At 43.4% G+C, this 66,574-nt stretch overlaps 6 protein-coding genes and 1 pseudogene across 11 annotated transcripts; 3 read left to right on the top strand and 4 right to left on the bottom strand.

The window, feature by feature from the left end:
- The first annotated feature begins 8,940 nt into the window (after positions 1 to 8,940).
- Positions 8,941 to 9,563, top strand: LOC108125664 (uncharacterized). Its single transcript, XM_017241939.3, has 3 exons — positions 8,941 to 9,159; positions 9,222 to 9,360; positions 9,420 to 9,563. Exons 1-3 carry the CDS (start codon positions 8,968 to 8,970, stop codon positions 9,557 to 9,559), a joined length of 471 nt encoding a protein of 156 aa, XP_017097428.2. The 5' UTR covers positions 8,941 to 8,967; the 3' UTR covers positions 9,560 to 9,563.
- Positions 9,564 to 14,488: 4,925 nt separating this feature from the next.
- Sema2b (Semaphorin 2b) lies at positions 14,489 to 58,388 on the top strand. 5 transcript variants are annotated; one of them, XR_001773322.2, is made up of 16 exons: positions 14,489 to 14,686; positions 26,463 to 27,084; positions 47,754 to 47,841; positions 48,982 to 49,033; positions 49,905 to 49,973; positions 50,272 to 50,382; positions 50,674 to 50,811; positions 51,285 to 51,417; positions 51,493 to 51,849; positions 52,842 to 53,070; positions 53,532 to 54,035; positions 54,754 to 54,906; positions 55,225 to 55,333; positions 55,525 to 55,618; positions 55,875 to 56,009; positions 56,151 to 58,388. XR_001773322.2 is itself a non-coding variant. In XM_017241991.2 (15 exons), the coding sequence occupies exons 2-14, from the start codon at positions 26,886 to 26,888 to the stop codon at positions 55,609 to 55,611; spliced, it is 2,229 nt and encodes a 742-aa protein (XP_017097480.1). In that variant the 5' UTR covers positions 14,489 to 14,721; positions 26,463 to 26,885; the 3' UTR covers positions 55,612 to 55,618; positions 56,151 to 58,388. The 5 variants fall into 5 exon arrangements, 1 of the variants encoding a protein (XP_017097480.1); XR_001773323.2 differs by having other exon boundaries at positions 14,489 to 14,721; positions 50,275 to 50,382; XR_001773321.2 differs by having other exon boundaries at positions 14,489 to 14,721.
- On the bottom strand, positions 42,247 to 44,569 carry Menl-2 (Malic enzyme like-2). Its single transcript, XM_017241994.2, has 4 exons — positions 44,405 to 44,569; positions 43,079 to 44,275; positions 42,721 to 43,015; positions 42,247 to 42,666 (listed from the first exon to the last, which is right to left on the bottom strand). The coding sequence occupies exons 1-4, from the start codon at positions 44,567 to 44,569 to the stop codon at positions 42,515 to 42,517; spliced, it is 1,809 nt and encodes a 602-aa protein (XP_017097483.1). The 3' UTR covers positions 42,247 to 42,514.
- Menl-1 (Malic enzyme like-1) lies at positions 44,311 to 46,796 on the bottom strand. Of its 2 annotated transcripts, XM_070277993.1 has the most exons (5): positions 46,520 to 46,796; positions 46,330 to 46,459; positions 45,260 to 46,273; positions 44,911 to 45,205; positions 44,311 to 44,858 (listed from the first exon to the last, which is right to left on the bottom strand). In XM_070277993.1, the coding sequence occupies exons 2-5, from the start codon at positions 46,369 to 46,371 to the stop codon at positions 44,683 to 44,685; spliced, it is 1,527 nt and encodes a 508-aa protein (XP_070134094.1). In that variant the 5' UTR covers positions 46,372 to 46,459; positions 46,520 to 46,796; the 3' UTR covers positions 44,311 to 44,682. The 2 variants fall into 2 exon arrangements, with proteins under 2 accessions (XP_070134094.1, XP_017097482.2); XM_017241993.3 differs by having other exon boundaries at positions 45,260 to 46,459.
- On the bottom strand, positions 49,514 to 49,896 carry LOC138926171 (uncharacterized; annotated as a pseudogene).
- A 471-nt stretch (positions 58,389 to 58,859) lies between the features above and the next one.
- On the top strand, positions 58,860 to 59,929 carry jtb (jetboil). Its single transcript, XM_017241995.3, has 2 exons — positions 58,860 to 59,510; positions 59,598 to 59,929. The coding sequence occupies exons 1-2, from the start codon at positions 58,938 to 58,940 to the stop codon at positions 59,703 to 59,705; spliced, it is 681 nt and encodes a 226-aa protein (XP_017097484.2). The 5' UTR covers positions 58,860 to 58,937; the 3' UTR covers positions 59,706 to 59,929.
- A 721-nt stretch (positions 59,930 to 60,650) lies between these two features.
- On the bottom strand, positions 60,651 to 62,666 carry LOC108125698 (NADP-dependent malic enzyme). The gene has a single exon (XM_017241992.3). The coding sequence runs from the start codon at positions 62,563 to 62,565 to the stop codon at positions 60,703 to 60,705; it is 1,863 nt and encodes a 620-aa protein (XP_017097481.2). The 5' UTR covers positions 62,566 to 62,666; the 3' UTR covers positions 60,651 to 60,702.
- Between the last annotated feature and the right edge of the window lie 3,908 nt (positions 62,667 to 66,574).

Raw genomic sequence — 66,574 nt, 5'->3', positions numbered from 1 at the left:
TTCGCTAAAATCCAATTTTTTCAGTGCCACCCTTCTTAGTAGCTACGTGTGGTGTGCCAGACAGTCAGACATTTCCCCAAAAGACTTTGACCTGCTCGCCACTGCAATTGTCTCTGGGTTCATGCATTTTACATTTTTAATAGATTGCCTGGGATTAATAACACACGCATTCTGGGCAAGATCAGGGCCCAGCTGGGGGAGGATGAGACCGCAGGTATTGGTTTTAGTTTCTGGTTTCCTCGGTTGGCCCAAGGGATGCATAACACATTGCGCGGTTTACGCATCGACGCGTGCCCCACAAAATCGTTGGCATTAGAGGCAAAGTGCGGGTGCGGAATGGGTCAAATCACTGACCAAGTTGGTGGCTGTGGCTATGCGTGCAATTAGCCAGGAGTGATGGAAGGGAATCTGGCTAATGGAGGATGAGTATTCGATACCCTGAGGAATCTCAGCTACTCTTACTCTTGGTAAAAATTAATTAATAATACCTCAGGTTATCTTTAGCATTTTTTCTATATTTTTCTTCAATTCAAAATCCTTTGTATCAAGTGTGAGTTGTTGAGAACAAAAGAAACTGGTTTCCGTTTCATCTGCTGATCCCAGCTTTGATTGGGGCCTTATTTTTGATATGAAACCTAATAGCTTTTATTTTCTATAGTATGTAGGCTACTCAATGCACTTTTAATATTGAACAAAATATGCCTTGAATTAAAATATTTTTTAAAATCATTTTAATCCTACATATTTTCTAATACTTTTCTAAAAACCTACTAGAACCTATGGGCTTTCAGTATAACCCTGACTACCTTAGAGTATGCAAAGCTCTATGGAAATATTTCAATTTGAAGCGCATAAAACTTTCCGGGAAGAAGCAACCAGCCAGGAGGAGCCCGAAGCCCAAGCTTCAGCGTCAGAGCAGAGCTCACCCAAAAAACTTTCGAATATCCCAAAATGTGCGGACAGCCAGGAGTCGAGGAAAAAAACATAGGAAGGAAAGCTGGATATAAAAAAAGAGAAAAAATAGCAAAAGAAAAAAAGTGGAAAAGTTCTGGGGCGAGTAGCCGTCGATTCCTTGCGGTCCTTGGATCCGTGGACCCGTGGTCCGAGTGGCAAAGTTTTTGGCTGTTGAAGACATTAATTTGAGCCTTGATGATATTCAATTTAGGCACTCCGCCGAGACTTGTGGCACTAACCCCCAAATACCCACACACCAGCATACACACAATGGGGGCACCGACTGTAAAATATGAGCTGGCCTAAGTACAGATACAAAAAAAACACTAGAGGCTAAGAAAATAATAGTAAAAAATTAATAATTCATAGGTTAGACATGTCTTAGACATGGTTAGGTAAGTATGTAAAGATCAAGAACCTTAAGTATTTACATTTATTATCGGAATTATTGGAAAGTTCTTTGCTATTCTTTGGTCCACAATTGTTTACCTAATAATGTGCTTTCCGAGGCGGGAAAAAACTTAGTGACAGCGAGAAAAATCACAAAAAAAAAACAACAAAGACTAGAGGAAATGTATTTTTTGGTATAACTTTTTACATGCACTTGCCGCCTTTGTTGGCCGGTCCTCGAGCCTGGTCTTGGTCTTGGCCTGGTCAACTTTTCATGTTTGAGTTTCATTTTATTAAGTTGGCAACACTTGCTTACCGCCTGTGCCTACAATTTTTTGGGGTCACCAACGAGCTGTGGAACTTTTCCTTAGCCCAATTTTTATTTTCTTCTTTGTTTTTTCCTGTATAGTTATTTTAAAGTTTTTCGTTTAATTTTCAATTTGCCGCCGGGTGACATTATTTTTAAAATATTCACCGGATGGAATTTTCTCTCCTTAGGCTTTTCCAACAGCTGTGACCGCTTGTGTTTTAACTTGATTTTTTTTTAGCAAATGCGGAATTGTGCTGGCCTTATGTTATTGTTGGCATTATTGTTATTCCGCTGGGTTGGTTGACCATTTATGCTTATTTATTTTCGTCCGCCCGTTGCCCCGTAGCATACTTTTGCGGGCCAAACAAAATGAGGAAACTTTGTACGTGCCATTGTTTGTGAATGTGTGTGTGTGTGGGGGTGCAGAGTGGGTGGGTTAGTGGCTATCATCAATAATTTGTTTCACAGAAATTCCATTATTATTATATGTTCCGAGGTGTTTATTGATCTTGTCCAAACACTCGGTTGACAGTGTCCACCGGAACTGGATGGCTTGTTGATTGTTTGTCTTTGCTTTGTCTGCGGCAGAAGCCTAAGGAAAATATCAAAATACCCACCATTTGCATCGAACCTAGACAATCTCATATAGGAGACCTTCTAGAGACCATAAATTGTCGGCTTTAGTGGGAGTCTGGAAGTCCCTGCACTACGCAAATAAATTGTATAAACTATGGAAACCGAAAATGAATCAATAAAAGTTATCAGTAAGCCAATATTCTTATGATTTTATTGAATGACTCTATTTCTTTCAGTGCCCTTTCCGTTCGACGCAGCTGCTGCATTGTGAACTACTCGCTGCGATAAAGTAATGAATTACCTGCTTCTGTACAACAATAAATTGTATTTGGATTTTTATTACAACTCTGCTGATTACGCTGTCAATAGCCGGCGAAATATGATTTTTTTTTTGTGCAGCAACCTGGTCCGCTGTGTCCACAGCCATTGGCCATTTCTTTGGCCGGTTGGACGGTTGGCTGTTTGGCTTTGGCTCGCTATGCTTTTGGCCCCTTTGTTGTTCTTGCGGACCCTGGCAACCGTTGCGTTGGCCTTGTTAAATTATGCTCGTCATGGCGGCACTTCCGGGCCCAAAGGCGTTCCTTCGTCCTGCCTGTCGCCCATTGTTGTAGTTGGCTTGAATCTCGAAAACGAATCCACCGAGTCAAGAAGAAGGAGAAGGAGCTGGAGGAGCGTAGCTGTCAGGCTGTCTTCGTGTTTTTTAAGTTATTGCATTGGGAATCGGACGGCAGCTAAACACAGGAGTAGCATCAGAATCCGAATCAGGACCTGGAGCACTGGCTGGAGCAGGAGCTTGAGCTGATGTTGAAGTTGGAGCACAATAACAAATGAATCCTAGTCGAGGAGCAGCTTTGTGGCTCTTGTTCCTTTTGGCGTGCGACAAGGCCGTGCCATCGAAAAATCCCCTGATCCCTTATGTAATTTTTAGATTTCATTGCTTGAAGTGGAAGTGGAAGATGCCCACCCAGCCTCCCCATAAAGGAAAAAAAAAGATAAATAAAAGGACAAAAAAAAAAAGTTGAGTAGAAAATGAATTAAGGGGGGAAATACAATTAAAAATTTATTTTTTTCGAAAAATTTTTTTTTGTCCTTATGTACTCTAAATATGTCTGGGAATAAGCCTTTAAAAGCATAAAGCTGTCCGGTACTTATTTTCAAAGTAATACGCAATTTAGTGAGTGCGTGTCAGTGGTAAACTTTAGTGAGTGGTAAACTTTAAACGCTTCTACTGAAAAGTCGTGTTTTCAAAGTCGCCGTGCAACGTACAGGTCAGAGATTTCATTTCAATCGAATGCGGTTTTTTGCATTATGTTTGAAATGAAATTCTCCACAACATGAATTAAAGGATTTTTTAAATTTATTTGGTTTAACATGTTTTTTTGACGAACAAAGTCGAAAAAAAGTGTGTATTTTTTAAACATTTTTTTCAATTTCAAATTTTTTCATGGAAAAACCATTTTTTTACATATGAAATAATTCATGTTGTGCGCTGTACCTCTAAGTTTAATGCCTAGTTGCTGTTTTTTGTTTTAGACGTGATCCTGGGCCTGGAGACTGCACGGCGCAAAGTTTATCCCCCAAAACACGACTCCACATTATTGATCATAAATGGGCTTAATTACAATATTTTTCGAAAAACTTGACTGATTTTCATTGCCCAATAATTTCCTAATAACATGCAAAAAGAATCGCTAAGATTCATTCAATTCCCTACTTGCAATTCACTCCCAAAGATAGGCCTCATTTTGGGCCTTTTAATTGTATTTCCCCCCTTAAACCTGTTGCCAGTGACTAGGACAATCTGTGAATACAAAACTCTAACTGGAACCGAGACAGAGACCCGAGACTTTGCCAAATATGCAGAATCTTAATGAAAGTCAAGATGTCAGAGCTTGGCCAACTGGCGGTTGGCTACCTATCAGTTGTTGGCAAATTGCAACTTAAATAAAGCCAAACGAATTGGTCAGGATTGCGGAAGGCGAGCGGTAAAGGATTTCCGTCAAAACTGCCACAAAACTGCAACTGCCAGGGCCAATTGAACGAACCCACAACGAACTTTGGTTATCCTTTCGATGGTATTTGGGACTTAGTTTCACTCAAATGGAGAGCTTTTCGCATAGAGTCCGGCTATAAATGGATGTGAAATATATAAATAGCGTGAGCTGAGCTCTTGAGCACTTCAACAGAGTCCCTGAAGTGCGTTCTCGGCAAGGGCCTTCCAAAGGATGCGCGCAGGGAATCCCCGGGCGGCGAGGCAAACGAAACGCAGCCGGGATTGGATTGGATAGCTACTCCTGTCAGAAGTCAAAAGCTGGCAAGGAGCAGCAGCCAACAGCCAGGAGCCGCCACAAGTTGCCTGTCGACGGACAAACTTATGGCTAAGACCGCAAACAAATTTCGAGCTGCAGTTATGTAGCTTTTACAGGCGATCCTGGCTAGGATGTACCTAGACAGTCTTAGTGTTTAGTCTGTATTTTAGAACTAACGCAAATTACTACTACCAATAGCTTCCATGCTATCCAGGCTTCACTGTAATTTAGCCGAATTTGCTGCAACCGAATTAGATGTTGGAGAAAATTGTCTTCCTGTATGAATTTCATAATTTCCCCAAGTTTTAGTTGGGAAAGGCAAGCAATTTCCTCCTCGTCTACATTTTGGCCAAAAAGGTGTGCGTGTGTGTGAGTGTGTGCCGGAGGTTTAAGCCACACCGCCTCCCTCTCGAGCCCTTTTCCTTTTTGGAATATCCGCCCAGAAGCTTAAAGTTTAAAGTCTTAACTTTGCTGGCGCATCGGTTGGCTGGTTTTGGCGCTGTCTTTTGGTTTTGGCCATCTTTTGTGGCTGCTGAGCGAAGGGGTGGGGGAGTATAGAGTAGTCTCATGTTAGAGTATGTGTATGTGGCCGGCACGGATTGGTTTTTCAATTTCTTCGAATGTTTGCTGATGTCATCGACAGAAGTTCGGGTAGAAATGTCTCTGCCGCTGTTTCCAGCCTTTGTTATTTATATTCCTCGGGCTGCTGACCCACTCAACATCGGGGGATGAGACCAAAGGACAACCCTTTTGTCACATTTTGCAATTTATGTTATTGTGTACACAGATATCTTCATCTATATATCGTTCTATGGCATCTCTACTTCTCTCTGTGTTTATGTTCTGTGATTTCTATCAACAACTTTTACTTTTGCGAGGGCCAGCAAATGCGAGGGCGGGACTTCTCAACCAGAAAGCAATAAAAATTGTTTACAAACATTATTTGCCTATATCCTTGATCCGGAAGCACCTTCCATGTCCAACACGAGGACTCCCCAACTTTTCACCATTTAAATAGATTTCTCTTTTTTTTTATTTTTAGTTTTAAACAAACAAACATGCATTTTCAGGGAAATCCTCCTCGTCTCTGTTTACCATATATCTCTTGTTTGGGTTTCGGGCATTAAAGCTTCTCACATCCTCTAATAAACTAATGTCTCTCCTTTGGGGCTACCTCTTTTTTTTTGTTTGGATGTTGTTCCCTAGTTGTCCCAAATCCATTGTTGGCCCATAGTTTGCCTTGCGAAACATTTTATTTGTCCTTTCTGTCTCGGTCCTCCTCACTCGGATTACTCGAAAATGTTTGCATCAGATTTGGGGCTGCTGGTTTTCCTGGGGTTGACAGGGGTGTTGGGGTGGAAAGGGTGCCCAGGTGTCCATTTCCCCCATACTTTCTAGAGAATTTTTCCTTGGCAAATCGCTGGAAATTACTTGATTGAACTGGGAATATCGTAATGGTGCCAATGTGGCCCAAAACATGGGCAATTTGGGTTAGAAATGTCACCTAGGACACTGATTGAATATTTAATTATTAATCGCTTTTAATTGGTACAGTTTCCTTTTAAGGGATTTTATGTATCCTGTATTAAAAATCAATGCACTAAGAATTGAAGTAAACTACTTGCCTCTTTGGGGTTGCATTGTAACCCCTGCATGGAGGGGGAGCTTATAAAGACCTTTTCCCAATGGAAAGGCATTACCATCTTGGAAATTCCTGGCTGAAAAACAACTCTATTTAAGACGCATAAAGCTGGGGGCAACATGTGTGACTGCCAAGCCGGGGGAAATTCCTTATGCCAGACAAAGTGAAACTGTCACTGGCAAGGTTTTCCTTTGCACTGCTGTTTGCTACTTTTTTCTACTCTGCCGCTTTTCATTCCCCAGTTTTTTTTTGGCAAAAGATGTTAAGTGCGAAGGGGCAGGACTCTGGGTTGCATATTTAAATTTATGATTATGTCGTTATGCTGTCTGCCCGCATTGCTTAGGCGGCCGAAGAAAAAGTGACAGCGGGCCAAACTTAATACAAATTTATGTGCAACATATTTTTGCACTTTTTTTTTCTATTTGTTTGTTGGTGCCAGTCTCCCTCTTCTGCTCACCCAGTGAGTGGTCAACATATGCTGCTTTTTTCTGGACAATAATAAATACAAAAAAAATAAAAGCACAGGATTTGATGAAGAGATGGGACGGTGGAGGGAAGGTGACTCTCCAGAAGACATCAAGTTTGTTTTACTTGCTGGGCTGGCGCTTTAATGTTTCCCCATTAAAAACGAGAACATTAAAATTCCTTTTCGCTATCCGGCAGCAGTTAAATTGCATTTCAGCCGGGCTCGTGCTTGAGGAAATGACAAATTCTTACATAATAAGAAAAGTCTCGGGCGGCGAAGAGAAATGGGATCCATTTGGCATTTGGCAGGTGCGGAGAAAGTGAGGAGCTGCGACTTGAGATGGCGTGAAATTGAGCCAAAGTTGCTGGTGGTAAGCTCCGCTTCTAACTCATTTTTAAATACAAATTTATGTACATGGAAATAAAAAAGGAAAAAAAGGACGGAGCGACAAGGAACAGGAATACTTTTGATTAATTTGTCTCGCCTAATGGCTGGCCATAAATTTCGAGTTAATAAAATCGAAATTGTGGGATTGGAGCGGCAGGACTGGGCGGCAGAAAGTCGGTGGGCTTCTTGCCATCGTCTAATAACAAAAATTTGTCACACGACATTCTGACAGTTGTGTGTCACAACCACTTTTCTCTCTCCAAGCTTACCAGGCTTACCACTTTCACCTCCGCCCCTTTAACCCGCCTGGCAACCACAGAACTGTCAACTGGCAAGTGCCGCTGATGACATTGTGGCGAACTTTTCTCAGGCAAATTATGCTGCCAGTTTTCTCCCAGGCTTAGAGGGTTGTTGTATGATTGATATTTGCACAAGGAAAAATTTTGTAATATTTGTTAATAAATTGGATATCAAAAAGCCTAAAGACTAAAGCCTAAGGCTCCTTTTTTTCAAGAACACGTTTCAGGCTCATACTAAAAAAAAACAGCAAAACTTTTCTCACTCTGCACTTGAGTAAACTGGTAGGGTTAATCAATAGCCATGCCGCACGCACCAAACAGCTCCAAATTCGATTAGAGGCGATGTTAGCAAACCATTCGCCTCAAGTGTCAGTTGCAATTACCCTGAAGGTAGTTGGGCTGCACGGAGCTGGGCTGGGCGGCCAGTTGGGAGTTCAGGCAAAATGGCAAAGTGCATTCAAATTGGCTTAAACTAAGAACGTTAAGTGTGCAGCTGTCTAATTGTATCTGCCACCGCCTCTGGGAAACCCTTTTTCGTCTAAAAGTAATGTGAAAGTGCCAGGGGAACTTCAAGATTTATTAGCATCAAGATTAAAGCATTAAAAATTTTCAGACTCTTTACCAAAAAAGGAGAGCTGGGAGGTTGGAGGCTGCCTGCCCCCTTAGGGGGAACGGGCAAGGTGATTTCGGGGGAAAGTGAGTGCAATTTTCGTTCCGCTGGTCTACATCATCAATTTAGCGTCCCTTTACTCTTCCAAGGATTGTTGCTGATTCCTTACCCAAGGATTCCGAGCAATTTTGGGAAAATTAAATTTTTAAACAAAAATAGTTAAATTTCCAAAAAAAAAATAATATAGAACCGACATGATATACTCTTTGATACTTGAGCTTCTTAGAATTATTAAAAGGGCATTTCCAAGTTCGACTGAATAATAAACGAATCCTTCATTCCTGGTCTGGATTGTTGCTGTTCGTCCTGTTGTTGCTGCGGTTGGTGTTGCTATTGCTTTGGATAAACCGAAAGGAATGAGGACGAGGATGAGGTACAGTGCTTTTGCTTTTGCTGCTGCCGCTGGCTGTTTCCGCCACAAGAGTGCTGCAAAAATATCAGGCACAACAACTACAGCATTTCATGGCGCACTTTGTCGGTCAAAACTTTCGACATTAGCACTTAATTTACTGGCCCAACTTAATGAAGTCTACACTTGGCTAATTTACGCGAAATGCTTTAGCTACTTAAGACGAACATCCAGCGCCGTCACCCTCTGGGGATATATCTTCTGCACTCTTAAAGGTATCGTAAAAATATTAAAGATCTATTGTAAGTCAATCAAACTTTAAAAATAGATAAGATTAGAATTGAAAATCTATAGATAAGAACTTCCAGCAGTATTGGCATCTAATTACAGTCTTGAATTATAAGTATTGGACATTGTGAATAATATGGGGTGACCCCAGTTTAGCAACTGCTCTGTATATACATTTTTATCTGTGAAAAAAATTGAGTAACACTATTTAGTATTTATTTATATTTAAAGCTTATGAGCGATAAGAACGGCTGGCTCTAGGGGGTTTGAAGCCCAAGCTTTTTTTAGTTTGTTGTGAACTCTTCGTCGCGTTCGGCGGAAATAAAAATGATCCCATCGCTTAAGCCAGAAGTCTTTCGGGTAGTCATCGCCTGCCTTGTTATTATAATATCAACGTTAATTTACTTAGTAGCTCCAGCTTGGGAAGACCCCTTTCAAAAGTCGGAAATAATATCTTGGGAACTTATATGCGTATTGCAGATCATCGGAGGAATCTTTCTTTTCATCGGCTCCTTGATAGTAAGATTTGAATTATTGAAAAAAATTGTAAACACATGTGTCTTATCTGTTTCTTTACGAAGGATAATCATTGTCTTTTTTTGCCCTGGCTGGGATCTTCTGTGATATTTATCTATACGATCATCTTTAGGTCTTGTGTCTACTTATGGGTAGTTCCAAGTAAACCAGAATCATTTTTGCCATATATGCACATCATTGCAGGTAAGAATATTTAGGTTAATGAACCTATACAAAAATAATTTAATTGAAATTCTTTAAAGGCTTGTTTTGGATTTACTTTGTGCACGACATCTTTCGAGACTTTCTTCAAATGTACTACGAATCTAAAGAACGGATTTGGAAGGTTGAAGCGATGAACTCGAGCCTCAATTTTAGGGCTCGCCACGAACTGTGTGTGTAGTAATGTTTTAGAGTCCCAACATTTTTTGAAAAGCCTGAACTAATTTAAAATAAGTAAGTCAAACATTCCCTAGAATGTTACATAAAATAGTAAGTGTGATGTATTAAATTCATCGGATCTCTTTTAAAAGTGAAACCTACTTTTTATATTAACGTAAAATGCAATTGAGCTGAGTGTGAAGGCAAATAAGTGTGAACATTGCGGTGTGAGCCAACACTTGGGGGTGAACACTTTTGTTTGTGAGCTCGTGGATGTGTGTGGGTGTGCGTGGCCAAAAGTAAAATAAGCGTTAAAATGTCTGCTAACACAGTGGCAAGTCTGGATCTGGGGCTCTGTGGTCTCGTTGCATGCGTATTGCATTACCCGACATGCTCCTAACCCCAAAAACCCCACCCTATCCCCTAGCCCACTCCAGTGTTTGTGCCACCCCTTGTGGCACAAAGTGGCATATGAATAGATACATGTTTTGTTGCCTGTTTTGTTAGTCCCATCCCCCTGTCTACTCACTCTTTGCCGGATGTCTGTGGGTTGGTTGTCGTAATCCAACAAGCAGACAGGTTAAATACACCGCAAGGACAGACTCACACAACAGACTCAGCCATTCAAGGGCTGCTGGAAAAAAGTGTGACAAAGATATGGAGGAAGCACCGGGGAAACTGGGGCCAGCCAGGGACTGAGACTCGATCCGCGATTCTGTTGGGAACCAGACGCATCCAAACAAACAATAATCATGCAACAATAGTGAGAGCCGCAAACAAATTGCTTTTCTATGTCTACATGTGTGTCTAAAAGTATCTGAGGGCACAGCGGGAAAAATGTATCTATTGAATAGCATATTGGATCTTTAAGGATTACTCATGGAAAGTGTGGTTTTTGGTGAGTTATTGTCACTACAAAAACATATGAATCACAGATATTTTAAATCTTTTAGTATTACTAATCTGTGATTAATTTAAAATAATGGTACAAGCCTAAAAATTTCTCCAAAATAAAAAATAATTTAATAAAAGTCTGGCAAATATTAATCAGAGTTCTTGTGAAAATTTTTTAAAGTGAATGCGCCATGTTCGGGTTAACTTGCAGATTAGTTTCGTAGCGAGTGAGTCTGTGTTTTATTTTTTGTATTATTTAGTTGTTTTTTTAGACGCACAACCACAGAGAATCAAAAGCCGCATGGGCGTAGCCCGTGACACCTACCGAAGGGGTGTACTGGTACTGGCAATTAGAATAGAGAGCGTAAAGTTGGTACTGCCCCCTGAGGTCTTCCCAGAATCGGCTTCTTCCTTCTCAGTCTGCGATGAGCTTTTGTTGTCTGCAAAGTTTGCCTTTGACACGGGGCGCTGGTACCGCCCCCTTTTGCCAACCCCCTGTCCCTCCGCCCTTCCTCTGTCACCTGGTTTGTCGGCAAAATGGAATCCATTCATTCAAATCTATGTGAGCTAGTCGGTATGGGAGTGTTAGTGTCTGTGCTGCTTGTTCAACAAAATTGAAAATTAACTATAAATTCTGTGTGGCAAAACATGCAAACATGTTTGCGGAAATACCTGACAGGCTCAGGAGCCCAAGGGGGTAAAGAGGAAGTGGCTTCAGGGGTGGGGGGATGCCCAGACGAGGTGTCAAGCGTGGCAAACACCTTGGTGACATCGAACACCCCTCGGCACAAAGCGATTCATTGTTGCGAAATTTAATGCGAAAAATTCATTAAAAAATAAAAAGGCTGGCGAAAAAAAAGGTAAACAAACTTTGAATCCACTGAGAGACCAAATTGAATTGCCCAAAATGTAGGTTTTGTTTTTTTTTTTGGTGGAAGTGAAGCCTTTCAAAGGTGCTAAGTACATGAGGGAGCCAAAAAAAAGGGAAATCATGTAAACCCTTGCGACAAGTTGGGGATCAAGGGAGTAGGGCACTGGAAGAAAATATTTAAAGAAGGTTACCTAAATTATTTAAAATTTTTTTTTGAAACTCTAAAACAAAACACCTTAAACGAAGTTAAAATATAGAGAAAGGTTTTTTCTGTTATTGTTTATATAACTTATATTTTTTGAGTGCTAATCTTAAGCCCTTGGGGTTCAAACATAAGCGACGCCTATTTTAAAACCAAAAAAAAAGGTATTTTCAGAATTGAATGAAAATCTGTTAAAACACACTTATTTCATTGCCAGAAACAAGAACAATCAGCCAGACTTAACTAATAAATTTTCTTGCATTCCGCACGCAGTCGAGCCGAAGCGGAAATCATTTAAGCTGCCAAATCAGCCGGCCAGATGGTTCGCCATGGTCCAAACAAAAGGCCAGAACAAGCCGGAGATGGCGAGGCAGAAGGTAAAGGTGCCGCACTAGAATGGCCATCTGGATGGAAAGCGGTAGAAAGAAAGCGATTAATATTCATTCAGTGTCGCGCGTATATCACTTTTTATTTGCACAGGGTTCAAGGGTCTTACAGTGTGGGGGCCCGGGGGGGTAAGGAAAGGATGCTTGGGGCAGGAGCAGTAGCTTACGGCAGGGGCAGGAATGCTGGAGCAGGCGCCGCCAAGTATGCAATGGAATTCGGCGCACGCAGCAGCAGGTGAGCTCGTGTGGCTGCTTCAGGTGTGTTAATGCGCCTGTATGGGTTTTTTCATGTGTGTATGGAGGTAGGTGTGTGTTTGGATCCAACGCACAATTACATACAACAATTTGTGCTTTGTTTCGCCATATCAGAGTGTGTATGGGTGTGTGTGTGGTGTGTGTTGGGGAATCCAAATCACCAAAGAGCAATCGTGCAACAGCAACATGGCCAACAGACCAAAGATGGAGGAACTACCGTTGCACTTTGAGAAAAAAGGGTCTAGTATTTATGATAATTTTTTTTTAAATTCTTTCATTAAATCCTTTTAAATCTAAAAAGTTCCAAGTTATTGTCAATCTTTTAATATAATATGTTGCATTCTTTGTTCTGTTTACATTCTTTTCCTGTAACCCGGCTACCCGAGTTGGCCTGCGGAAATCCAGTTGGCTTTGTGCCGCTGACACCTCCCATCGGTGACCCCCATCCTTTGGCATCTCTCCTGCCGCCTCCCCTCCCGGCGACTCAAATTGGACGCCCCAACATCAAGAGAATGGCTGAAGGCTCTTTCGGTGCTGGGGCGCTTAGTTTTCAATGTGAAAATTGAGAAAAATTGCCAAACGAGTTGGTAAGCGATATTCTTGGATCCGCCTGCCACTTGGTATGATGCCAGGTGATGCAGTTGGCCCATTGTTGGGCCCCAAGCCCCATTCGCTTTTCCACTCACTTATTGTTAGTTTCGCTCGCTTTGTTTTGACAACTTCTGGAGGAATGCTCTGGAGGAATGGGATCTGAGACGACGCAAAAGGCACACTGACACTCACAGCACACCCAGCATTTCGTCAAATAAAAAGAAGAATTTTTTGGCTTCAGTTTACTTCCGTTTGCTTTGACTGCCTGCTATTTTCCCCAGCAATTGGAGAACCAAGAAGCTGCTGGCAGCCATAAAATTACGATCCAGCAGAGAGCAAATGACGCGAAACAGTCGCACGGACATGGCCGAGAGTCTCTGAGCCAAAAGGGGGCTGGCAAAAGTGGGGGCAACAACAACACGTATCCAGCATAAAAATCGTGCAGGCCATGCTAAAAACGTTTATCCCTTTTAGCCCCAAGTTTGGTGATGGTGGAGGAAACTCCCCCAGAACAATGGCTCAGGAATAAGAGTACACTGGGCGAATGTTGCAGGCACCATAATTATGTCTGTGCCCTTTTAGAAAATTACTCGAAGTGTTCTTCTCAGTGCCGAGTAAGAACAATTCCTTCGTCTTTAGTTTCAATGGCCCCACGACGGCCCAAAACCATTTTAAATGGAACCTAAGCTAAGACTGATGGCCCGAAGAGGGATAAAGCATGGAGGGAAGCGAAAAAGGCCAACAAAAAAATGATGGCCAGGGCGGTAGTCAGATAAATGCCGCATCATTGGTTATTTATATGCGTGGGGATCTCAGGTGGATGGGCCGGGTCTTCAAACGATATATTTATTTGATTTTATTGATATACAACTGGCCGTAAGTAGTGCATATCTATCTTGGCTAACGAGTGGCTTAAGTCCTGTCATTACTGTATACCGAGTGTGTGGCCCATTTCCAGGTGAAGTCATCGTCATCGGCATGGGAAATTAATTAAATCGCATTCAAATGATTGGCTACGTGCCATTATTAATTCGAGCATAAATTATTCCACCGTCCCTAATTCCCACTGATTTGGCTCCGGTTTCCCTCTCAGCGCCGTCGCCCAATCTGTGGTCAATCACATGATTGGCTGCCTTCTCCGAATGGATCTGAAATTTTAATGCAACACGTATCGGCACTTCTAATTTATGGCAATTAAACGAAAGTTCCATATTTAGGCCACAAAGCATTTGGCTAAAAGATATTTGTGGTTTACACTTGTCTTGTCGTGTTTTGGGTCAAAGGCTTAAATGTTTTAATAGCAAGGTAACATTACCTATAATTATAGCTATAATCCTTTAATTAACCTGATTTCCCATTTTCAAAGGTGTTTAATCTAATAGCTTAGCAAGGACTTCAGGTTTCGAGCTTTAGAGACAGTATCTTCTTGAGTAAAGTGTTATAGATTAATTTTGAAAAAATCGTATCCTCTACCGGGCCTGCTTTTTTTGCCACAAACTGCTAACTTAACATTTAAGCCACATTTCTTCGACGTAAACAAACTGTTAAAAATGCCGGCTAATATCAAACTGTTCCTGGTAACAGTTCTCTCTCTTCAGGCATTGCCAGTTGGAAACATAAAAGCCAAACTCGTTTCGCACGAAGGCCTAAACGAATGAGAACCGGCCCGAACCAGAACCCGAACGAAGTATCTGCGAAAACTTCAGAACGCGACAGCAACAGCGACAGTTTCAGATTCAGATTCAATTTCAAGCGCGTCTCGAGCGGTTCTTTTTGCGGATGGTGAGCGGGAAAGTGGAAAAGTCGGAAAAGCTGGTCTGAAATGCCACAACGAAACCTCGTGATAGCTGTGAGCAGTGTGTTCTGAAAGGGAAAACCCCTGAAATAAAATACTTAAAAGAAACATAAAACATCGGCGGCTAATTAAGCGCATCCAAGTGACTCAGTGAGGTGAATATACAAAATCCCAGACTCCTTGCCAATGTGTGAGTGTTCCAATCAGATGCCCACCTGAGAGTTACCTGCCAAGCATGTTTCACTTTGCATTACCCTCGCTGACCAGTTGATTCCAACTTGTTTGCAACTCGTTTCCTTCAGGCCTGGCTCAAACCAACAAAAAACAAAGACAAAATGAAGAAAAAATGAAGTTATTTTTGGTCATCAGTTGCCATTTGCATTTGTGCACCAGCATTCGTTCACATAAATTGCAAATGCAAACGGCCAAATTGTTATTGCCACTTAGAAGCGCTCTAAGCGTAATTCTTTCGCCGTTTTTTATGCTCGGTTGGTAAGCAAAGTGTGCAATATCTTGGCCCACTGCATCGGCAATAGCCGTAACAGTAGCCACCTGGTCGCGACTCCAAAAAATGCTAAATAAGAAAAAGTGCTACCAAGACACAAAAGCTGCTCGCGGAAAAAAGCGCTCGCGATTGCATCGCATGTCGAGGTTGTTTCGCATGCCCTTGCCTCTCCCCTTAACCCGTTTCATCCCCCCAACCCAACCCCTGGCCCTCCCGCTTTTTGGGCCAAAAGCAACAACAGAACGGAACAGAAAGAACTTCAAAAGCACTCCGACCCAGCGCAACTGCTTGGCCGTCTGTTTTTTTTTCGGTGATTATGAGCGGAGAACCACCGCACCAGAGGGTTAAGGAAAATTACAGCAGACCGACGGTTAAATGCCCTTATAAAAAATTTATGAGCTAGATTCACTTATTTGGTTTCCAGTAGTAGAAGTAGAGGAATTTTTGTTAGAAAATTTGTAGGAATTTTTACTTGGAATTTAATTGCATACTTAGAATTGAAAGGACTACAAAAATATGTTTTAACTAATAGAAGAAATATTTTTTCTATGTTGCTTGTTAAGAAAAATTTAAAATTAGAGTTGAAATTGGGCCAAGTGATATCTTATTTATGAATAAACCATAATGAATATGTTGGTAACTGAAGAAAAAAGGTTGTTTTTAAATATTTAATGCATAGCTTTCACAGAGACCTTTAAATGTTTTTAATATATCCTATAGCTTTTCTAAAGAGTTTCTTCTTCAAACACATATCATTAAAATATCTCTAAATAAAATGATGCATTTTACTGATAGGTTATAAGCTACCATAGTTAGAGTATTAAATTGCAAAGAATGCTAAAAACATTTGGCTCCGCGCTCGTTGCTTCACAAAAGAAACTGAGAAGATTGGCCAGAACCAAAAAAGGCCAAAGAAAGAAACCGGCTAAAAAAGGAAGAGGGCGGCAGGCTCATAGCGTTTAAGCGCCTTTGACACTCAGCTGGTGGCAGAAGCGTAAGAGAAAGAGGCCCCGGGGCCCGGATTAGGGCAAGAGGTGGAGTGCCATGTGAGACAGCTGCCAATCAATGGCAGCCTAGGCCCATCACTTTGTGGCCATTCTGCTCAGTGGCATGTTGCATGTGTGTTATAACACACAAAAAACCCCAAAAAAAGAAGTCCAAAACGAAAAGAAAATGAACGAAAAAAAGGAGGAAAAATGTTTTCAGAAATTGTTCAGCTCCTCGTTGGGAGGACCCTTTTCCTTTGAGTCCTGTTCGACTGCTGAGGAAATTATGCGATAATAGGAGCCAAAGTTCATTTTCATAAATAGTTAAGTTCAAAGTTGGTAACATTTGCCGTTGGCCAGTAAATTACCGTCCACAGGGCTACCGTGTGTACACAATCAATTGAAGGCGGATTGCATTGGAGAGAGACATTTTCAGCTTATTAAATGGAATTAAGCAATTTATCCATTATTACCATGAATATTTGAAATCGAGGGTAAATGCCAATGCCAGGGGATTAGTAATTCTTAGTAGTGGCTTTTTCTTAGCGCATTTTTTATTCACTTATTGATTCTTGGGCGGCAAATTAATGTTTTCATTGCGTTTTCCGGCGCCTCGGCCAGCGGAAGTGTCGTGTGGCCCAATCAAACAAATACACAATAAAACATGGCCGAGAAGAAGTAGCCAAGAGCTACACAAAAAGTAACCAAATTACGCCTAATGGTTTTTTAATTGTAACAATAATTGCTGTCGCCATTGCATGGGGAGCGTGAAGCGGCCGGAGCAACATCAGAAGCAGCAGCAATCAGAGCTGTTAAGAAGGGTAAAAAGAGGGTCTAACCCTCCTATTAATGAGAGCTCTTGGATAGCATTTAGATGCCTGCAAATTACCAGTTAGATTCCAGAGAAAAAAAAATCAGAATCGGTAACTTTTCTATTCAGGTTAAGGAAGGCGGAAATCTAGATAGTTACTAGCAACATTGCATAAAAGTCTTTTCATCTATTAAGCTTAAAATAATATTATTAGTCCTTTAGAAGCTCTTCAAAAATACCTTTTTGAGTATTAGCCATTTTCCAAGAATAAATTTTTCTTTCTGTGCAGAGTTGAATGAATTTGAAGTTCATGTTGCCGCTGCGCTTGAAGGTTGCTCCTGTAGTGGGAAAGCAACATAATTGTTCCTCTTCATGTTGGCTCGCCCACTCTCTATGTGTGCGTGTCTATAATTAAGGCCGAAAAAAGAGCTGGCCTATGCCATTTTGAAGAAACAAAAGCCAGCAATGAGACGCTGAACCTTGAACTTGCTTTTCCAGATGACGATGATGATGATGATGATGTTGGTGCTGAGCGGCGGTGTGCTTCTATTTTGGTTTTGTTTGATTCCATTCATTGTTCACTCGGCGGCAGTTGATTATGAGAGTTATATTTTTTTTTTTGCTAGGGTTCTGGTTGTTAAACTGGCTGGCTTGTTGCTTTTTTGCTCTTTGGTCGTTTTGGGTTAGCCAACATAGCCATAGCATACTTTTGTGCGCCGAGGGTCTCTAATGTGCGCCATTTTGGTTTTATGCGGGCTGTGTGTGCGGTAGTCTTCTGTGCGAGTATGAGTGCGAGTGTATGTGCGTGTTGGCCCATTTGCCCAGAGGTCATTATAGACGCTTGGCCCGCTTGGCACGTTGTGGCCGCCAACTTCCGCCGTTTCAGTAGCTCTTGTTGCTCTAGATGTTGCTACTGTTCCTTGTGGAGCCGGTGGTGTTGCTGATGTTGTTATTGCCACTGTTGCTGCTGTTGCCACTTGGTGCCTTTTGGCTTTTGGCCCTGGACCATAGAACCTGGACCCGGGACCCTCGGCCCTCCTGGCTCTCTAAAGTGGCAATTTGTCTAGTTCTGTAAGCGCCTCTTTTAACGATAATGATGATTGCGCATTGTTGCGTTTTTATTTCACTGCACACGCACACCACACACACTCGCAGAGACAAAAAAAAATACAAACACATACCCACTCTCACAGGAGTTATGTTTCTGGTTTTTTCTCCTGTTATTTTTTTTGCGGCTTTTCGCCTGTGTGTTTGCTTAGCATTTTCCGATTTTCATTCATAGCCACACCATTTCCCACCCGTTCGTTTATTTTTTGCCTTGCTCCTTGCTCCCGTGCCATCGGCTCTTTCATTCGGAACTTTTATTATTTTCATTGGCATTTCTTATTCCATTTGGCAGTCTGTCAGTTGTCTGTCTTTTGGTTTATGCTTTTCGCTCTCTTTGCCCGCCCGGCTTTTACCTTTCCGTCCCGGCTAGCCCCAGCCCGTTTTGGCCAAAAACGTGTCGTCGCTGTTGTTAATTTTAAGTGTAGAGCGACGAGTGCTTTTCGCATTTGCTTTATTGGCCATGGCCGAAATGCAATCCTGTCTAGACACTGGCCGTCCATAGCCTTTTCGAGGGCATCCCCAAATCCCCCCCGATTTCAGCCCCATTTTATGTCCCCGGCTCTGTGTTTGTTTTTGGGCCGAACTATTTTGATTTTGTGTTGGCCAATTCGGCATGACTGAATGTGGTTTGATTTATTTTACAAATTATTTTCGTTTCTTTGGTCTGTTCTATTTTTTGTGCTTTTGTGAGGAGAGCCTGTTGTTTGTTTGGCAAATACAACCCAAAAGTTTACATACAATTTTTGTCAATATTTAACCGCATAAAATGCATTTCATATCAATAAATTCTATCTGATTGTATCCTTAGTATATGTATGTGTATGTGTGTGTTTTTTTTTTGGTGTGTGTGTGTGGTAGTGTTTGCCTGGCAAAATCAATAAACATTTTGCGGTTAACGTTGGTCAGTGTCGTGGCCCTTAGTTGACATCCATCGATGGCTATCTCTCCATGGACTTTGTCCAACAGCATCAGCTGATTACTTTATCACAAAAGCGTAAAATGAGCCAGCAGCAGGAAGGCTATGGCAGGAAGGAATAGGGGGCGATGAAGAGGGTACGAGGACACACAAATACATATACAAACACACGCACACATGCATAACTTAGCCGGCATTCACGTGCTGCACTGAATGACTTTATCGACTGCTAAACGTCGCTTGGCCATTTGATGCGGATGTCGATGTGCACACGTTTAACCCAGTGGCTAACAAACATACACACATTACACTAAAAAAATAAAGCTATACAAAATAAACTATTTAAAGTATCTCAGAATTCTTATAATGGAATTTTATTTTCAAAGTTTCCCAATAAACACATAAATTCCTTAATTTATTTAAAAGTATTTTTGCCATACTAAGTATTTTTCTCCAGTGCCTTTCTGGCCCTCACATACTCCGATAATTTTTCTGGTTTGTCGTGTGCTCTGGGCTGGGTCCTGGCTCGACTTTCCCGGGGTCCTGAGCCCTCTAAATGTTTATTGCTTCATTCTGTTGCGCAATTTAATCGATGTCTGGCTGCTGGTCTCTGCCTCGTCCTTCGACCCTCCATATCCCTGCCATTATTCGCTGATTTTAAAGAGCGGCTAATGTAAATCGTTGAATTATGGCAATTTACGATTTAATGAAACTTTACTCTGCCGACAATCAAATGTCCTCCCCCTGCCTGGATTGTACATATAATACATACGCTTCCTGTCCAGCAACCTCAGAGCCTTCCGATTCCTTCTCCCCTTTTTGGAGTTTATCCTTTTAAGCAATTATCTTATAACACAATCCTGTGGGGGTCAATCCGTGCCTCATTTTGCGCTCGAATGCGCCGCACAAAGTATTTAAGTAACTCAAGCCGTTACCAACAAAACAGATTTGGCTGAAGGAGAACGGATAGTGGTCCTGGGATTGGGATTTGGTGGTGGTGGTCCTCGTCCTGGTCCTGATTCTGGTCCTGGAGCTTAACCCTTTTTGTGTGCTCTTCTGGATTATGTATTTGTGTTTATCTTCAGTTTTTGTCTGCTCCGCAGCGAGAGCTTACCGCAAAAAAAAAAAGTGGAAGCCGTAATGAAATGCAAAATCGCTTAAGTTCCGCCGGCAAGGGAAAACAGCTTTCCCAGGACCCCCTACACCCAGTCCACCACCCCTTTTGTTGACAGCGTGTTAGTGAAAACTAAATGAAATTTTCTTCATGCTCCAGCTTTTGTGGGTTTTTGTTTCTATGTTTTCTGGCTCGGTCTGTTAATGTGTTTCGGGGGTGTCTATTAAGGGTGCTACATGAACATCAGCCTCATCACCATTGCCATCATCATCATCTGCAATGGCATGGCCATCATCCAGATCATCATTATGATGCGGGGACCGTAGTTGAACTGTGTTACCTTGGCCCCCATTGTCCTGTGGATAATTGAATGCTCAGACGCTTTTCAAATTCCACTCCACGCCCGTGTGCATATGTCGGCAGTTGCCTTTTCAATGACTTCCGCATAAGTGTTTAATTTCCTGTGTATTAACATGCTTAGCAAAACACACACTCGCACTCCGATACTCCAATAATCTGCAGGAGGCTGGGTTACTGGGTGGCTGCACTCTCGATTAAAAGGGGTTGCAAAAATATACAAAAAACAGACCAGAAAAGGTGCGTTATTCGAAGCGACGCCCCCTCGCGTCGGCATAACGATTTGTGCCAACAAATTTATTTAAAAAGGATTATCAGCAGCTAAGCGCCATGCTGGCACACTTCAAAGAGTGCCACGCTTCCACCACCCAGTCGCCCCCAACCATGGTTCGGGGGCAAAACCATTTTGAAAAACAAAAAGCAAACAAAACACGTAAGCACCGCCATGGCATATGCAAATTTCAATGTCAGACCCAGGCCGTGCAGTCTGAATTTGAATTTGAATTCGAGTATGAATTTGACATTCAATTTTGTTTTTCTACTGCCAGATGGAAAGGGGCAACGGTTAAGTGGCTTTATTTTCACGATTATGGTTGGGTATTCCGGCCTGGAGTTTAAATAATCAAAATTCCAGGGCATTTCAAGATTAAACAAAATGTAGTCCTGGTAATTCGATGCGCTTTTCGAAATCGAGTTCTAGGATATCCAGCTCTTTATTTTGTTTTATGACATTCCTTAGATAACCTTTGCCCAAAAATAAACTTGATGACATTTATATGCTCCCTTTTTTTTATTAAGTAGATGGAAGGGGGCTTTTGGGTTCATATCGAGTTTTAAAAATAATACGAAAATTGTAGCAACCGCTTCTGCTGAAGGCGTGAGAAATTCAATTTGTTGTCACGTCCATCAGGTTAGTTAAAAACGTGGATGGGGGAATTTGCTTTGTTGGAGCAGGGTTGGCATTTTCATGTTATTGAATACTTTAAAAGGTTTTCCATCTGCCTGCCCCACACTCACATCCAGTTGCCGAATCTTGCTCAATTTTCAGTCCCCCACCCGGGCATTTTTCGGGGGTGGTTGGAAAGCATTTTAGTTGAAACATTTTATTTACTAATTGCTGAAATACATATATTTTTGGGAAATTTGTTTCTCCTTGAATGAGTGGGAATCTGGCGACTGATTTCTCCGAAAACGGTCGAATGTGTGTGTGCATGTGCGGAAGTTCACACACGCCTGAACACTCCCGGCCTGTCAAACGCACTCCCAGCCTCATCCTTGGTCGGCATCCTTGCAGTTTTCCCTTTCGAAGTTGCTTGAAAATTTTCAAATTTCCGGCCCAGCCCACAATCCTGGTCGCCCACTTTCCCGCTCTCCCGAGGAAATAGTCTACGCATGTTTCTGGCTTTTTTAAGAGGATATATGTACCTACTTGTACTCATGGGAGTGTGTGTGTCTTGATGGGAAACTATTCCGAAGCCTGTTCCTTATCCATTATTAATACACGATTGGAAAGTGTGTTCAACACAAATTTGCAATTTGCTCAAGAATCGGGGGGCGTGAATTAGCTGCAGCCAGATAAGCATTTTCCGCAGCCATTTCCACCGTTTTCCATCGTTTTCCACCCCCTCTGGCTACTAAATGGCATATGGATTTCCGTTGTCCATTCGTGCCTTATCTCGTTGCCATTGGCAATGTCTGTCTGATGTGATAATCCGCAGGAATTAATAAATAAACCATTAACAAATAAACTAGAGTTAAGCTCGTGCACACAGCATTGCATTGTGAATGGCGGAAGGCGACGGAGATGGACGCTGCCCCTGGGCGCTCTGGGAGGGGGGCGTGTGTCCGTGCCACGGGGAAACCCTTATCAAGGACTCACCAACAGTCCAGGGGCAGGTTCAACCCCGGCGACTTGACTTTCTGCAAACATCAGCAAACAAAAGCGGAAGGCTTACACCAAAAATCTCACTCTTGCGAGGTTTAACTCAGGCACAGTGGGATGATAAAAAAATATTAATAAAATAAATTAAATAGAAGTTTGAATATTTTTTAACTCAACCTTTTTATTTATTTATTTAATAGCTTTTTACTAAATCTTTTTACAATTAAAAAATGGTATTTTTTTTTACCTTTTGAACTTTTAGTTTAAAAAAGGAACCATTTGCAATCTATAAATATTTTTAGATTTTATTTTCCTATAAAAGGTCAATACTTGGCAATAAATTCCCTTCAAAGGCGTGTCCAGAAAAAAGGACGAAATTGAGGAAGAAATGCAAATGGGATTTGTGCGTGTGTTGCCCGAAAATTTCAGTCAATTAAATGAAAATAAATGAATAATTGATAGTTTTCATGGCTCTTTTCCTTTTCCACCTTGAACTAAACCTTGGCCGAGTGTAATTAGAGGAAAGAGAGAATTCCAACCTGCGGAAGAATGTCATTTGAATAATTTAAATTGTTAGACGCGTTCGTTGTTCGATTGGCAGACACCAGGACTTTGGGGACAAAGCTAGAGCTAGGACATGGATAGTGAGGTAGGAGAGGGGCGTACCATGGACTACTACTGCTCCTGACCGGAGCCACAATGACGTTAATGACAGTGACGAGCGGTTGTTTGCCTCAGTTCTCGACCAAACATTCGGAGCAAACAAACAAACAAACAAATGCACGCACGTACTCCAGGCGACACAGCAACACACACACTCGTACTCATAAAAAACAATCAAAATGCAAAACGGAACCAGGCAGACGACACTCCATGGGGATGTGCATACACAGAGAGAAACGATTTTGTAGTTTAAAAAGGAGTTTAAGGTTAAAAGGATCATATATATAGCTTGGTAGTATCCTTTCTACTTTGTCTTCCTTAAAATTTTGATAACATTTTTCATATTTTAAATGCCCATTTCTCTCAGTGCATGTGCGTGAGCCTTGCACCAGGAGGATCAACGACAAACACAAATGGCTCCTGATTGCAGGCAGGAAGCAACAGCTAAGGGGCTTGCAGAGGGGGTGGCAGTGCCAGTGGCATTGGCAGAGAAGGTGGCAGGACGATTCCCCGGCTGTCTGGCTATGCGACTAGAATTCAACATTTCTGCCGCCATTAAAATCAAATTGCACTTTCGTGCAGCACTGCCTGCAGGATACTAAGCCAAATTCGGAAGGAGGCAAAAAATTGGCCCTGAGCAGGGGTTGGGCAAAGGAACCGGGCTTTGGGGGGTGTGGTAGCGAGGTCACGAGCCGCGTCAACGTTTTTGGCAATTTCAGCAAAATATTCCTCTGTTACTCATCCTCATCCTGGCCCTGGCCCAGGTCCTAGTCCTGGTCCTGTGCTGCCTTCAGTCTGCTTTTTTTATGATTAATAAAAGCAAATGTAAATAGTCGCAAATAAAAGGCAGCTAAACGAAATGAAAGCAAGCGTTGCACAGTCGACCTTCATTTCGCACGGCCAGGAGGGGGTGGTGCAGGTGGTTGCAGTGGATTTCAGTGGATGGGAAAGCACTCTGCCCTACCCTTCATCCTGGTCGATGTCAACTTTCGCTTAATTTCTATTAGCATTGCTGTCGCTTCGTTTTCATTGCTGCGGCACGCTCCGCAGGTTGCTGAGGTTACCCAGGGGGAGGAGGGGGTTGGTTGGTTGGTGTGGCAAAAAAAAAACCGGGGAGGGGGCGGGGCACCAAGGGTGGTTAGCGGCTGAGGGAATGCAACTGTCTGCTGGGCTTGATTGTTTGTATTTCTCATGGCACTCGATGTCAGTCAAAATCGTTTCCTAACCAAGTTTATACAGTTGGGCTTCAATAAATAGAACTATTATGTTATAGTAAAGTATTCCCATTCCAATTTTGTATCTAAAATTATTTTAAAATTGTGAAAAATGTTGAAGAAATTCAGTTAGCTAAATTAAAATTTTATTGGCGTGTCTAAATTAAACTTTACAGAGTTCCCCCTGTAATTTCGTTTTATTTGTAACCCCCGAAAAAAGTGAAGCACCCATCCATTTACCATCGAACCCACCCACTCAGTGCTGTTGTTTGTTTTACAACGTTTTTAACTTGTTTGCAAGGATTAGGTAAGCAACTCAAACAGAGAGTCCTGGGACCCAGGACATACCCGTCAGGATGCAATGCAAACTCATAAAAATAGACAAAGACCTGGTCTGCCAATTTCCAAGTTCCGAAATTTTTGGCAAAACTGAAAGTTCCAACGGGGAGTTGGTGGTTGATGGGTGGGGGCTGGGTCTTAACCGGCTGGTTGCCATAGTCTGATTTCCATTCAGCAACCGTTGCCAACATTAAATGCATCGAATTACATTTTCTATTAACCAAAGAAGAGCCAAGTTTAAGGGGGGGCGGCATGGGCCTGGCCCTGGGCAGGGGGTGGGATTTTGTGCCAGTGGGGGAGCATTTTGGTTGGGATCGTGTGGCTACTTTGTGTGCTGTGCTGCAAGGACGATGTGGCTGGGGGTATCCTGTGGCAGGCACCAGCCCTGAGCAAATGTTGCTCGTTTGTTTGCTGCTTGTTTTACAATTCGCTTTTTTAACGCTTTCGCGCTGTGATTCCTTCGTCCTGCCAGCGGGTCCCTGACATTGTTGTGCGGCGCCTTGAACCTTTTTTGCAGTCAGTCCTAGTCCTAGTCCTGGTTCGGGTTCTGGTTCTGGTTCCTGCGTTTATGCCAGGCTACCCGGCTACCCAGAACCCCACTGCTAACCCGTCTTGATTGCACAAGTTTTTGTGCTGCGCTTTGGCTAAGAAGCCGCTGGCTGCACGCCGTTTAGACCTCCTGCCCTTTGGATGCCTTCTCCTTTTCTGGCTTTAAGTTATGAAAAGTTTTGTCGTTGTTTTTCCAGCCAGTCCCCCCGCCCGAAAGCCATTCATTTCTTATGCTGCTCTGCTGTTTTCTTCTGACGCGTTTTTGTTGAGGTTTTTCCACGTATTTGGTTCCTCTTTAAGCGCACATTAATCAAAGTTTTTCGTTTGGCTTAGTCAAAGTTTGAGGGCATTTATAAGGCAATTGTGGAGCTCGTTTCGTTCGCCAGGACAGGTGTATGGGTTTTAGCTTTTTAGCCTCCTGCATTGGACATTCAAGCCATATGGCGTTTTTTGGGAATACAAATAAAACATCTTGAGGGAAAACTCTATTCAATGGTTTCTGATAATTTAAAGGAGGGAAAGGCCTTCTCTGACTTTAGGACTTGCCTCTATTTTTCCTCGGTGCAAACTGACCCTTGACAGACACCAAAAATAATAGAAAACTTTTCCGTTTCCCTGGAACTGACCAGAACTTTGGATTCTTGATTCAGGGCTTTCCCTGTCAGCTCCCAACTCCCAATATTCTCTTGGCCTCTCAAGACTCAAACGGTCTGGACGGGAAAAGTAAGCTGAAGACATTCACTCGACTGTCTGAAGGTTACCGCACATCCACATCCGCACACTCACACACAATGCCTAATTGTCTTTGGGCCCGTCTGTGTCTGGCCGCCGAAGCCCCTAGACCCCCACCGTCCGCCACTCCTGGCGACCCCCTTTTTTGCAGCCCCCGCAGGGCCTGTCTGAGTGACTTATGTCTGGCTTTAGAGAACTTTTTGCAGCATACAATGTTGCATTGCAAATTGAAACACGCGACGCTACGCGATGCAGAGAATTGGAAAAAAAAGCAAAAGAGAGTTTCCCAGACATACACATGCACTCGGATACAACTACAGGCATATGCATAAATAATAATGCACGAGGATACTTTAAGTGCAGGCGTCTGCCTAGGCTCAAAGCCCCGATTCTCTGTTATATTCCCAACTCCAAGCCCATACCCCATCCCGAAAAACCCTTCACTCGTCTAGCCGTCTGCTAACGCTCTGGGTTGTCCGGCTTTCCTCCGGGAGGTGGAAAATGGTGGGTGGCTTGTATGCACTTCAGCTTGAATGTGTCTGCTGCATTTACCCTTGAAAATGTTGGCGCTGTTGCAGACTCCGTTGCAAGTTGCTCGTTGCACGTTGCACATTACCCCGTTGCACAAAATGAGTTCAATACACTTGGCATAAACACAAACATTACTGGGAAATCCACTCATTGCGAGGGAATTTTCTAACAGCGCCTGCGCCATTTTCCCAACTAATAATGCTCTCCAATTTTCCGCTCTTTCAGGTTTCACCCGAAGCGACACGAAGTCGGACCCAAGACGAGTGTTTATTTAACACACATCCTCGTACCGAAATCCTTCAGTTCGTGTCAGCCGCTCGCGAAGTGCGATAGTGCCAAGTGTGTGAGGAAGGGAAAGCGGAAACGGAAATCGGAAACGAAAACGGAAACAGAAACGATTCTGTCGTTGATTGGATACGAAAACGGCAACAAAGACGAGCATGTGTGTGTGATGGAAAGATCACTGGTGTTGCGATCCACAACAGATACCGCTCAATTTTGCTCAATCAGTGAACTGATAACCTTTTTAACATAAAAACAGTGACAATAACTGGTGTCAGAGCCCTCTAGACTCTAGACGAACAACAAACCGAATATAAACACTTCTAATTGGATTTTAGCCAGGCCTAAAGGCAGGCAGCAGGCAACATGTGTGCCACGGGGAACCTCCGGCTCCTCAACCACCTAGGCAGCCTCGGCCGCCTCAGTGTCCTCCTACTCGTCCTGGGAGCGCAATTAATTCACGTGGAATACGTCCGGGCGGATTATGAGAACACCTGGAATTTATACTACGAACCGCCCTGCTGCACGGGCTCATCTCTCGGCCATCATCTGCGCCACCACAAAGGTAAGTCGCTGTATTTTGGCCACCCACTCGTCTACATTATCCCTAGCTAGCCTGCATATTTCATCTCACCATTCCGGCGAAGGTAAGTGAGTGACTGAGTCCCGACTAATTTGTGGCCGGATTAGTTTAGGGCTTAGACGGAGTCCTTAAATTTAGTTTCGCTCGAGATCACTGAAGAGAAAAACTTGAATTAGGGAATGAAGTTCCTAATTTGTGGGTTAACATAATAAGGTCTTATCGCATATTAATTAGGATAGTTATAGTAAAAAAATATAATTGTTTACTCAGTCAAATTCTTAGTCCCAGATAGTCTTAAATCTTTAAAAATATCTTTACAACTTAATGCTGTTTTTCTTAGTGCCTTTAGAGGCCCAAAAGCGAAATGCCAATAAAGGGGCCTAAACGTTTTCCTCACTTTGTTCGGCCTCGCATTTCTGGCCAGCTAAGCCCCGGCATACAAAACTATTCACAACAATGGGCCAAGACGGAGGCTGAATCAGAGGGTTAGAATCGAACTTTGGGAAATAAGTCAACAGCTTACACAGCCGCGAATGCCAAGAAGCGAATGTGTGTGTTAGCCTGGGTGTGTGAGGGTTTCCCTTTTTATGGCCAAAAGGAATAATTTTCACTTTAAGCGGATTTGGTGTTGTTGCCGCCCACGTCTACGTCTGATGCTGCCGTCTCCTTATCCTCCAGCCCCCGTTCTTGATTTGCCATTTCGCTCCACTTCCGTCGGAGACGTCTGTTATCCTTTTCTTCGCCCCAAATGCCAGGATCCCAAGCTTCCCGTCCGCACAACCTCCTGCTTCTCAGTTCTGCACTTTGGCCATTTGGCACCCAGAACTCGTTCGCATTGCTATTGTTTTGCCATTGTTTTATTTCATCGGCAAGACATTTCTCTTCCGCATTGTGTGAGGACCTCTCCCTCTATATATATATATGTATATATATATTGTATATATTCAGAGGTAAGATGGAATCGGGGGAGAATCGGTTGCGGGCGGATCGGTCGCAACTTATAGACTCATTCGCGCGCAGCAGCCTGTGATTCCTTCTACTTTACTCTTCCGGCACTGCTCGAGTGAAATTAAAAACTTTTGCCTTTCTGCCCGGTCTTCGTTTTGTTGTTTGTTCAATTGCAGGACCTTTCTGCCCCCACTCCCCCCATTCCCTGTTTAGGTCTTGGTCCTTAAGAACTACTAACACCCCCGTCTTGACCGTCACTTCCGCCACTTAAGATGTGTTTTATTTAGCCAAGCTTCGTTTTTTTTTTCTTTCAGCCACAACTATTAGCGTTTAATTAGTTTTCAAGTGGAGTTTTTATAGACTGAAATCCTAGCTTAGTCGCACACAGATTCCCATTTTATTCCGTATCCTTTTTTCTGGTTTTTTGCTGCCTGAATAATTAAAACTCATTTCGCATATCGGATGAGTGTGTATAAGTAATCCGCTTTAACCAACAAAGTGTAACAAAACTTTTCAATGCTCATGAGGAATTATGACAAACTCATTCCGCCTGATGCTATTATGTGTGAAAATTCTCCTTTGTTTGCTATTTTTATTTACATAAACAATTTCGGTTTACGCAAAAGATTTTCCCTTTTACAATTACGGCTATCTGGGGAGGGATTCGCCAGCCGCAGAAATGTAAACAGAAACGAATTTTAAGCGTTCAAACTTTCCGGAGACCCCAAAAACCCCCAAAAAAAAAAAGTGAAAAGAAAGAAATTTTCAACTTCATAAAGGTTTTTGCGAGACGCCGCCAAAGTAAGCAACAAAAATCTGAGGGAAACGAAAGGAAAGAGGCGAAAAGCGATGGGATAGCATATCAGATGTTTGCGTTGTTAATTAAAGAAAAACAAGCAAAAGTTTAATGGCGAATATTAGCGAGAGCCGGCGTTGGCCCCCCGCTGCGCCGGAATGACCCTCGCCTAAAAAGTAACCCAGCCCCCGAACCTGAACCCAAAAAACGACCTCAATATCCACCTGGCTTTGGACCAAAGTTGCGGACATTGCGTAAATAGAAACAGCAGCAGTTGGCGGGAAAAGCTGGGAAAAGCGGGAAAAGGGGTGCCAAAATACACACACAAAAAACTTGGCTACACTTTAGCTCCTTATTTCCCTCACGCACGCAAAGCCCAAAAAAAAAAATGAAAAAATGTACAGAAAAGTGGGAAAACAGGAAAATAGCTTGGGGAGCCGTAAAGCAGGAAAATGAAAACTGCTCACAAATGTTCATTCCTCTCGTAAACTTAAAGAATTTCGAGCATTTAGCGCTGCCAGCCAACAAAAGTTTGTTGTTTTTCCCTTTTAGGGTTCTTTTTTTGTGTTTTTGATGGTAGAAAACGAGGAAAGTTTTACGTTCGACCAGCAGGTAGGAACATCCTGTAAGCCGTGTGGGCAGCCGGCAAAGTCGGCTAAATTAGCCAACCCAACTCAGCAATTAAGCAGCAATTTTCAGCTGTAAACGACCAAGAAGAGAACAGCGGGTGGCTAGAAACTTTAGCTGGATTTCTTTCCTCGGCATTTCATAAGTCCATCAGCCAATTTACACAATTGAAATGCTTCGAAGTCAGGACTAGTTGATACAATTGCCCGAAATGCCGAACCGAAGACACACACGCAAACACAATCAATGGGCACTGACTGACAGGGCGTATACGTAATGTGGGCGGAAATGGCTTACAGACGAATTTAAGAAAATCAATATATGGAACGGGTCCGTGGCTATAAATAGCCACCCGGACCAGATTCACCTGTTTCTGTTTCAGTTTCTGTATCGGGGTGCGTGTAAGAGGATTTAGGCCAAATCCTAATCCGAATCCAGCCCAGCTAAGCCATAGTTTACAATCCCATTGACCCGGTTCCGGGGCCCACACAGACTCATTAGCTTGCTGTAACTGGGCTGTAACTGGGCCGGCATCTGCATCCAGTCAGTGAATCTTTGTAACTGCAACTGGGCCGCCAAGTGCCATAACTCAACTCGTTTGGCCGCAAGTACAAATGCTTGTTTGACACACCGAGTCTGTAATATATCTTAATGCGAAAGAAGGGTCGACCTTTATATCTGATGTGGTGCACCGCAGCGTGTGTAATTCATTTCCACCCACCCATGCATACCATACACACACACAGACCGAGATATATTCTCGGAAATGCTCAAACGCAGAGATAGATACAAGAATACACGGGTGCGGATACAGATACAAATGCCGATGCCAGGCTGCGGTTTCTTGTTGCCTTAAACAAAAGTCAGTGTGTCTGTATGGGTGTGGGTGTGTATCGACACCTTCGAGGAGTGGTGGAGAAGAAGAGCAAGGACGAGTGGCAACCGCAAAACGAGAGAGAGGCTCCTTGAGCACTTTTCCGGGCTCCTCCGCCGCCAGCATCTTAGCATCTCATCACGTTTCAAAGCCACTCACATTTCGGCTCAAGTTAATGACGACAAATTAATTAAACCAGAAACCAGAAATGTCTGCGCCACTAAATTTGATTATAAAAGTTTACGTTTTCCATTCCAATTTTGGGCAGAGAGTGTGTGGCTTCTGCCATAAATTCGTTAACATAATGATGCTATACTTGTATACATTAACCCCCGAAAAAAGCAGGCATTAAAACTTTGGTCTTTCAACTTTTCTTCGGGGACACTCTTTGGGGCACTGGGGGCGTGGCAGCAACAATGCGACAACAATGCCAACTTGTTTATAGTTTTGGCTTAACAACTTACGGCGAGCCTATTAAAATTAATTTAATTTTATGTTAATGCCCGAGTTTATTCAATTTATTTAAAACACATGTCGCTTGATTTAATTAACTTTACATGACCGCTGCGGATTGTGCTGAATGTTGCTTCCGTGGCTGATGCTGCTGTTGCAAGTGCAACTGCTTCTGTTGCCGTTGCTGATGCTGTCAGGACATGATGGCAAAAACCCAATGGCCATAGCAACAGACCTGACAATATTACGCCGCCATTGTTGTCAGGCGTGTGTTTTTAATTAAACACTTCAAATAATGAACCAAGAGCCCATGAACCTTAAACATTAAATAATTCGCCCAGCTTTAAGATGGATAAGAGATTTCAGGCAACTCCATTACATCCGGGACATTAATAATATTTCCAACTAGCCGTAAATGGCATACCTCTCAGTGCACTTATTTACAGACCATTTCAATTATCTGCTCATATTTAGACACACCAACCGCAGGAATAACAACAATATCCAAGAATATCCCAAATATGTTCATTCATTAACAGAAAGGGGGTGTGTGAGTGTGGCAGTCAGAAATAATTTGAAATGAAATATATTAAAGTTATGGCCTGACCCTTGGCCCTCAACTCACATGTGTTGGGCTACGGTGGTTGGTTCGACTTCTTTCCCTTTCATGTTTTTTTTTTGTTTTTAGGGGAATTTCTATGCGGAACAGCGTGAAATTGGGGGAAATCCACCCACATCCCATAGCCCACACCCACACCCCATCCCAAAGCGTGCTGAATTTTTGAGAGTGGACACCAAACTATTTTGACCGAAAGCATAAGGCCCAGAAAGTTGACCAGAATGAAAGGGGGGTTGGTTGCCAGCCAGCATATTGCAAAAGTTAAATTGGTTTATTGTCCATTTTTATGGCGCAGAAGGAACTTTTTGCTTTGCCAAATAATTGCATTAAGTGCAGGCTTCCTCTATGTGTCGTACTCGTGATACATAGGAATTGTCTGATTTAAATGTATGGTATTCCGTTCCATAAAATATCAAAGCAGTACCAGTTGGGGGGTGAAAAAATTAACACATCATTTAATCGACAATGGAAAGCGATAACAAAGCAATCAGACGGATAAATTTCCATTCCGAAGGGAAAGAGTGGAAAACCTATTTCTAATTAAGGCTCAGTCTGTCTGCCTCTGTGTGTGTGTGTTTGTCTTTGGAAATTTGTGCAGACAATGAAACGCCTACCAAGTGCCAGAAGACAAAAAAAAGATGGTCGGGGGTGGTGATAGAAAACAAAAAAAAAATCGATTGACCCGTTTCCGCTGTCCGACAGCTACAGATACTTCGGAGTCCGGAATCGAAGTCGGATACGGAGCACTCAATAACAGTATTTAAGCAAGACACGGCCGTGTTCTTCGTGTGTGCAGTCATTTATAATAAATAATAAACCTGAAAACAAAAGGCTCACTCGCACAGACAAATAAACGCAGTGGCTGCCTGGCCTGGGCTGGCAGACAAAGGAAAGTTATGGCCAAACAACTTCTTCATATCGATATTCAATATTTATTACGCATACGCCGTGTATTCGACGTCCTGCAGTCACGCCAACCGAAATCAATGCGAGAAAATATTCACTTCATTTGTACTCCAAAAAAACAAAAAGGACTATACGCCTGCTGTGAAGCAAAAGAGATGGGTAGACTAGGAGCGAACGAGACGGGTAAAGGCAAAAGTATTTATGATAAACAAATACTTTTCACTTTTCTTTTAACTTGGCTCGAAACGTAAATGGTAACCGCAATGACAGCGGGCGGCGGTGGGCCAGTATGTGTCATATAGGCCATCCCATATACATTTATGCAGATACAGTGCATGTCATGAACATAAAAGCAATTAAAATAATTAAAAATGAATATGAAATTTGATAAGAAGGGAAAGATAAATCAAATGATATATTTACGATTTTATTTTCCAACTTGAAAATTCATTTGTAAAGAGGCCCATAAAAATATAAAGCCCAATAATGACTGACATTCAAAATGCGTCTTAATATGCCGTCACGCACTGTTCGCTTATAAGGGCCGACACATATAATCATATAAAGTCATTTTCATAAAAAATGAACTTTCCCTTTGCGGTGAAAAGGTGAGAGGGGTTGGGCGAGGGGAGGGAGAAAGTATAGAGGGCGGAGTGACGCGCCTTGTTTGCCCAGGGAATATATGGCTTAATAGCAAAATATAAATCTCAACTCCAGACCGTGGATATTTTGCATTCGTATTGCGAGTATTTCAATTGTAACGCAAAAATTATGCGTAAAGCATAAAACCGCACACGGAGCGCATATGGCAAGGACTAACAAGAGTGAGGGAGAGGCCACCGAGTGAGACAGAGATAGCATAAAGGAGAATGGAGAGTGGGGCATATTAAATTGCAATAGCGCACAAAAGTGTGCTATAAAATTTGGCTAATGCGTACAACAAGCAGACTGTCTGTGGCTCTGGGTGTATGCATGGCGTGTGAGTGTATTTTTGTGGGTGTGTGCAAATATTAGTCATGCCAGAATACACACACATCGCTGTAACAGCCCCACACACACACACACACACACACCCACTGCCATTTCGAATTGCACATAAAACCGCCAATTTAAAAATGAAAACTGCCGGCCAGGCTGTCATGAGATGAGGTAAATGCCACGGTTGGGGGGTGGTGTTGCCGAGCTTGAAACTTCAGTCTGCCGCATAATTCACTTTTTTTTTTGGGGGTGGGCTATTGTTGTTGCTACTGCTGCTGATGTTGTAACCGCTCAATTGCTGCTTGCTACCTTTTGGCGCAAAGCCCGAGCAAAAGTGAAATTTAGCGGCTACAATTACCGTGCAATTTTTGGGCCAAATTTCCTTCGGGGGGTTGTTCGCCAAAAGGGATGCGGGGGCACTGGCGGTTTTCGTTGTGCAATTTGCCACACTTTCGAATTAGAAGCAGGGCACTGGCGGGGCATGACTGCGGGTGCGGGGGCTGTGTGCACCGAAGGTGGGCAGAATTTAAAATTTTCCTCCATAAATAAGTGCTGAGGTGTTGCCCGTTTTTCCTCCCAGGGGGTGGATTCCACCGGCTGTCTTTTTCTTCTTCTTCGGCATTGGCCCGCCAGCTGTCTACGGTCAACTGCAACCTTGCCACTCTCAACTAGCAATGCCTCCACCCCCCACAAAAACATCCCCTCGTCTAGTCCTCTTCTAATTTATGCACCCTTCGAAAAGCCCGACACAACCTGCTGCGTTGCATGTGCTCCCCCTGGAGTTGGCTTTATACGATTTTTTAGTGCTACACGAGTTTTATAGAAGAAGCTTTTATTTTTTCTGGTTTACCCAATTGAGGTGAAACGGAAATGAGCTGCCGGAAATGGCAAACACACAGACTCACATACAGAGACACATACACACCGTATATATATATACCGGGGCATAGTTGCGGATTAGGGCAGCAAGGTGCTGTCCTGTAATTTGAAACAATTTAGGCCACGCGTCGTTAAAGCAATGCGTCCAACAATCCCACCATCCATCCTACATTTTTCTTCGGAAAAGGCAGGAAAAGGAAAAGCCCGGGGAAGCTGTGTCCTTCGGCTTAAAGCAGGGTCTTAAAACTGAATTGTAGAAAATTGAAGAAATGTGTTCATTCTATTTTTGGTTTTAAGTAATAATAGGCTTTCGGTTAGTAGATATTAGAGTCTGAGTTTTCTTATTCTTTAAATAAAGAGAAGCGATTGAATTGTTTTCTAATTTCATTGATAACTTTTTTCTCTGTGTACACACAAGCACACTGGCAGTGTCTGTTCGAGGTGCAAAGTTATGCGCATACGAAACGCAAAAAGGCTCAAAGGACACCTTCACCCCCTATCACATACTCGATACTCTGCTCTAGAAGGATATGTGCGTGCTGGAAAGCGTTAGCATACTTTTCGCCGGGTATAGGCTGCTATTGCTGCCTCAAAGTAAAGTTAAAGTTGCCTTTTGTCACGAAAACCGAGAGATACTCTGATACTCCTTTGTCCTGCCTGTCCTTAAGGCGTGCCAGGCTGGAAGACGAAATGCCCCAAGGCGGAGGCAAACGTGTTGAAAATTAAGAAAATAGCAGGCAACCAGCCGAGAAAAGCCCCAAACCAAAAGCCGCTGCCAATCAACGTCGAGGCCAGTTGCTGTTGCTTCCCATTTTGGCCCCGAACTTGGCAAGGACTTTTTCTGCTGACACAGAGCAGAGAGCTGTGTTGACACAAAAGGTGTATTCTCGAAATAAGCATATTATTATGTCCTTTGTGTTATGAAAGCGACAAAAACTCGGCCCGAGACACTGGGCCGTGGAATGGAATGGCCCAAATCTAATGAGTAAATGAAGAGAGGAGCTGGGCAGGGCAAACAAGTCAAATGATTTATGTGGAGACCCGGCAAAGGACACGACACCGAGAGCCGAAGAAAGGACATAAAAACTTAAATAATATCAGGGATAAAGGTGGCACAGCCAGCTCACCTTGCGTGCTGCATGGCTCCTTGTTTGTCTTTTATGATGATTATTTTTCAACATTTTTACGATTTATATGATGGCGGAAAAGCCCCAGAAGCACCAGTAGCAGCACCAGAGCCACTAGTTGTAGTTTCGGAAATGAAATAAAATGAGGAAGGTGGTGTGAGGTGAGGTGAGGTGAGTCGAATGCAATTATAGTGCACGCACGGACACCGAACACAATAAAATGATCGTAAAGGGGAATCCAGCTCCTATATATTAACCCTGCGGACTGCCAACTGCCAACTGCGGACGAAGGACTCAGGACGACACGGCTGCCTAATTAGACGAGCTTCTCTCCTATGATGGTAGTTCCTTCGCCAGCCCCCAACCTATTTTCATGTCCCTGTTATGTGGGTAATTAAACTTACAACTTAGTGCTATTGTATGTATATTCTTAACTTTGTATTTGTCTTGCCAGCAACTGGAGGAGCTCATTCCTTTGAAATATCCTTGGTATCATTATGCCAGACACAAGCACTCGCACACACAGACACTTACACGATGAAAGTTTCGGGCGAGGAGCCCTGAGTTATGGCAGTTACCTACTGTAACAGTGGGCCCCGGTTACAGCCACCTTGCCACCTTGTCCCCCTCCCAGAAACACCTGCTCCTGGAACATAATTCTTGCCGCATAATTGCAGCATTAACAGGGTTAATGGCGCCGCCACTGCCTTGGCATGTTTTTACGAAAATGTTGCTTATTATGATGAGCAAATGTGTTATAAACAATAACATGAAGTGGGCCAAGAGCCGAGAATGGGCCATAGGAGGAGTTGGCTGAAATGGATAGTAGCCAGCTGCAGCGAGTTGAGATTTTGTTGGGGGAAAAGTTGCAACTGCAATTGCATTCGTTCAACTAATTAAGGAAACTTTTGTGCTTCCTGGCAAAGCTCTCTATGTGCTTATATCCTGCATCTTAAGCGAGCTCTTTCTTTTTAAAACCCTGCTGACAACTCTATTGGCCGACAACCCCATGCTGCCAATTTTGGCTGCCGTGTTTTGTTGTTTATTTTGGATTTTGGCAAATGATTAACATGCAGACGGGCACACGACCATTTCGACACACCCCCTTACCAGAACCATTACCCCGACCACTCTAAGGGCAACAATGTTGCAGTTATTAACCTAAGATGGGAAATAGTTGGCCGAGAAGGGCTGCACCACCACTGCCACCCACTACCCACCACCCGATCGTGAAGCAACCCTCCCAACTGGACACATAATGGCCAATAAAATGCATGCTATTTCCTACTTTTCGAACAACTTTTGACGCTGCATTAACATTTAAATGAGTTTATCTGTGCGTGAGTCGAGGAAGTGAGGACCTGAGGCACTGGGGGAGTGTGGCAAGTGTTGGTACGAGTACAAATATTTATGTTGGGTCCCGCAAGGGCACTAAAAAGCCATCTGGCCAACCCCAATGATTTCGACTGATTTATGTGTTTTTGAACTTTTTCCTTTTTGCGTAATTTAATTAATGGCTCAGGGCAAGGGGTAGTTTAGTCTTTTCCTGAGCTACTAAGGGGGTGTGAGCGGCAGTCACTTCATATCCTTCTGCCATACCTGGGCCTAAGATTAATTAGCACTTGCAACGCACCAAAGGCGCCGAAGGAGCTGGGGGAAAGTCTCTTAACTTGTTTAGCAGCTGAAAACAAATTGCGGCCAATTGCGCAGTGAGTTGGCAAGGTGAGTAAGTGACTGATGGGCGGGGCCAGGCTCGAAGGCGGGACGTGTGGTTGAGCTTCAGGGAAATCAAGGTAAAGTGCCGCCACTCTGGTTTTGTTTTCCGTTTTTTTTTTTCCATTTCACACAACACACACGTTAGTCGGTATGCAAACAGAAAAGAAGTAAAGTCGGTTCCAATGTCACGCGGCCGCAGGGACTCCCTGGGCAGAATCGGAGGGAAAGTGCTCTGGAATCCACGGCCAGAGACAGAGATATTCCTTAACTCGGTGACACACAGCCCCGGGGATAAGCTCCAAAGAATTTAGTGTGCTCTTAAAAATTCAAATCACCTAAAAAATATGCAGGAGATGTTGTGGCCCTCGCAACGACCCACAGAAAAGTTCCAGCTTATCTAGTGCACCCGCAGATGCATGTAAAAATGGGAAACATATAAGGACACTGGGGAAAATTTCAAGGTACAGTTTTTCATTCTCTTATGAGCATTCAATTCTTTTTTCCTGCAGTGAATATAGATATGGGTCCTTTAACATGGAACCATTCAAATGCAATCCACCCACTGTTGCCCTCGCTCGACTCTCACGTTTAGTTTTCATAAATTTTCGCCATAAATATTTATGCTGGCGCTTCGAAATATGTAAAATTGGTAATTGGAAAATTTTTATCATACTGCCAGAATGTTCAGCACACACACACTGCCAACCACAAGCTATGGTTTCGGGCATGGTGGCTAGAATTTTGCTGCTGTAATTTCAGGTGGTGACCCCGAACGCGGTTAGATATCGAATTCCAATTATGCGTTGTAATTAAAATCGTTTCACAGTGCAGATCGCCTGACGAATTCAAGGGAAATTGTACTCCCCTTACCATTTACCTGACACATACATTTTTGATTTTTTCATTTTTTTTAATTCTTCCAAGCTCTTCAGGTTGAATTTCCTCTTGAGCTTTTGCCGCAAATACATGTGTCGTTACATCGAAATGGAAATATAAGACCCGGAAATGCAGTCGATGTGGAAGGAAGGAAAAATTCGGGCAGCAGAAAGTCGAGACGCGTATTTTTCAGCATATTAAACAAGCCAAGAGGTTCAAATGTTCCAGTTTCAGCAGCTCCTTTTTGGCTCTGGCTCCTCTGGTCCTTCAGGTCCTTTTTGGCTCTTTTCGACTCTTTTGCTCCTTGCTCCAAAGAGTTCGCTGGCTGTCTGGCTGTCAGACCACGTCGACTTCATCGTCTGCTTGACGTCTCATTTTTTCCCAGTTTTCTGGCTCCTTTCGCCTCCTTCGCGAAGCACATCCTTTTGGGTTTCTGCACGTTTTTTTCGGCTTTTCCTGCTACTGCTACAGCTACTGCTACTGTTGCTGACGCATGACGTAGGTGTCTAGACTTGCTAATGTTTCCTCTTGCTGTTGCAGTTGCAGCATGCAACTTCCGATGAAGTCGTAAAATCCATCCGTTGAGTTATGTTGCCTCAATTTTTGACCAGTTCCCAGGATCAGGCGTATGTATATGCTGTGTAGTGGCATCTCCATGGGATTTGCCTTTAAAAATTCTGCTCGTTGAGTGCTTTAAGTTGAAGACTTTCTTTTATTTTCCTTTATTTTTTTTGTGTGTGTGTGTGTCTTTCCAGGCACTGACATACTTCCCTTGTAAACCAACTTGTAATATATTCCCACGCCATTTCATGTCGAGAGTGTGCAAGAAAACACACAAACCTATATGGGATGAGTGCCATATACATGTATATAGTGCACTGTCCATGTGTGTGTTACCACATTTACAGTGAGCAGAGAATTGCACGTTTGTGTTTCTAGATTACAGCATTGTCTAGGTTTTTTCTACACTTTTTTTTTTTTTGCCAGGACCTGCTAGGGACTCAAGGGCCGGTGGCAGCCATGTCTATGGCTTTATTTTTACTATACATTTCTGTGTCGCCTTTCTCCGCCTGCCCCCTAGAATTTCTTTTTCGCTTTTTTACGGTACTACCATCATAAACTGGCATAAAGAAGAGCCGAGGGGAGCAGTGCCGAGCTGGGCGACACTCGGAATGAAACCAAAAGCGCAGCGCAGTAAAATGAAGTCTAAACTAAATCCCACATAAGGTACGAACGTGCTCAACACAAATGCCAGGTGCTTACAAAGACACAGAAGCATACACCCACATATACACATGGGTGTATTACAGGCTGTTTGCAGTTAACCTTATTGGATTTTTACTGTGAACACTGAGATATTGGGTATCTGTTCTTAAATAGATAAGTAAAACTATAATAATACCTTGAAAATAGTTCTTAAATAAAACAAGAGAGTTAAAGCATTATTTTCCTACATGTTCCCATTCAAACTGTTTGCATAATTTCTCGCTGTGCATTAACTATTTGTACTTGGCCCATAAGCACACGCCCTGAGTAAACTTGCCCGAAAGCCAGAGCCAAATTTAAACCCGGCCAACATCAGCCGCAGCTCACTTTGCATACATATGTCCCGTCTGCAGCGAAATCTCCTCTTTCATCTCCAGTTCCTCGAGCTCCAGCTTCAGCTTCAGCTCCTGGTCCAATCTCCATCTCCATCACCAACTCCAACTTGTCCTTTTGCCAGGCGCATTCGACTGGAAGCTGTTAAATATCGAACACATATTTATATGTAACGGGCATGCAGGTGGCCCAGGACATTGGCAAATGGCTTCGAGATTTGTGTGACAGTTACTGCTGCAGGACGGAGATAAGCTTGATGCATGGTCCAAGCCCAGCAGCCGGGCTTGAACATTTCCCGAGCCACAAAGTCGGCTAATGCACAGGGAGATTTTTTGTAGAGGATTTTGATTTGGAGATTTTTTGGTAAAGGGTTTTAGCTAAAGTTTTAGAATAAGATTTATTATGAAAACCATCTCAAACACATAGTACTATGTACTATGTTCATGGCCTATGTTCTATGTACTATGTTCATGGCCATATTGTTGAAAAAAAATCCTTTAACTCTATAAAAAAAAGTATTCTTGAGGCTCTTTTAGTCTTTAAAAATGAGTCCCGTTTTTACGTCCCAAAAAATCAGGAAACCCCTCAAAAATTTAAGAAAAAATGCTCATTACCGAAGCAAAACTGAAAGCTGCCTCTTTGCTTTTGAAGAGCCAATCATTGTTAAATTAACGCCATAAAAAATTACGCACTCTCCGGTACTTGCCGGCTCCAGTCTACGGAAAAGTGGAGTGACGTGAAGTCAAGTCAAGCAACCGCAACGCAACTGAGACAGAATCAAATAAAAATTAAGTGCTGACTCAGTTCGTCTGGAAAAAAAAGGAGCGTAGAAGGAAGAAAAACACTGTGCGGCATGCAAAGTGGAGATAAGAAAAAATGCTTCACCATAACAACAACAACAATACTAACAATAAGAGAGGGTGGTGGGTGTGAGGGGTGTGTGGGTGTGGGCGTGGCAAGGCATTTACATGACCGCAAACACCCACAACAATGGAAGACGCAGGAAAACAAAACTGTTGACTGTGCCGGAAAACTCCATTCACATGCCACATGTATATGGCCAGAAGTGTGAAACAAAAGTCGGACTTTAGTCCAAAAACTGTGACCATATGCGATGCCAGCCAGGTGTTTCAGCCGCCTGCTCCATGGAGATAGGGAGTGGGGAGCAATAGAGAATCCTACTAGAGAAGGAGATCCTTGGCCTGGCTAAGACAAATGATGCAAAATATATTTGGCCACCGTGCCACGGCAAAAACGGTGGTGGGGGCATATTTTTCATTTACCTGCCTGCCAGCATCAGACCTTTCCCGGCTCAGTACCCTCCTCTTGGATTTTTCCCCTCTTTATGGAGGTTTTCCCCATCCAAGAGCCTCCGTTGCCATTGGAAGTTAAGTATACGTAACGTAAACGCAAATTTAATGCTTGAAAAATTCGCTTAAATGGATTTAAGTGCCGCTTTCTTCGTTTTGCTTTCTGCTTTATATATATATACTTTTTTTTTTGCTTTTGGCCTTCTTGGCCGTTAGCCTAGCCTGACTGCCTGTTTTATCTTGGGCAGCAGATAAATGAAAATCTTCAAAAAGATGAAGTAGCGGTCGGCGAAAAGCAACAGAGGCCAAGAGCTGAGTAGACTTTTGTGTTTATTGGGGCTACTTATCGACTGAGCACAGTCAAGTGAGCTTTGGCCCCCAACTTTGACCTATTTGGGGGCCAAATCTTGGCCAAATGGATAAACAAAAAACAATTAGGAAAAAAAATTCTTTGACCTGCAGATGTGTATAACTAACACAAGTTAAGCGACTTTCCACTTAATTCTCTGCAAATAAAAGTACAAGCTCCGCCTCAAGCTCCCACACTCCAAATCCTGTTGAAACTGACTTTGTTTAGCTGCCTTTTATCTGGTTTATCTGGCCTATAATTTATATGCTGACGCATCATATAATCTTTATCCCGGGACAGAAGACGACGATGAAAAAAAAAAACCCTTAACCTTTGGCGCTGCCATTTAAATTTAGAGCCTTATCGTGAGGCGTAAATCGATGCGGAAAGCTCCTTCCACTCGCTCTGGGCCAAGAGGGAAATTTACGATTTACGGCTACAGCTTGCCACGTTCAACAAGCCGCATACATTTTTATGGCCAATTAAATTCCATAAGCCAGGCTAACCGTAACGAAAGCGGCCGGCGCCTCGAGATCTGTTTTTAGCCATAATCCCCCCTTTAAGTTTTGTCTATTTTTCTAAATCGATTGAGGACTATATGGTCGAATATGGTCGGTCACCGCTGGGGGAATGTCTCTGGTTGTATGTTAAGTGTGAAGTAATGAATATTAAAATGAAGTTTACAGAGCACAAGGACACTGGCAGCCACGCAACCATCGAAGGAGAGCAAATATTTTGACAGCTGTCAGTCGTGGGAAATGATTTCGCATTTCTGTTGCTTCCCATTTTTGCTTGGGCTTCTTTGGCGGAATAATGCGAAGCGTAGGTGCCGGGTGCTGGAGGCGTGGCAAGTTTCCCAGGACAGAGGAGACTTTTTCTCGTTTTTTTTCCCCTCCTCCAGGATCTGGAGGAGTGGCACATGCCAATGCCAAACTGATAGACAGGCAGACAACGTGCGACTGCCGCCTGACTGCTCTTTTAACACCAATTGCTTTTTAATGCATGCACGTTCTCATCTCTCTTTTCTTTTTTATAAAAAAAAAGAACAAACAACAAAAAACGAGGGCAAAAGAGGAAAAGAAATTGATTGACATTTTTGGTGAGCAGACATTTCGTCCTATTTTATATGCAAATCAGCAGGATACACACACACAGTAGCACGGGCATGTCAACTGGCTTCCCGTTGACAGGACAATAATAACGTTAAAATGTCGGGCATTTATCGTGTCCTCTCGTGTGCATGTGTTTGCATAAATGCCAGTGTGTGTGTGGGTTGAACTAATTGCACAAAATCAAAATCAATGCTTCGTCACAATTCAAAAAAGAAAATTTAGGTCCACGTCTAAGCTCCAAGCTCACTTTTTCTTCTTCTGTTTTGGTTCCGGAATCTTTGGCTCTTCCGGATAGGGCCACATGGGTGGCAAGGCGTCCCGGTACTCCAAAATGTACTGACGGCTCTTCACATAGTCGTTGATATTTTTGGGACTAACGCTTCTATGAGAAAGATCTAGGGAAAAATTATATAAATGCTAGAAGAAAGAGTGTAAGTGATGTTTCTCACTATTCTTGAATACGAATTCGGACACAGCTACTCCGACCTTGAAGGCCACATCACTGGCGTCCTTGATGGTGGGATAGAGAGCTCCAGAGTCCAGCCGCTTCTGCGATGTGTTTTTGCAAAGCTCATGAGCCACCACCGAGTACAGTTCATCCGGCAGGGTGCGGGCACTGGAAGAAATGGCCCCTAGTGCGATGCCCGGAAAGGTGAGACAATTGTTTGCCTGGGCGGGCTCGAAGCGTTTCCCGTCAATGACCACCGGCGGAAACGGCGATCCGGAACAGAAAAGCACTCGACCCTGTGGGGGGGTAACAAAGTAAGAGTAAGATCGTCAAGTTCTTTGGAACAGAGCCGAACCAACCTCAGTATGTGTGTAAGCCTGTTCGGCAGTACATTCCGATAGTACTGTTGGATTGGAAAGGGCAAAAACTGCTGGTTGCTTGTTGTGCTTGGCCATGTTCTTGAGCACCTGTTCGGTGAAAATATTTGCCTTGCCGGTGGCACCCAATAGAATATTGGGCTTCGCAAAATCCACTACGGCCGCCAAATCAGTCAGTGGCTCCACCGGCTTTTGGAAACGCTTCATTATTTCCGGTACATTTTCAGTATCGCAGGTCAGTAGTCCAGTGGCTTCGAAAACGTAAATATTTTTCGAAATAACGTCATCGGAAACGCCTCGACGTGACAGCTCGCTAACCAACATTTGAATAATTCCGACGGCTGCACTGCCGGCACCGACAAAGAGAAAGATGGTGTCGTCCAGCTTTTTACCAGTGACCTTCTCCACGTTGAGGAAACCAGCCAAACCGGTGCATCCTGTTCCTTGTATATCGTCGTTGAAGCAACAGTAAGAATGTCTATACTTATCCAAGAACTTAAAGGCATTCGGAGTGGCAAAGTCCTCGAAGTGAATGAGGGTCTGGGCGCCATAGCGATGGATTACCGCCTTTACAAACTCGTCAACAAACTCATCGTACTCAGCACCCTTAACTCTTGGCATGCGCAGACCCACATACAATGGATCTTGCAGTAGGTCCTCATTGTCGGTGCCAACGTCCAAGCAGATGGGCAGAAGAACCCTGGGCTGGATACCGGCCAAAGCCGTGTACAACATCATCTTTCCGCAGCATATGCCCATTCCATGGGCGCCCATGTCCCCCAGGCCCAATATCCTACCGCCGTCCGTGACACACACCGCCATCACGTCCTCCTCGACCCAGTTCTGCAGCACGTCCTTTATGTGGCCACGATCGGTGATGTTGATGTACATGCTCGTGGCGAACTGAAAGTTCAATCCGTAGGTCTCCACAATGTCGCCCACCGTCGGAGTGTAAATAATAGGCATACACTCGTCAATGTTGTCCCTGAGATATCGGTAGTAGAGCCTCTTGTGGCGAGTGTGTAGTGCGTTCAAGTAATGGGCACGACTTAAATTGTTGAGTCGGGCGTAAAGGTTGGCCTTGGCGGCAGCCAGCTGGTCCTCCATGGTCCGCACGGAGCCAGGAAATAGTCCGAGGATGCCCAACCGCTGTCGTTCTTCGATGGTGAAAGCTAGGCCCTAATCAAAAGAATAACCAATAAACTCAATGGGGATTCCAATTAAATGGTTCACTGTATTTCCAAGCAATGAAATACATTTCAGAAAGAAACACTGTCTATGCTGTCTACGGCTCCGGGGCATCCTCACCTTGTTAACTTCGCCATCTGCGATGACGCGCCATTCCAGACGCGCCCTCTGCCTTGTCTCGTCATCAAACCGGGTCAGACCCCGGCAATGCGAGATTACGGGTCGGGGTGCGACTCGCAGAAGGGAACTCATAAAGTGCTTCCCTTTCCGCAATGGCATGGTCATCCAATGAGCGGTATCGACTAAAGACTTGGAATTTTGACGAAAAAAATTTGGATAGATTTCTCCGAAATATGTAAAAAAAAGAAAGGATTAAATGAAATTAAAAGACAGACAGCCTACTTCTTTTTTTGTTCCTTGGGCGTAGGATTCGGCTTTGGTTTGGGCTTGGGATTGGGTTCCATTTCCGGGTACTCCCAAGTCTCGGGCAGCGAGCTACAGAAATCAAGCTGGTACTCATTCTTCAAGATATGCTCCCGAATGTCCTCCGGCTCTGGACTTAAGCGGGCCAGGCCTAAGGATATTTCTAGATATACTTTCCATTCAATTAATCGGACTATGCTCACCATTTTTGAAAAGATATTCGCAGACTTTAATGGCGATCTCGAGAGCCACCGCCTTGGCGCAGCCTATGTCCGGGTAGATCTTTCCGCTGGCTAGATCCTCTGGGCTGGGAATATTTGACAGAGTGTGGGCCGTAACCAGGTAGGCTTCGTCGGGAACTGTCTCCGCCTGAGCAGTCATCACGCCCAGGACTATGCCGGGAAAGGCAAAACAGTTGTTGGCCTGTCCAGGAGTCAGACGCTTTCCGTTAAATTCAACAGGCGGAAAGGGCGATCCTGCCGAATAGATGGCTCGACCCTAAAAAAAAGAGAAAAATAAAGGACTTTATATACATAATTTGCAGGAAGTTACCTCTGTAAAATTATAGGCCTGCTCGGCTGTACACTCGGCCTTATTGGTGGGATTGGAGAAGGCGAATACCCCTGGACGTTCGTGATTCTTTGCCATACTACGCAGAATTTTTTCGGTGAATAGCCCTGCCGCTGATGTGGCTCCCATAATAATGGAAGGCTTGATCTTCTCCACCACCTCCTCTAGGGACTTTATGGGTGCCATATCCTTGGCAAAGTCAGCTATATCACCGGGGATATTTTCATTCTTTTTTGTTATTAAGCCCTTATGATCGTAGACGTAGATATTCTTGGCAAGCTCATCATCAGCAAGACCCCGTGCTTTCAATTCCTTTTTAAGCAGAGCCGTCAATCCCATTACGGCACTGCCTGCCCCACAAAATAGTATAACGTGGTCCTGTAGCTCTATCTTAGTTATCCTTTGAATGCCCAGCAGTCCGGCAAGGCCCACTGCTGCCGTTCCCTGGATATCGTCATTAAAGTAGCAACATTGATCCTGGTACTTTTTCAAAAATTTAAAAGCGTTCGGTGTGGCAAAGTCCTCGAAATGGATCAGAGTCTCGCAGCCGAACGCCTTGAGTGCAGACTGGATAAATTCCTCAATAAAGTCCTCGTACTCCTTGCCCTGAAGTCGGTCCTCCCGCAGGCCAATGTACATGGGGTCCTCGCGAAGGTTGGCATTGGTAGTGCCGACGTCCAGGCAGACTGGAAGACATTTTTCGGGTGAAATCCCTCCCAACGCCGTGTACAGCTCCATTTTTCCCACACAAATGCCCATCCCATTGGCGCCCAGATCGCCCAGGCCCAGAATTCGCTGGCCGTCTGTCACGCAGATGGCCTTGACACTCTTACGATCTGGCCAGTTGAGCAGGACATCCACCATATGCCCACAATCGTACTTGGTTATGTAGACCCCGCTTATCCCGCGGTACAACATCCCGTAGACCAGGCAGGCCATGCCCACGGTGGGTGTGTAAATTATGGGCAGAACCTCCGTCACGTGTTCGGAGACATACTTAAAGTAGAGCCTCTCAAAACCCTGTCGCATAATCCTCAAATACTGATATTTACCAATGTTGGTTTTAATGGATCGAAAGTTCGACTCGAGCACATACATTTGGTCCTGCGTGGATCGGACACAGACGGGCAGAAGACCGTGGATATTTAAGCGCTGCCGCTCCTCCAGCGAAAAGCCCATGTACTATTAAATAATATTTGAAGGCTCTATATTTTCGAGAAGTAAGAAATTGGAGAGTCCTACCTTGTTGAATTTATTGCTGAAAACTATGCTAGTTGGCATTTTAACCATGTCCTGAGTGCAGGACATGCGGTTTTGCGGGCAGCATACTTTTGGCGTATTGTTCTCTGACCTCATCCGAGTCAACCGTGGGTGAATTAAAATCTTCCAGTAGTTCATTGTTGTGGCTTAATGCTGATTACAATTTTTCTCATTTAGTGAACCGAAAATTTTTCACAATTATCCTCTTTTAAAAAATGATATTCGTGTCATAGCCACTCGTGTCAGTACTGTGTGCTTACTTTTTATGGAAAAATAAGAAAATAATTAGGAAATGTTGCCATTTAAGGCTAGTCAATAAAAAGATTAGCTCATCAAAATAAAAACCAGCCTAATTCTGTTTTTTTTTTTGTCCAAAAAGTCAGAGTAAGGGCTAATTTGCATAGGGTCAGAAACTGCCTTGTATCTATCTGGGTATCACTCATTATGCATTATTATGGAAATCACTTTTCCAACTGCCGTTGCCTCTATTGTTGCCATTCTAGGCCATTAGGGGTTGTCCTGGACAAAGGAGTCAGGAATGTCAACTGAAATGACTCTTAGCGCGGCCATCAAAGGATTTGTTCTGGCTTTGCTCCGAAAATAAAAAAGTTGTCCACTGTGTGTCCTTTTCTTTTGTCCTTTCCCAATTTATATATAGTATGTGTACCTACTTTGGGTTTGTTTGTGCACTTTTCTTTTTTCGGCTCTGCTGCTGCTCCTGTTGTTGTTTTACTAATTGTGCCAAATTAGTTGACAACTTAATGTCGTAAAAATTTCAGCTAAATGCCTCAATCTTTTGTTAATGACATTGACAGCGGTGCAACTTTTTCGACTTGACTTTGGGTCCAAGGATTCGGGGATTGGGGCTTTGAGCACGTGACATCGCTGCTGGAAATACGTGACACTGTCAGTGTCAAATGTGCAAGGACATGGTTCGGGATCCCTCAGTCTCACTCATAGTCTCAGTCCTTTGCCTGTTTTGTATTTACTTTCCATCCCATACAGCTCCCATCCCATAAATTAACTTTGTGTTTGTTGTCCCGAAATTATAATAGTTTAATTAGTTCATTTTGTTGCTTTATTTTCGGTCAGTTGGCCTGACTGCTGCTGACAGTTTCATTAGGCTTTAATTAACTGCCTAAACTTTCGTTAATCAATGTACACGCTGCGTATACTCAATATTTGATCCTTGTCCTTTTCTGGTCTTTTTTTGCAGAGCATGTCAAGGACTTCAGTTGTGGGCCCCTGCACTACAAGACCTTCTACATGGACGAGCCCAACAATGCCCTATATGTGGGAGCAATGTAAGTACAATTTAAGAAGCTCATTTTAAGAATTTCTCAAAACAATCCCCTAGTATTCGAGGTAAAAATCGTTTCTTTACCGGAAATTTTCTTTTCCGGGTGTGTGGAGCAATTAGAAAGTTCCGCTTGAGACAGCGGGTGGCGGATGGCTCCCTACTTGGCAAACCGAACGCATTTGGGGCTGCATATTTCATTTTTCCCCGGGTCCGCCAGCCACACTGTCGGCATACATAATTATGAATTAATGCCACCGGCGAGGGGCAGAGGCGACGGCAGCCCCCCAAGGAGGGAGGGAACTTTCGCAATTTGACAACCAGCGCACCCGTCTGCTCATTTGTCTGCGGCAAGTTGAACACGGCCGCATTTTAACAGTTTGCGGCTTGAAAGGATGAAGGGGCAGTGGCAGGAGGAGCAGGAAGCCCAGAAGCCCAGGCCCCAGGAAGGGGGAGCAAGAGGCGCCACCTAAGAGCGGGAAAACAAAGTAACCAAAATTACCACTTGACTCGTGGACTACCCGCCTCCGTCCGATCCGCGCAACCACAGCTGGCGGCTCTCGTCAGCGATTGCCGGTCGCCTAGAGCCGCCGGCAGGGAAATGAAGATTAATGGTCTTTCGGAGTTGTCGAGGGAAAGCTACCAAAAACTCTCTCTGGGTGCCACCAACTACATAAAACACACTTTAGTGTGGCCCGCCTGCCCCTTTAGGGTTTCCTTTTTGTTTTCCGTGGCGCCGCAAAAGTTTCGAGTGGCCGGAAAGTATTGAGAGAAATGATGGTGCGGCGCTTAAAGCTGTGTCTGGCTCGCAACATTGCCACATTCGACATATCAATCAATCAGGGCACACTGACTGCAATAAGTACGCCGCCCGGCATGACAGCTCCCCCACCATTCAACGCGCCGCGGCACAGCAGGTGTGTGGGCGCCTGACAACAATTTTTCAAACATGAAAGACAAAAAAAACGAGAAATTTCGAAATAATGTCAATGAGCTCAAGTTCGTCGGGGCCAGACAGCTGGCAACTGGTGTGGCATTAACTTATCGCATGATGTGGCACGAGTTGGGGATTACCTCGAGTGTCAGGGGTGACAAACTTTTCCTCTTTTCCATGCTAATTCATTGCTTTGTCTTCTCGCCTTTCCAGGGATCGCATATTTAAGCTCAATCTGCGCAACATCAGTCAATCGGTCTGCGAGGTAAGTAAATGGATATCAAAATTCAAATTTAAGTACAGAAGTTCAGACCCTGAAGACCTTATATAATATCCGCTGACTAAGAAATGGGCATCTTTAAGGATCTGCCGGGCATTGTGAGTGACCAACTTGTCACTGACAGCCAGCAATTGCACTTTAATGATTCCATCTTCAACTATCAATATCCGCCTCTGTCCGTTCAACCATTTTCCGCCACGTCCTTTGCGTTTTTTTTTCATTCTGCGTGGCAGTGTCCTGGCAACCCAGTGCACTATCGCCACCTCCTGAGACGTAGCAAATGCTTTTAACAGCAATTATTTGTGCTGACTTCTGAGCGGGCGGCGGCGGCCCAAAGGAAAGGGAATTCCATTTCAAGTCGAGTCTCTAGCACTTAGATTCGTTGCCAAAGGACTGACACTTTGGGCAAGTGGAAATAAAAGTGGAAAGTGCATCCACACAGCCACCGGATATTGTGTCTATATGTCAGGCATAAAAATTGTCACTCGATGGCTTTTTCCGAACGACCACCACCCTCCCATTGATTTGTGGCTTTCACTTAGGCAGAAGTATTTGCAAGACCAACTCCGAAAGGAGATCCATCGACTGTAGTACAAATGCCGCCAAAATAGCGCAGGAAAAAAGAATCAAATTAAATAAACAAATGTCCAACGTGAGCCACATATTGAGTTCAAGAATTGAGAGGAAAAAAAAAACAGAAAATATAAACGCAAATACAGCGAGGACATGCGAGGATACCAAAAATGTTTGGCGCGTGCTTTCGGTTGAACGAACATCCCCCAGACACATTCCAGCACGCTTTCAATAAACTTGGCTAACATAAATTTAAACTCGATGCCATTTTTCATTCCCACAGCGCGATGTTCTCATATTGGAGCCAACTGGCTCGGATATCCTCAACTGTGTGTCCAAGGGAAAGCGCGAGGTGAGTCGCCCGTAATTTGTATTTCATTATTTGTTTTATCCACCTCGTCAAAGCATGTGCTAAATTGTGTATGAAAAATCAATGAATTTGTGAAACCAAACTCATACCATGCCATTTCCCATTTTCCAAAATGCGTTTCGAAATCACAACCCACTACCAACCACCACCAAAAACCACCACAACCATTTTATTTCCATTTCCATATGATTTTCTAACATTTATTATTACACAAAATGAAACAAAAACACAACACGACAAACTATTCGAATGCAACATTGCTTTTTCGGCGCTGGACAAGAAGGTGGAATGCCGGAACCATATACGGGTCATACAGCCCATGAACTTCAATGGCCAGAAGCTGTATGTCTGTGGCACAAATGCCCACAACCCCAAGGACTTTGTAATAAATGTAAGTATTAAATAAATTAATTCATTGTTTAATTATACATTTAACCTGCAGCCTGTTTATTTTTCCAATAAAAACACTCTTTATTTCTGTAATTTATTTGATAAATGTATTATTTTTTGTTTAAACTTGACAGACTTCATCAATGGCCCTAATTGGGAATGTCAGTCAAGTTTTTGAAGTTCATTTTGGGCCAGCGGGCGGTCGAAATTAAAGTCAACTAATGCGCATTTCGTTCTGCTCTCTCTTTGTCTCTTTAACCCTCCGACGCCCCCGACTCCGATGAACCCTTAGGCAAACTTAACACATTTACCCAGATCCCAGTACGTGCCCGGCATCGGCCTGGGGATTGGCAAGTGTCCCTACGATCCCGCCGACAACTCAACCGCCGTCTATGTGGAGAACGGAAATCCCTTCGGTTTGCCCGCCCTGGTAAGTTCAACCCAAAAAGCGGAAGTGGAAGTAGAATAAAAGTAAGGAAAGGAACGAAGAACGAACGAGGAAGGCCAAGAGGAAGGCACAAATAAAAAGAAAAATGTCAATTGTAATAAAATTACAAAAGTAAAGCGAGGCGATGAAGGAAGTTGGCAAAGTTATATTTTGGGGGCCACCCTAAGAAAAGGAAGGAACGTTTTTAAAGACAGAAAAAAGAGAAAAGGCAGCAATAAAGCAGCTGAAATTAAATTAGAGCAACGAATACACAGGACTCTCACACACACACTCACTCTAACGAATTCTAGGAGGGAGGCACGTGCGTACACTTTATGCGTAATTGTGTGCGTGCGTGCCTTGGCTTACTGGGCGTATGCGTGATGTTAGAGCCTTATCAACAGTTTTTGCGTTTTTGGGCTTTCGGTCTTGCTAACAACAATTCTGTGTCCTTATTCTTGTTACCAAAAATGCAGTACGCCGGCACGAATGCAGAGTTCACCAAAGCTGATTCGGTCATATTCCGCTCGGACCTGTACAATCTGACTAATGGCCGCAAGGAGGCCAACTTCAAGCGAACAGTGAAATACGATTCAAAGCTGCTGGACAGTAAGTTATGCAAAACATTCAACTCTTTAAGACCAATTCTTAAATATATCTCAATGTTTTATTATTTATTTGTAGAACCCAACTTTGTTGGCTCCTTTGAGATTGGGGAGTTTGTTTACTTCTTTTTCCGCGAACATGCCGTCGAGTACATCAATTGCGGCAAAGCTGTCTACTCTCGGGTGGCAAGGGTTTGCAAAAACGATCGCGGTGGAAAGTACATGATCAGCCAGAATTGGGCCACCTACCTGAAGGCCCGCATGAACTGCAGCATCTCCAGCGAGTTCCCCTTCTACTTTAACGAAATCCAATCGGTGTACAAGATGCCCACGGACGACACCAAGTTCTATGCCACATTCACGACAAATACCAATGGGCTTATTGGATCCGCAGTTTGCAGCTACGATATTCGGGACATTAATGCGGCGTTCGATGGTGAGTGTTCACTGTACGAGTGTGTGGGGAGCAAGTGTATGGGCGAGTGTGCTGCTTTTGTGATTTATTGCACTGTCCATAATTCTTCGAGGGGATTTCTTTTCTCCACCGACGGCGGATGAAATTACGCGCACAGGTGGAGACTGTGTCCCTTTGGCTTCACGCTGGAATTTGAGCGTTAAATGGTGCGCATTGAATTGATGGTGGTGCCTTCCTTCCACCTCTTCCACCTGCACCTGGGTATATATTGGAACAGACTCGAGGTCGGGTCATCCCGTTCAACATGAGTTTCTTGCAGGAACTTTAACTGAGGGTCGCCTGGTAAAGTAATGAGAAATGAAAACACTTTTTTAACCCAACTTGGCCTGAAAAGTTCATTAACACCATAAAGTTGCGACTCTGGAAAAGAGTTTCTCCATGTTAGTGTGTGTGTGTGGAGCGGTGCCAAGACTGACAGGCAGACAATCAGGCAGACAACTCCACACACACACCACACAGCCATACAGAGAGCCGCAGGACAGAATGGTGCAAAAAATCTGGCATACACTTAAAATTCATTACGAAAAGTTTGCGGGCATGTTGCACAGACAGCCGAGAGTGTGATAAAAAAAAATTGTGGAAAGCCACAGCAATTAATTATGGCAAACAAACGATTATGTAACAGAACTCCAAGGCCAGGATGTGCTATGGAAATAATGAAATTGCATAATAGCGAGCGAGGCTGGAAATACTTAAGTTTATTATGCATTCAAAAGTGGCAGGCCTGGTCGGCCAGTAAGATTTTCAAGTGAAATTCAAGCAGAGCCAGTTCATTTGAACAAAACATTAAGATCTTTAACGGATGTGGCAAGTGCGAGTGCCACAAATCACCTCTCGCACAGTACTGACACACATAAATTAAATGCAGCATACTTCTCGGCACTCAACTCGGCTCAACTCAACGTACTGATGCTTTTCCCCCCCTCCCTCTTGTCCTTTTTTCGCACATCCAGGCAAATTCAAGGAGCAGGCCACATCAAACAGCGCCTGGCTGCCAGTGCTGAACTCCAAAGTGCCGGAGCCACGTCCGGGAACTTGCCACAACGACACCGCCACACTGCCCGACTCCGTGTTGAATTTCATTCGCAAACATCCGCTAATGGACAAGGCGGTCGATCATGAATTTGGCAATCCGGTCTTCTTCAAGCGGGACGTCATCCTTACCAAGCTGGTGGTGGACAAGTAAGTGAGAACTGTATTCATTAGCGCTGCCAGGCAGTCGGTTTGCCCGGGTCTGTCTGCCGGCTCCCGGGTCTCGGTTTGGCCAGGAGCCAGTCGCATGGGAGTATCCTTGTTGACATTTGTTGAGTTTATATATGAAAGTACACTGAAGAAAAAGTATAAAATGTGTTTTATTTTATACATTTTTTTGGCTTTGTGTTTAATAGTTCCTTTGTTTTCACAAATTCTTAAACTTCAATTTAAATTTTTTTTAAATTAAATATTATAATTATTTGTTGAAGTGCACTCAGACTCCTGGACAGACTTCTGTGCTGACAGTTGTTCTGGCAGCGAAAAATGTTTTGTCCTGGCCGGAACTTGCGAACAAAGTGCCGCAGGATATGTTTTCAACTAAGCGCTTGCCACTGACTCCGGCCTTCTTGGCTCTCTTTTCCGTGTTGTTTTTTTTTGTCTCCCCGCAGGATACGGATCGACAAGCTGAACCAGGAGTTCCTTGTGTACTTTGTGGCCACGACATCGGGCCACATCTACAAGATTGTGCAGTTCATGCACTACGGCCAGCGGCACTCGAATCTCATTGACATTTTCGAGGCATCGCCGCCCAGCGAACCAATTCGCGAGATGACTCTGAGCCAAAAGACGGGATCCATCTATGTGGCCACCGATCACCAGGTGAAGCAGATCGACATAGCCATGTGTGCCAGGCGCTATGACAGCTGTTTCCGCTGCGTCTCGGATCCCTATTGCGGGTGGGATCAGGAGGTCAATGCCTGTCGGCCCTACCAACTGGGCCTGCTCCAGGATGTGGCCAATGAGACGTCGGGCATCTGCGATACGAGTGTCCTGCGCAAGCGGGTCACCTCCTCATATGGCCAGACTCTGCACCTGTCGTGCTTTGTGAAGATGCCAGAGGTCCTCAGGAAAAAGCAGACACGCTGGTATCATCACTCCACAGAAAAGGGACGGTGAGTATTCGAAATAAACCCTAAAGAATCCATTAGGATAACTGGTCTGCGAAGTCTGCCAGCCATGGCTATGGGAATTTTCTGATAAAAATTTCATTAAATGTTGACAGACATCAAGTTTTGAAAAAGATTTCACTGCGACAGCTACAAGATATGTAAACCCGATTCTATCAGTTTTAACCAATGCCAGAGTATTGATATAAAAGTGTCCTTGCTCTTGGGTTATAAAAGCCCTCATACCATTTTCATCTATCTGATTCGCGAGTATCCTGATTCGGGAAAATTGAAAGCGAATAATGGCGGGATGGGGGAAGTAAACGAAACGCCGCTTCATCTCACTTAGCCGTGCCAATGCTGCGGTAAATTGACACTTTAAAATGTGCTCCAAGTCTGCTTTTTGGCGTTTACGCCACTGCTGTTGCCTGATGTTGATGCCACCGATGCCACCAATGGTGGTGTTCAAGTAATGGAAAATGGAAAAACTTTCAACTTTTGGCTGGCGGTGCTACGGTGCAAAACCCGGGAAAACTCTCTCGCACTGTGTTTGTGTCTGTCTGTCGCGCGCACACAGTTTATATTGATTTTTATTGTGCGTTTCCAATGCGAATAGAAAATGAAATGAAAATCCCCAGCGCTATCGCAGCAGCCATCTCTATGGCCAATATCTCTATCTCCATCTCATTGTCTCCTGTTATCTCTTTCTCTTTCTGTCTGGCAGCTACGAGGTGCGCTACACGCCCACCAAATACATCGAAACAAACGAGGGCGGACTGGTATTGCTGGCGGTGAACGAGGGCGACGGCGGGCGGTACGACAGCTACTTGGATGGGTCCTTGCTCTGCAGCTACGGCGTGACGGTGGATGCCCACAGGTGAGTCAGCCCCAAAATTAGAACCCTCTGGCAGGCTCCAGAGCTGCCATCCGGAAATGGCGGAAAAACGGCTGAGGCAGCCATTAAAAATACATGAAAGTAAAATACTATGCTACTAGCTACTAAAAGACTATGATAATGATTCTAGTTCTTGTATAACTGAAAGCCTATTTTCTTTAAGAAAAATCTATAAACTTTTGGACCCTTCTCAAAAAATAGCCAACCCCTCAGCTCTGTTATTCTGAAACCCCAACCCCTGTAGCATAATTTCCGCCAAAATGTCAATAACTTATTGTTAAAATTTTCACTTCCTCTTAGATGCTCGCCACCGTCGCAGAAGCAGGACTATCAGAAAATCTACTCGCATTGGTGCAACGAATTCGAGAAGTACAAGTCGGCCATGAAGCAATGGCAGGCCAAACAGGAGGTGTGTATCCTTGGGAAATATTATTAAATTTCTGGATTGGGCGCCAGCTGCCGTTAATTGTTTTAATTAATTTTTCAACGTCAGGTGTGGGGGTTGCTGTTTGAGTTTTAATTATTTTGTAATTTGCCTGACAGAGATCTAAGTGTTTTTTGCCACCTCCCTGTTACATTTTTTATGTGTTCTATTATTAGCAATGCGGCCTCAAGGATAAAACAGGACCAACCGGCAGCAATGGCAAGCACGTGAACGACGTTTTCAGCAACGATGCCTTGGTCTGACCCAGAAGTGAGTATCCTTGACACGGTTAAAATAGAAATTTAAGGACTCATCCCATCACTCTATACCCCCCTTTCATAACCCAGTGCATTGAGGGAAAATGTGATTTTGTCATTGTTTTTTCTCAGTGCATTTCAATTATCATCACTGCCCCGCCATAACCACTAGTTTTAGTTTTGGTAGTTTGTAGACCCTGAAGAAATCTAACCGAAAATGTCCTTTGTCCATCCCCCCCTGGCCGCTGCCGATGTCCACACACACACAGAGTACTTGTACAGCTTTGAGTTTTTGTCGTCGTCATCGTCGGAGGGCGTGGCCAGCGCCCACCGCAAATTGTACATTTTCGTGTTCGTGCTTACCATATTTGGCCGCTTCTAAAGTTTCTAGTTAAAATGTAAATGTAAGTTGAGTGCCCATGTAAGACAGCCCACACTCTGTCCCCCCTCTGATTTCGTCCTCTGTATCTCCTATCCTAACACTAACAAATGTCACACTCGGTCTATAAACATATTTGCTTTATTTTGGATTATTTTGTTTGCAGGCGCCGCCGAGAAGCAAAACTAAACAGAGTAAGCACCCAAGACATCACATTGTGGATAACATCTACGGATATGCGACAAGGGCCTGAGCTATGGAAAAAATATAGGAAAAAAAACAGAAGAAGATGGAAAACCACTACAAAGACTGAAATTTTTAAGCTTTTAAAAATCGACAATATTTCCAATAATTTCAATGCGTTTTTTGGTCATGCTTTTGTTTTCGTTTTGAGATGTTGTCAGCGTCAAACTGAATGAATGATTTTCGACATTAACTAACTGAATATACAAAGTAATGGAGTAAACGAGAAAAGTTACTAACAAAAGGATCCTGCCATAAGTCAAATGGAAATTACGGTTTTACACTCAAAACAAATAAAAACAAAATGAAACTCTCACACATACTCAAGCATAGAAGACACTATTTCTATTTCGAGCTAAGGTTAATGATAATCTAACAGATACAGATACAGTTACAGATACGAAGTAAAGATACAGATACAGATGGAACTGCAACCACCTAAGTGAGAATCTGACCTAAGTATTAACCAAAAATTGTAGCTCACAGTTCATGAAGGCAACGATTTGATTTCGATTTTATTTTTGAATTTATTAAGTTTCCGAGAACTCGTCGCTTGGCCACTTTGGGTTTACGGTTGGGATGGTCTTAAACGAATTTGTATATTACTTAGCAATATTTGTTTAACTAATCTAGCATAAGCTATATATATATAAATGGATATATACATGAATATCAGCCCTTGTTTAGGTCATAGACGTGTACGGAACCAACCTATTACGATAGCCAAACCCCGATCAGAAATACATAGAGTTACGTATTAAACGACGCACACGAGGAACTTAAATATCGGCTATGGACTCAACATAGTCTAGGATTATTTGTACATAGTAGAGCATTAGGGGATAAGTTTTTAGGTTTTTACTCGGCTCCGATTTTGATTTAGAATTCTCTATTTGGCATTAACTCGCTCTTGTATAGATTGTGCGTTGGCCTAATGTTTACGATAAGCAATATATAGTTATATATATGGATATGCATAAATGTAAAACAAATATATATATAAATATAGTTACTGCATTGAGACCAACATGCTCATGAATACACTTACCCGTACGTAGCGTAGGTAAGTCGGTGTGGCAAATAAATAACAATGTTTTTAGTCGTATTGCAGAAAAATTCCAATTAAATACCAATATAGACACGACACGTCGTTGCATTTAGTGAATACCGTACAATATGAAATAACCACGAATTGGCGCTGAAAATCCCATTAGGCTGCCACAACGTTGCAGAAAATGATGGAAAAACTAAACGCTTCACAAAACTTCAAACAGAAATAGGTATTTGCCGTAGAACAAAAGATACAAAAATTGATAAAAAAAAAAAATAAATAAAAATGTGAAAATGTATGAAAATCTTCAACGCAACTTTGCAAACAAGCTCACACTTGAAATATTTTTCTAAAAGATTTTCTCGGCAAAATTTTTAATGTTTTCATCTTAGAACGTATCCAACAAAACAAACATTTTAGCATTGCTAATTGTACATGAAATAAACCAAAACCACAAATGAAGAAACTATTAAAAAAAAAGGAAAAATAAGTAAAGAATATTTAAAAGCTACTCCTGCTCTGAGCTTCTAACTTTAATGAATGAAATGTTTTTGCGTTGCCTTTAGTAGAGTTTTTTTGTTTATGAAAATTATTGTAAATAATTTAAAGATTATGTGAAATGTTTTGTATGACAATCACATGATGTTGAGTAAAAAACAAATAAAACCAAAACAAAAGAGGACAACAAAATCTCGGACAAAAAACACGCGAAAAAAGTGAATCAAATTGCCATTGCGGCAATTAAAGATGAGAATTAATATTAATTGAGTACTTAACGAACAATTCATTGTAAAAATATTAATAAAAGTGCATAAATATTCGCCGTAAATATATATATACATTAATAGATAAATGACTTTTACAAAGTATTCATACAATAAAAAACAAACAAAATTTGCGCTTAAATTAAATCGAATAATCCCCATTTAAGGTTCTATTCGGACGATTTCAAACGCAAATTGGATCAAGAGCTATCTAAATATTTCTGGAAAAATCAACAAAATCATTAAAAACAGAAAACGGAAAAAATTAAGAAAACAAATTAGGTGTAAACACATTAAAAGTAAAATGCAGTAAATAAATGTGATAAGATTCTTTAATAAGCAAAAATTTAAAGTGTGTTCTTTTATTGGGTGTGTACTGTTGGAGGGGAAAAGAACAAAGGAACCAACTACGGGGCTAATAAACTGTACTCAATGGAATTCGAACTCGAACGCTGAGAAGCTTTTCCTGCAGTTCAAGCTTGTTTATTTATTTTTCAAACAGAAAAATGTGCTTGAAAATAAAATGCGAGCTGAAAAATAAAAGCGATAACAAGAGAGCGCTACTAGAATTTTAAATATCTAATAGCGACTCTTAGATACTCTTTTTGACGGCAATGTATGACTAAAATGGTATGTAAAACTTATACTTTCTTATTAAATCAATTAAATAAAGGATTAAAAGCTAACACATAATAACAAATCATTGATTCATGAAAAATAATTATAAATTATTATCCAGCTAATGTACCTTTAGTTTTTAAGGGACCAGAAACATAAACTGTTCTTCAAATGAAACCTTACCCCAGAAAAAAATCTGATTAGTACTTTGAGAGCTTCTGAACAACCAGCAGCATATCGGATTGATTAAAATTTTAATAATAATATTTGTTAAAAAATGACACTTCAGTGGAAAATATTGCCATTTCTTTTCTATGGCTTTGCGGTTGTGGTGGGCCATTTTCGATACCACCGGAGTGTAAGATATTCCCCGGAACTGGTCAACGATTTGAGGGAGTTTGGCAAACTCATTCCCAGTGTCACCATCGATGAGCTTGTCGCCGAGCACATGATTACGGATTCCGGCTTTCGCAAGGCCATTAAATTTTTGCGCAGCTCAGATTTCAAGAGGTTCCGTCAACACACAGAGTCTCTGCCCGAGGTAGTAGATCTGATTAATTTTGTGCATCTCAATGACACGGCATCCGGACCTAGACAGTACCACAGGCGTCATTCAGACCGACACCGCCGCTGGGCGGAGGAGGTATTTGTGGTGCTTCTGGACGCAAACACCTTGGACTGGGAGAACTTGAGCTCTTTCACCAGCTTTGTGCAAGACGTACTCGGTCATTTGCCCCGAGATCGATTTGTGGCATTAATAAAGGAGAAGCGTCAAAATAGTGCCATTTTTGCAAAGTTTTATGAGGCCTTGAAAAGTGCAGAATTCAAAACAAAGGTCGAGGCGGCCTGGGTAAGCAAGGATGCATACTTCAGGGATAATAAATCTTAAACTCTAATTGAAATGTGTCCTTAACCCCCTTTAACCCTTCGATTTTAGAACACAGTGAACGTGCAGGGCGTCATACGAGAGCTGTCTGGACATGGAATTAATTCCCAGGACCTGAAGACCGTTGGCTTCGAAGTCCTCTCCTGGGGCCCAGCCTAGTGTGAGCCCTTTTTGTCATTGTAATCCAAAAACTCAGGTGTTTTGCGAGGTACTGCCGGAGTGGCTTTTTGGCCGTAGTTGTAGGCAATAGCCTCTCCAAATATGTGGCTAATGAAAATTCCAGTTACGATCCATTCATGCCAAAATTCCAACCGATAAAAGATAGCCGGAAAATGCAATAAAACAAAAAAATGAAGAGCACAATAAAACGACTAAGCAAATAATTCAATGTGACAAAGGGAAAACCGACACGGGATGCCGGGTTGCATTTCATTTGTCGCATTGATAAATGGAATGGAATATCATGCTTTCGCTCAGACGCACACCTGTCAAAGCCAGGCCCATACAAATACACTGGTGTATATATGCACCCACCCTACACACCCATCTACACCCAAACACTATCAAACACTCATGCAATTTAATTTGTCTGCATTTTTGTTGTGGCTGTTGTTCCTACCATTTTATGGTGGTTGTTTCAATTATTTTATTGTTGTATGGCTATAGTTTCGAATGCAGTCACAGGAGAGTCATCCAACCAGCCAAAAGTACACAGAAAAAAATTAGACCATAAAAGGTTATTCCTTAACGAATTATAGATTCACACATTACATACATACTTTACCAAGAACAGCTCTTTGTTTTAGCTTACCTAGCTCTATTTTAACTCATATTATACCTAGAACCTTTATCCATTTTTTTACAGTGTAGCAACCTTCACAGAAGTGCCTCACGCACACCCATACCTGCCACACACACACTCGCTTGCAACACAGCATGAGTTGACACATGAAAATTGCATGCAATTAATTGCCCGCTGGCGTACTTGTACTCCGACTTTGGTTCGAACCGAAATCAATATGCAGACCGGCCAAACAACTGTTATTAGACATGATATGCCATGCAATTTTCCCCCACCCCTGGGCCCTCTAATCATGCTCTTAGTTCTAGTTTAGTTGTAGTTTAATAACGGTGCCATGGTAGATAAGTACAGGTCCTAAATATGAAGCTTGTAGTAATTCTGCGACTCCGAAGTGGCAATGTGTCGGTCCTGCATGCAATAGACCTCTGCTACATCCTCTGCGACATTCTCATGGTCGTATCGATGTTTTTTGATATATTCCAGGGGGTTGTCCGGTCGAGGCGACAAGGTGGCCAATCCTCGTCGAAACGAATGACTAAAAACGGCCTCTGCAATCTGCAGGCTGATGCACTCGATCTTCCGCATTGGCGGAAAGACATTTCTCATTTTTAGGTCGCAGGGCCATACCAGATTGGCCAGCCGGTCGGCAGCCACGCAGAAAATTTCGTCCGGAATGCGGTTAAGCCCAGCCAGGATAATGCCACTGCTTATCCCGGCCATCAGATATTTGCTGGTGCAGAAGCCCGGCTGGTACCACTTGTTGGCGTACTTGAGACGCGGCCGCGGTGATCCCGAGATGAACGTGCACCGGCCCTTGGTGTAGGAGAAGGCGTCCTCGGCTGTGCACTCCGACTTGCAGATGGGTCGCGACATGGCAAAAATGATCGGGTGCTGGTTACTCCGCTCCATTGCCCTCAGAACATCTGGAGTAAAGCTCTTGGGCAGTCCGCTGCCACCCACCAGAACATTCGGCTGCAGAAAGTCGATAATCTCCACCAAGGAACTTAATTGAGGGCCGGGCAGGGAAAACTCCGCTAGTTCCTCCGGAATGTGCCCCCTGTCGTGGACAATCAAGCCGTCGGCATCGCAGAACCAGACTCTCTCGTGGGCCTTCACATCATTGTAACCCTCGCGCTTAAACAAGGCGATGCACAGTCGAGCCATTCCAATATTGATAGTCTCCGACCCGAAGAAGAGGAACTTGTTCTTGAAGAAGGGTAACCGGATATTTCGATTCGCTGCAATCACGCCGGACAGAGCACAAGCGGCCAGGCACTGCAAATCGGCATCCATGAGGCAGCAGCGATCGCGGTAGCGCTCCAGCTGCTTAAGGGCGCACTTGGAATCGAAGTCCTTGGCCAAAATCAAGGCGCGGGCTCCGTATTGCCGGAGAACCGCCAGTGTGAACTCCTCGAACAATTTTTCACAAATTTCTGGGGAGGCCCGGCGTTCCTTTATACCTGAATAGGTAGGAGTGTTCAGCAGAACCTCGTTGTTGGTGCCCATATCCAGGATGACACTCAGGCAGTAGGCCGGATTAATCCCACCGAAGACGACGTTCTCGTGCATTTTGCAGAACAATATGGACATTTCATTCACACCCAAGTCCCCGTGACTAAGGACCGATGCCCCATTGCTAACCAGGATACATCGAACCATTCTGTAAGGCCAATTGGCTAAGATCTCATGGACATGGCCAAGGTCCTTTATGGTGATGAACAAACCCTGGCCATAGTTGTAGATAAGACTGTGGAAGCTCACCAGATTCACAGTAATCGTGGCATCCACCATGGGTAGGTACTTGTCCGGATCACTTAGAAGGATCCTATAGAATAGTCGCATATTCGTCCGCATCAGTTGTGTGAGAAACATGTACCTTTGCATTTCAGATGTTAGAAAAGTATCCATGGCTACCTGGCATGCCCTGACCTGGTCATCTATGGTACGAGTGGCCACTGGCAGGAGTCCGTTGATTCTGAGCGTCCGCCGCTCCTTTAGCGTAAAGGCCATACCTTTGTTGTACAGGGAGCTGGCCATCTGGTACCCGCCACTGATCCTGCTCTGCGGAACCGCTGTGTCCGTTCGCCAGAAGGTGTCCATGTGGCGGGGCATGCTGTCTAGCATCCAACTCTTCTCCGAATCGCGCTCGCACTTAAGTTCGTCATCCCCCTTTTTCTTTGTTTCGGCCGTGCAATTGTTTTTCCTTGGAGAGTTCATGCTGGTGTCCTTGTGGATGTGTGTGTCTATATATGGGCGAGTGTGTGGGTGTCGTGGCAGACCGCACCAGACCTGAACCTATATTGACAATGACAAGGACACTGAGGTAAAACGAAAAGCAGCTGTGAATCCCTCGCATATTTGATTTTAGAATTATAACAACCTGGTTCTCAGTGTCTCCATCGATGTAGGTGTCCCTTTCATTGCCCCACCGCATACTCATCCACCGCAACTATGGTACATCCATTCGTCCCACCGGGCATTATGCAAATTGTGTTGCGCACTTTGCGGCGACCTCAAACTCGCAGTGACATCCTAAAATGTCGCCACTTCCGCTACGGATCTAGCTACCGCCCCCTTCCTCGGCCCTCGCCGCTCTGGAGCTGAACAAGTTTGTCAGAATTTTGATGCAAAATATCAACAATGACGAGGGGCGGGGCAGCGGAAACATCAAAAGCCCAAGACCTCGCCCAAGACTTGGCCGCACCTTTTATGCTAAATACGCGGCGACAGACGACAGACGACAACACAGCCATTTGTGGCGAGCACAAGTGCACTTGGCCAGCGGAATCTTAAGTGGGAATGGCAACCGAGTAATATTTTGGCCCCAAACCCAAAGGGGCAGGATGGCAGCATCATCGCTGAGCATTAAAAAACAAAAGGGAACGAATGGCCCGACCGTAAGCGGCTTAATTTCCTGGGTCCCCTCCAGACTGGGAGTCGGCGTCTGGACATTTCCCATCACCCTCAGCTCCCATCTCGCCTTACACATTCCGATAAGACTAACTGGGGGATACAAAATTTAAATACAGCACAAAAATTCCATAACTAATTGGAACTGGAAGTGAACAATACACACTAGAGGACAAGACGGGATGCCAGGGTCTCGAGTCCAGAGTTCCAACCTTTCGGAATCCAATTATCTACTGAGATGCACAAAACTAGTGGTGTGGGAGGGTTTGGTGTTTCAGGATATATTATGACCAGAGTCTCGGCCTGGTGGTTGAGTGCTGAATGCATCACAAGTTCATAATGAAATCAATTTTCAATCAATCGTACGAAGAGCCAACTACGACACAACAGAAAAATATATCCAGGAACTCAAGAGCCAAATAAACAAAAATTTCATATTTTAGAATGGTAGGAAAATGGTTAAAAATATAAATATTTGCATTTGATATATTTGTGATATATTGGATTTAGTTTACAGAGTATTAAAGCATATATCTTGATGTTTTCAGTGTAAATAGTATCAGCCTGAATGTGTTTTTCTCATTTTCTCCAGGGGGGACTTTTCCTCTTGTTTTGTTTCACTTCGATTCGCTTTGGTTTGGCTCCCTGCTCCTTGGCTCCTGGGTCCTTGGCCAGTTGGACATTTGCACTTTTTTCACATTTGCAGTTTACTCTGCTGACTCTCTTTTTTTTACCTTCGCTTTCTGGCCACGGATGTGCTACAAATTGAATTTCTGCCGCGGGACACATTAAGCGATCGCCTGCCTATGGCCTTTGGCATTTGGAACATAAAAATTTATGAGCTTCGAAAAGGATCGAAATGGAATGGAGGTGCTGCAGGTGCCATCCTGCTCCCCACCTTTCCCCCCGTGATTTTACCTGACCCTACTTGCCCCATCACTACCCCGTTTCTGGCCATTTCCCTGCACAAAGAATGTTTATGCGTCGTTTATACAGAACAATTTGAATATTTTATGGACAAAATTCGATTTCGGCTCCCTCTCGTCCAGTACGTGCACTAAAAAAGTTTTGCATATGGAAATTGATTTCCTTTGACCAGACGACACACATACATACATCCATGTCCATGCGGTATGGGAAAAGTTTTCGGGAAAGTGTGTGAGCTGTCCGAGTGTCCAGTTTTTGGCCATTCACACGCACGCTTAGGCAATGGCATCGGCCAGGACTCTGGTCATTTCGATGCTTGACTATTCCGGCAGTTGTCAAACACAAAAAACTGACGGCGAGCGCAAACAAAAAAGAAGTAAAGTAATTTGCACCTCTCCGGTTAGACGTTTATGTTTTATTTTGAATAAAAAAAGCGAAAAACCTGGCCATTTATATGCGTCACATGACACTCTGGCTGTCATTCATGTCGCCCACCGGCCACATTACGCATACGCTACGTGGTCCAGGCATCTTATTATTAAGCGCTAGGAAGCTATATTTTGGCCATGGCCAGGCCACAAATCAAATGAAATAAACTCCATATGGATTTAGACACATTTCCAATAAAAGCTAAAATATTTGAATGGCTAATGCAGAGCGGCGGGTGACATAAAAAAGTGGTCGAAATAGTTCCAGTTTATCAAATATTTTGCATCGCGTGTCGTTGCGCTGCTGCAGTTTGGCATTTTTATTGAAATTCTGTGCTCTTTGGACGTTTAATGAAATTGTCACACTATTTCACAATTTTTGGCATTAACTATTTGGATAATTTATGGCCCCAATGGGTTGCGAGATGGAGTTGGAGCTGGGGCAGGATTTGGAGTGGGATTCTGTGTACATGAGAAATTGGAATGCTCCTGGCGGAACTCAAATAAATGTCACATGACTGTCGCTGGTGTTGCTGTGTTTGCTTTGTGCCCGAGGCTTGCACAAAACGGCTCAAAGTGAAAAGTCTTAAATACAAAATTTATAAGCTTAATAAAAGCGTTGCAGCAAACGCGATAGGGAAGCAGGATGAAGGCTCCTCTGTCGATTCCTTGTTGTGCCACGTATTTATATATATATATATATATATATATGTGTGTATATAGTGTACATATTGCGAGCACACACGACAAACTTTCAAATCGGGAGCTACGTGCGTCAAAGCCAGAAAGCCCCAACTTTATATCGCGCTCCCCTCACTCCGCTTTTACTTTGGCAACTTCAAAAGACTTTTAGCTTATTTTTTAAGTCGCCATTTTCGTTGGTGTGTGATGCTGCTTTTTCTATTTCATTTTATTTAATTTTATTTTTCTTTTGGCCAAGTTTTGTATAGCCTCTGGTGTCGTTGCCTATTTAACCGGAATGTTGTGTGTTTTATTTAGTTTTTGGCTAAATTTGGCCAAATCGTTTTTGGGCAAAAGAGTCGGAAACATGGCATAAATATCTAAAAACGAGTACAGCCCTCCACGGGCGGACATTCTGAATTATGTAATTAACTTGTTGCACGCTTGTTGCAAAATGGAAGAGCAAAAACTATTCGCAATCTGGACAAAACTAATCGCATGTATCCGGCAAATAATTCCGCCGCAAACGGACCCGTATTAGTGGCGAATTAAAGGAGCCATAAACACGAAATCAGCGCATGCGAAACGCTCCCAAGGAGCCAAGTCCGCATAAAAATTGTTAACGGAAGCGAAAATTAATTAAGCCACAGGCCAAGGGCAAAGCACGCACTGCCACGCGATATGACAAAGGCGGTAAAGGAGGGCGGCGGTGGCCAGAGATGGTGGAAAATCGGGAGGAAAATCGCTGGCCGGCCATCGGAGGCTGTGCCCGTTCTGCAAAAATATTGAACTCCTGCGAGAGACCGTAACGCGCTTTTAGACGTGCTCAAATATTTGCCAAACGTGTCAAAAGCGCTGGAACACTCACCGTCAGGACGAAGGTTCCTACCCAGCCCCGCCGCGCCTCCCAAAAACACCATCCCGCCACTTGACAGACCGCCTGCCACCAATTGATTGAAGATTGAGCCGGCCGGGGCAGTCAGGAGCTGTCGAGAAAACGACCTGTGTGTAAGGACATAATTTCTGTTTTTGTTATGGTTTATTGACATCCTGCGAAATCAAAGCCAAAACCCAAAATTGATTGACAACTGACGGCGACAAGTCGGAGAGGTTAAAGTGCAAATCCATGGATCTGACCTTCTATAAATGGATCTGAGGTGGATGAAACAACAATACAGGAGTTCCAAGAAGAGATTGATTTTTACGTGGGCTTTTTTGTGTATTTAGTTTATAAAAAGAAAAATATTGGCAGATTTCGTTAATCCTTGATCTGTTTGGGA

The sequence above is a fragment of the Drosophila bipectinata genome, chromosome 2R (assembly GCF_030179905.1).
Source record: "Drosophila bipectinata strain 14024-0381.07 chromosome 2R, DbipHiC1v2, whole genome shotgun sequence".
In the NCBI taxonomy this organism is placed as follows: domain Eukaryota; kingdom Metazoa; phylum Arthropoda; class Insecta; order Diptera; family Drosophilidae; genus Drosophila; species Drosophila bipectinata.
The sequence above is the reverse complement of the archived record's forward strand: the minus strand, read 5'-3'. Positions and strand labels throughout refer to the sequence as shown.

What these genes read in the sequence shown, in the direction of transcription:
- Menl-1 (XM_017241993.3), bottom strand. Translation starts at nt 46,675, where the DNA reads ATGAACTACTGGAAGATTTTAATTCACCCACGGTTGACTCGGATGAGG. An exon ending in AGGCCTATAATTTTACAGAG is followed by an intron (nt 45,206 to 45,259) that starts GTAACTTCCTGC and finishes TCTTTTTTTTAG; the next exon opens with GGTCGAGCCATCTATTCGGC. An exon ending in CGAATATCTTTTCAAAAATG is followed by an intron (nt 44,859 to 44,910) that starts GTGAGCATAGTC and finishes AAATATCCTTAG; the next exon opens with GCCTGGCCCGCTTAAGTCCA.
- LOC108125698 (XM_017241992.3), bottom strand. Translation starts at nt 62,565, where the DNA reads ATGAACTCTCCAAGGAAAAACAATTGCACGGCCGAAACAAAGAAAAAG.
- Menl-2 (XM_017241994.2), bottom strand. Translation starts at nt 44,569, where the DNA reads ATGACCATGCCATTGCGGAAAGGGAAGCACTTTATGAGTTCCCTTCTG. An exon ending in AGGCTTACACACATACTGAG is followed by an intron (nt 43,016 to 43,078) that starts GTTGGTTCGGCT and finishes ACCCCCCCACAG; the next exon opens with GGTCGAGTGCTTTTCTGTTC. An exon ending in CGAATTCGTATTCAAGAATA is followed by an intron (nt 42,667 to 42,720) that starts GTGAGAAACATC and finishes ATTTTTCCCTAG; the next exon opens with ATCTTTCTCATAGAAGCGTT.
- jtb (XM_017241995.3), top strand. Translation starts at nt 58,938, where the DNA reads ATGACACTTCAGTGGAAAATATTGCCATTTCTTTTCTATGGCTTTGCG. An exon ending in CAAAGGTCGAGGCGGCCTGG is followed by an intron (nt 59,511 to 59,597) that starts GTAAGCAAGGAT and finishes CTTCGATTTTAG; the next exon opens with AACACAGTGAACGTGCAGGG.
- Sema2b (XM_017241991.2), top strand. Translation starts at nt 26,886, where the DNA reads ATGTGTGCCACGGGGAACCTCCGGCTCCTCAACCACCTAGGCAGCCTC. An exon ending in GTGACGGTGGATGCCCACAG is followed by an intron (nt 54,907 to 55,224) that starts GTGAGTCAGCCC and finishes ACTTCCTCTTAG; the next exon opens with ATGCTCGCCACCGTCGCAGA. An exon ending in AATGGCAGGCCAAACAGGAG is followed by an intron (nt 55,334 to 55,524) that starts GTGTGTATCCTT and finishes TTCTATTATTAG; the next exon opens with CAATGCGGCCTCAAGGATAA.
- LOC108125664 (XM_017241939.3), top strand. Translation starts at nt 8,968, where the DNA reads ATGATCCCATCGCTTAAGCCAGAAGTCTTTCGGGTAGTCATCGCCTGC. An exon ending in TTTTCATCGGCTCCTTGATA is followed by an intron (nt 9,160 to 9,221) that starts GTAAGATTTGAA and finishes TTCTTTACGAAG; the next exon opens with GATAATCATTGTCTTTTTTT. An exon ending in ATATATGCACATCATTGCAG is followed by an intron (nt 9,361 to 9,419) that starts GTAAGAATATTT and finishes AATTCTTTAAAG; the next exon opens with GCTTGTTTTGGATTTACTTT.